The following is a 50781-nucleotide window of genomic DNA, read 5'->3' on the forward strand; positions in this document are numbered from 1 at the left end:
TCCCGACTCCCAATGGCACCGATTCCACGGAAATCCGGGAGAAAACGGGGAATTCTAATATGGAATTTAGGAATTTAGGAGCGTCCCTGCCACCCGTGGCTGTGTCACCTTTCAGGCCCCAAATCTGGGAATTTTTTTCCATATTTCAAAATCTCTGGGATGACAGATGAGTGCTGGGGATAAATATTTAGGGAAAAAAAAAAAAAGCCAAAAAACATTTTATCTGCTTGTTTCCAGGATACAGTCCAGGCCTGGAATTATTCTCCAGGATTAATTTTTTCTTTTTTTTTAATTTATTTTTTTTCCTCCAATTAATTTCATTTCTTTCAAACAACTCCAGGCCAATTCCAAAGGCATTCCCAATCCTCCTGGCAGAAGAGCCAGCCCCAAAAGCAAGGATTTCCCTTTCATAAGGAGATTATTCCACCAGGAATTCGATGGAAGATGAGTTTTATTCCAAGCATCCTTGTAAAAAAACCAATGGATCTGATAACGAGAGGAGGGAAAATCCCAAATATTCCTTGAAAATCAACTATTTTTAAGGATAAACCACGTGAGCTGGGCTGGAAAGTGTGGGAAAGGTTAATGCAATTAACAGGGAATTAATGACATCAGCCACTGCTAAACCCTAACCCACCCAGCCGTGACCTTTTCCCAAAAATCCTCCGTTTTCCCCGGGATCTGAAGGATCTGAGAGGGTGCTTGGAACGAAGCAGAGCTCAGGACAGGGAATATCCAGGCCTGGAAAAGCCAGAGGAGGAGAATCCGGGTTTTCCCAAAGCCTTGGAGCAGCTCCATGTCCCGGCTGCCTCATCCCAGAGGGGGAATTGATTATCCCAATGAACTGCTTGGAAAAACCCGGAAAACTTGGGAAAAACTGGGAGCTGAGCTGGGATAGCTGGGAAAGGTAGGATGGAGAGGGAAGGCCGGGAAGGTGCCTGAAGCTGGGAGGATCCCGGAATTCTGGTGATGGATGGATCCCAATTTTCCACACCTGGGGAAATCCCAGCACCTCCCAAATCCCAGCTGCAGCTTGGGAGGAGCCCAGAAATGTTGGGAAAGGGGCTGGGAGTTGGGAAAGCCGAGAAAGCCGGAGGAGCCCCTCATCCTCGCTGGGAGGAGCAGAAATGCCGGGAATGGGGTGGGAACTCGGGAATTTGGGAATTTGCAGCACTGCCAGGGATGGGACAGTTCCCTTCCGAGGGAATTCCTCTGGCATGGTCGGGAAAACAGCTCAGGCTCCACCAGGACAGCCCTGCAATCCCAAATCCCAGCTTTGGGAATACCGGGGAGGGCAGGGGAACATCCCAGGGGATTTTGTGCCTCGGGTTTGGCTTGGAATGTTTGGCGAGATCCCATTCCAGCTCCCAGCTGGATTTCTTTTCCTGGAGAACATCCATGATCCTGCTGCGGATACTGGGAAAGGGAGATGCTCAGCACCTGGAAAGAATTCCAAGGATTCCAATCTCCTGCTGGCACTGGGCAGGATCCGGGCACTGTGTCCTGGTCTCCTCCAGCTGGAGCAGCTTCTCCATCAGCACCGGAGATTCCTGATTTTCCACCAGCATCCCTGAATTCCCATGATCATCCCTGAATTCCCATCAGGACCAGAGATCTTTGAATTCCCATGATCATCCCTGAATTCCCAGCAGGAGCAGAGATCCCCGAATTCCCATCAGGAGCAGAGATCCAGGTTGGTGCCGGTGCCCTCTGGAATGTGTCTCCCCCAGCCCAGGAGGATTCCCACGGGAATTGCTCCAGTGGGACTGGATCCGGGCACCCCATTCCCAGAGCTCTGGAGCGGAATCCCGGCTGGAATTCCCGGCCCGCGGCGTGTCCCGGGAATGGGAAGAGCGGATCCCGCTGGATGCGGCCTCGGGGAGCGGAGAATTCCTGGATGCGGGAGCGCCTCGGGCTCCCTCTCCTGGCGCTGCCGGGAGGGAATCGCTGCGGAAATCCTGGGAATGGGAATCTCGCCGGGCGCACGGGTGTGGTCACCGCCGGGACACGGGACAACCCCTGGGATGAGCGGAATTCCACAGGAACTCAGGATGAGGGATCTGAGCCGAGAAAAGGAATGAAACCATTCCCAAAAATTTCCCGTTTTCCCCCCTCGCAGCACCCACAGCCTGCCATGGATAACACCATGGATAATTTTTCCATCTTTCCTCATCCCACCCCTGGGGTTATCCCGGAATTTCATTTCCTGGCGCTGCCGGGCTGGATGCGAGCAATTCAAAACAATCCTGGGGAAAGTTCCCACCCGGCTGGCTGGGAATGCGGGAAGAGCAGAGCACGATTGGGGATCCCAGTCTTCCCATGGGACACGGTGATCCAAATCTTCCCATGGGACATGGTTGTCCCAGTCTTTCCATGGGACATGGTGATCCAAATCTTTCCATGGGATGTGGTGATCCCAGTCTTTCCATGGGACATGGTGATCCCAATCTTTCAATAAGATGTCGTGATCCCAGTCTTTCCATCGGATTGCTGATCCCGATCTTTCCATGGGACGTGGTGATCCCGATCTTTCCATGGGACATGGTGATCCCAGTTTTTCCATGGGATGTGGTGATCCCAATCTTTCCATTGGATTGGTGATCCCGATCTTTCCATGGGACATGGTGATCCCAGTTTTTCCATTGGATTGGTGATCCCGATCTTTTCATGGAGATCCCGTTACCCCCACAATCCCGACCCCCCCAGGGACAGGTGGGACAATTCCAGCTTTTCCAGCTCTTCCCCAGCGCCACCATTCCCTCTGAAATGAAGGATGGATTTTCCTCCTTGGCAAAACCTGATCCGTAGGGAAAAACCCCCGGAGCTGCTGCTGCCGCCGTGGCCCTTCCCGGGATTCCGGCTCCGGGACATTCCGGAGCCGCGTGGCCGAATCCCGGCCCATCCCTGGCTCTGCCCACAATTACAGAGGAGCGGGAAAACCATGGATACGGCGCCCGGGGAGTCCTGGAATACCCGCAGCCGCCAATTATCCGGAGGCTGATGTTTGGATTCCCGAGTGGATAATTTATGGAGAAGTCCAGGGCCGGGCGCTCGTCCCCTTGGATGGAAGCTCCTCTGGAATAACAATACCTGGCGCTGGGAGCGCACGGATAACCCAGATCCCGGGATTTGGAAGGGAGATGATTCCATTTGTTCCACCGGGAGCAGGAACAAACAGCTCCGTCTGCCCCGCCGCCGGCAGCTGGTTCCCATTATCCCTGGAAAAGATCCCGATTTTTCACTGGGAGGAGAATTCGGAGCCGCCTTGACTCATTCCAAGTATGAAGTGAATGTGGAGCGCAAACGAAAATTCCAAGGGGTGAAGGGATCGGAGAATGAGGCAGCTCCTCCCAGTGGAAGCTGAAATTCCCAATTCCAAGTGGTGCCCTCAGCTTCCAATCCTCTGGAGATCACCCAGGACTGGGAATTCCTGGGAAGTGTGGATCTGGGGGAGAAGCTCTTCCCAATGGAAAATCGCTTCCAAAGGAACAGGAGAGGGAAGTGGGAGCTGAAATTCCCAATTCCAAGTGGTGCCCTCAGCTCCCAGTCCTCTGGAGACCACCAGGATTGGGAATTCCTGGGGATGGAGTGCGGATTCTGTAGGATGGAAAAAGCTTGGGAGAGGATGATGGAAAAGGAGCAAGGCAAGAGATCCAGGGAAGAGATTTGGGAGGAAAAAGAGGAATTTGGGGAATTTGAGTGTCCAAGATGATGCTGGATGAGGCTTGGAGCCACCTGGGACAGTGGGAATTGTCCCTGCCCATGGAATGGGATGGGTTTAAGGTCCCTTCCCACCCAAACCATTCCAGGATTCCGTAATTTTTGTGTATCTATATTTAGTGCCTATCCCAGATTCCTTATTTTCTGCCCATCCGGATTTATTGGGAAAAGCAGCAGGATGGAGGAAGAGGAAGCTGTGGGATCCCAGGAAACCCCATCAGGAGAGGATTGAATGAGGGATTAATGGGAAAATCCAAGGAGATTACAAAAATTCCATGGAATCCAGGTGGACTCAGGTGGGAATCTCCCTGTGTGGGCGGCTTTGCTCCGTCCCCATTCCCAAATCCAACATTTTCCCAACATCCTTCACGGACTGAGAATTGTGGTGACCCCCTGGAATTATCTGGCAAAATTCCACTCTCTTTCCCATGCCCATGGATAAAGCTCAAGGAATCAGAGGGGGAAAAGTGGGAAAAAAATTTGGGATAAATCCTGGGCCAACATTCAGGTTTATGGGGGATATTCCCAATCCAACAGCATTTGGATCCCGTGGACTCCCTGAGCCGTGGGAGCTTCCAGGAAATTCCCAGAGTTTTCATATCCCATAATTCATCTCCTATAGGGAGCGGGGTCCCCGGAATGGGAACGAGGGCGGCACGGAGTCTCCCGGTGGGAATCCTGGAATTCCCACTGGGAGGCTCCTCTCCCACCCCTCCTCATCCTGGGGCTTCCCAGGCCTCTGCATGGATCTGGAATTCCATGAAAAGGGAATTTACGGCTGCCCCGTTCCCGTCGTGCCGGGGAAAAAGTTGGATTTGGAAACTGTGGGATCTGGTGGCAGCTCGGAAAACAGCCGGAGGGGAGCATGGAAAGGGCTCCTGGCAGGAATCCTGTTGGAAGCCAGCCCAGGGAATTGGAGGAGCGTTTTCCATGCCTGGATCCGATGTTTGATGGATGAGTTCGGCACTTGGCTCCACCGGGAATTTTAAAGGCAAACCTGACACCTTTGGCTCAGCTCCTGGTTTTCCCCTTGCTCCAGGAGCATTCCCAAATTTCCTTGGGACGGCAGGGAGGGGACCAGGACCCCCCAGTGCCTCCCACTGAGCCAAGGATTCCCACAATTCCCAGGGATGGGAGCAGGGCTTGGGAAGGGCCGTGATGGGAGCCCCCACCCAGAGCTCCTCATTCCCACCAGAATTCCCAAGATTTTCATCCCCTCCCCCATCTGCCATTCCCAACCCGTTTTCCAGGAGCCATTCCGGAATTCTGGGGGCTGATCCCAGAGATCACCACAGCATTTTGGGACAGATCTCAGGATCCATCCCAGCATCTGGGGCAGATCCCAGGATCCATCCCAGAATAACTGGGAGGCTGATCCCTGGATTCACCCCAGGGAAATTTTGATGGGGAAATCCCAAGATCCGTCCCAACATTTTAGGGGAGCCACATCCAGAATCCTTCCCAGAACTTTGGGAGCAGATCCCAGGACTCACCCCAGAATTTTGGGGATCAGATCCAAGGATCCATCCCAGAATTTTGGGAGGATAATCCTAGGATCCATCCCAGTATCTGGTGAAAGGGGGGGTGCTGATCCCTGTTTTCCTGTGTGGAAGAGGCTGGAATTCTGCTTCCCTGTTTTCCTGGATCTGGGAAGAGCTGATGCTGTGGGAGAGGCTGGAATTCTGCTTCCAACTTTTTTTTTTTTGGAGCAATTCTCCGGAGCTCTGAGCTCAGCGGAGCTGCTGGATCAGGAATGAGGGATCCACGTGCTCCGGCTTGGAGCTGCTCCCGGGTATCCAGAGGGACAAATCCCAATCCCAAATCCAGCTCTGGAGTGGGGTTTGCCGTTCCTGAGCATCCACCTTTCCCCGGGAAGTGGGAAAAGCCTCTGGAGCGGGATAAAATCCCTGCATGCCCCCCCTCCCCAGCTCCTCCTGCACTGAAATCTGGGAATTTGGGAATTTGTTGTCATTCCCGGCCTGTGTTTACATTCCTGGTTTCCAGCCTGGTTCTTCCCAAACTCCCGAGGCAGCCGCATCCAAGGCCAGATGCCTCCCACAGGTCAGGATCAAGGAGCTGCTGTGGGAACAGCTGGAGCCTGGAAAAATCCGGAAAACCTCTGGGATGATCCCAAAAAATAGGGAGGGAAGGTCGGGAGTGCGGTGAGATGGAAGCACAAAATCCTGTGGGATTTGGAGGAGCTGGGATTTGGATCCGGGGATTTGTGGGTGCCATTCCCGCCCATGGAGAGGGGTTCGAATGGGATGAGCTCCCCATTCCATGATTCCACGAGGAATTCCTGCTATCCAGAGGTTTTTCCAGACAAACAAAAGCTTTTCCTGGATCCAGGGGTCAGCCGGGAGCACACGGCCGGAGCAGCCTCCTCCTTCTCCAGAGTTTTTGAGGAGTCATCCAAGGATTTTGGGATGGGAAAAAACACGGGATCTTCCCTTTGGGAATGGTTGATGTCATTCCCAGATCTGCATCCAGCTGAACTCGCTCCCTGGGATGAAACATTCCCTGTTTTCTCCTCCCCTCTCCCAGTTTTTTATTTTCCCCCAGTTGTCCCCCCACCCCCGCCTCTCCCAAATTCTCTCCTCTCTCTCCCAGATTTTTCCTCCCTTTCTTCTCAGTTTTTCCCTTATTTTCTTCCCAGCTTCCCCTCACTTTTATTCCCAGGTTTTTATCCCCTTTTCCCCCAGTTTTTCCCTCTCCTCTCTCTCCCCTCGTTTCCCAGAGGAGGCGAACCCTCCCCATCCCTGTGGGATCCCACCGGGAGAGGCCCGGGATTCCCGGCTGGAATTCCCGGCTGCCACAGCCCCGATTCCAGGTTGGAATTCCCGGCTGGAATCCGCTCCCTAAAGGGTGGCACGGCCTGGAGGTGGCTGTCCCCATTCCCATCCTTTCCTGCCGTGCCTCATCCCAGGATTCCAGGTGGGAATTCCCGGCTGGCACAGCCCCGATTCCAGAGCAGAATTCCCGGCTGGCACAGCTGATTCCAGGTGGGAATTCCTGACTGGCCCAGCTGATTCCAGGTGGGAATTCCCGGCTGGCACAGCGGATTCCAGGTGGGAATTCCCGGCTGGCACAGCGGATTCCAGGTGGGCATTCCCGGCTGGCACAGCGGATTCCAGGCTGGAACTCCTGACTGGCCCAGCTGATTCCAGGTGGGCATTCCCGGCTGGCACAGCCCCGATTCCAGAGCAGAATTCCCGACTGGCCCAGCTGATTCCAGGCTCGAATTCCCGACTGGCACAGCTGATTCCAGGTGGGCATTCCCGGCTGGCACAGCTGATTCCAGGCTGGAATTCTCACCTGGACTCCGCTCCCTAAAGGGTGTCCCGGCTGGAAAGGGCCGGCCCCATTCCCATCCTTTCCCTCCTCCCCGCTCCCTGGTCCCTCCCACTCCCTCCCAGCGCTCTCCCGCTGTCAGGGAGCCGGGAAAAGTTTGGGATAAGGGAAGGGATCTGGGATCGGAGCTCCCAGTCCCGCCGATGCTCGGGAGCGGGGACTGGGGCAGCCGGCGATTCCATGGATATTCCCAGCGGGATTCTCCTGGCCTGCTCCCTCTGCCTCCTGCCCGGTGAGTGCCCGTCCCAATCCCCCCCCAAAAAAACCCGGGAATGGCTTGGAAAAAGTGCTGGAAAAACCTTCAGGCGGCTCCTGGAAAAGTTTTTCCCGGGAGCGGGAGGGAGCTGGAGGCTGCTGGAAAGGGATGGAGATCCTGGAATTCCCGGGAAGCTCCCGATCCCTCCTCGGCCTTGGAGCGGGATTAATCGGGATAATCCCGAAGGATCGGAATACTGGGGGGACGGAAAGCTCCCTTTTCCCGAAATCCAGCTTTTCAGAGGTTTGTCCCGTTGGAAAACGGGGAATGCTCGGGGTTAAATTTAGGAGAGGCTTTAGGCGGAGTTTAATTCCAGGAGCTGATCCTGCGGCTTCTCCCGTTCTGCTCCGGGGGGGCTGGGATGGATTTTTCTGGGTTTTTTTGGTTTTTTTTTTCCCGGGGTTTTTCCCTTGGGAAAAGCGACTCCCCATTCCTGCTTTAATCCCATCTGGAACCCGCCCGCCACGGGAGCCGCCGAAATGAGGGGTGGAAACGGGAAAAAAAAAATATCGGGAAAAAAAAAATCGGGAAAAAAAATATCGGGAAAAAAAAAGCGCTTTTCCCCACCGCCAGGAGCTCGGCCACCGGCTCGCGCCTCCTCCAGCTGCAAACATTCCCAAACTTCCTGCTGGAAAACGCGCCAGCCTGCTCGGGGTTTTTATGGGATTGGCGCTTTTTTTGGGATTTTTTTTTTCCCCCTTTTCAGCCGCGGGATCCTTTCAAGGGAGCCGCGGCCGAGCCGCTTTTCCTGAAATAATTGGATCCATGTGTGGATGGAGGCATGGATGTGGCTCTGGAATGGGATGCTGGAAAAATCCTGGGATTCGCCGGATTCCCGGGAAATTCCCCCATGGACGCGGTGCTGGTCCATAGAGGGGGGATGGCGGAAGGGGGGTTTGGGAATTCTGCCTTGGGATGTGTGGAAATGATCCCGGAATTTGCTCCCTGGGATGAAACATTCCCTGGTTTCCTCTCTTCTCTCACAGTTTTGGGGTTTTTTTCCCTATCCATGGATTTTTCTGGCCATGAATTTTCCCTCAGGGATTTCCACCCTGGGGAGCTCCTGTCCCTGGGTGTTTCTGGATCCAGGGATTTTTGTGGGAATTCCGGAAGCACAAGGTCCTGCTGTAGCAAAGCCCCCTCCGGAGCTTTAGGAAACAATTTTGGGAGAGCAGGAATGTTTTTTTTTTTTTTTTTGGGAAACAATTTTGTGGGAAGGCAGGAATGTTCCGGGATGACTGAGCTTCTGTTCATCCCCAGCATTCCCGGCCTTCCCATCCAAATCCCGGGATTTTCCCTGAAGCCAGTGACAGACTCTGGGAGCTGGCAGCATTCCCTTGGATTCCCAGGAATTCAAGCCCACCCTGCTGCTTCCCAGAGCTTTTTCCCCAAAATTTCTTTATCCTTTGGAAAGTTTTCCTTGTTCAGCTCAATATTCCCTCTCCAGGAATTCCACCCCGAGCTCTGGCAGTGCCGGAAGCCAGGGGGAAAAAAGCTGGATTTTCCTGACAGCCCAAGAAAAACTGGGATATTCTTCCTGGGAATCAGGAAACTCTGGGGCAAAGGCAGCAAAATCCAGCCCCAAATTTTCATGGAAGCAGAACCAGGGTTGGGAATCATGGGAAAGCTTCCAGACACTTCCCAGAATTCTTTTTCCAGCTGGGAAGACCGAAGGATTCAGGCAGGGCAATTTCTCCCTTTTCTCCCCAGGTTCTCCAAATTTTCTTCCCAGTTTTTCCAATTTTTTTTCCCCAGTTTTCTGCCCTCCTCCCCTGCTCTTTCCCCCCCCTTTTCCCCCTTCTCTCTCCCAGTTTTTTCCCCATTTTTTTTCCTGGTGCTGGGGCCTTTGGAATCATCCCCATCCCAGACATTTCCCTTCCAGGACTTCCTTCTATCCTGATTTTTACCCTGGCAGGAAAGGTGGATTTTATTCCCACCCTTCTTTCCCAAGGATTTTCTTGTTTCCCAATGTTTTCCTTGACAAGAGTAAAAAGTTTGGATGCTCCAGAAGCTCCAAGGAAAAGGAGGAATTTGAGGCTTCCTGCCCTCAGAATTCCAAGGAAAACCTGGAGCTTTTGGTCGCTTCTTTGGGACAGTGACCAAAGGGGGGAACTTTCAGATTCCCAGCAGGAAAATCTCTCTGGCTCCCAAATCTCCTGGATAACCTCTCCCAAAATTCCCATTTCAGCCTGAGCCAGTTGGAATATTCCCAATATTTATTTTATTCCTTTCTTTTCGTCAGAGTTTTGGGGTTCCATCCATTGCTTGGAATCTTCTCTCCCAGATTTTTCGCTTCCTCGGGATTGAGATGCTCCAGCAGGAGCCACTCCCCGGCTCTCCCCCCTGTTTTTCCGGAGATTTCCCATTTCATGGAATATTTCTGTTCATTTATTTTTGTTCCTTTTCCGGATTTTTATCCTAAACCGTGGAATGGGATTCTCCAATTTATCCCGGTGTTCCCATTCCCAAAAATCCTCAGCTTGGGGGTGTGCAGTGCAAAATCCAGGAAAATTAAGAGGAAAATCCATCCCATCCTCTCCAACACTTCCTCTGCATCCAGGACTCTTCCGGATCCTGGAATTTCTTGCTGGGAATCCAAAGTTCCCAAAATTCCCTCTGATTCCAGGGTGCTCCGATGCCCTTCCCCCTTTCCCTTTCCCATCATTCCATGGCCTTTCCCAGCTTCCCTCTCTCCCGAGGTTTTCATTTCTTTGGGATGTGAAATGAGGTCAATGCTCCACAAAATATCTTGGCTCTCATCCCCGTCTCCCGTTTGGGTTTTTTTTTTTTTATCCCGGATTTTTTTATCCCGGCTTTCTAGAATTTCTTTCTGGATCATTTGGAATCTCCTTCTCCTCGGAATCCGTGGCCGGATTCCTCCATTCCCTGCTCCAGGAGCGGATTTGTTCCCAGGATTCCAAACGTTCCCTTTTTCCCTGACATTCCTGCCTATCCAAACATTCCCATCCTGGATTTTTCCACCTGGGAAGCAGCAGTGCCAAATTTTCCTGCCCACAGCACCTTTATATCCCGAGAAATTCCAAACTGAGCATCCTGTTCCCTGTCCTGGAGGAGGATTCCAAGGTTTTTCTTGGAATGAAGCATCCAGCAGGATTCAGGGCATCCAGTCTGGGATATCCCGGTTATCCGTGTCCATCCTGCTCCTCCAGCCTGGAATTTGGGCCATATCCCTCTGTTCCCATGGACAGCATCTCCAGCATTCCCAAGATTCCCACTCCTGGGGGAATTCCTGATTTCCCAATTTCCCACCTGGATTTGGCTCCAGGCACAGGGAGGAGCTGCCAGAAAATTCCCCAGATTTTGCTCCAGGTACAGGAAATTTCTCTGGAGTTTGTCCCCTGTGAGCACCAGGATCCCAGGATCGGGATGCCGTGGATCCTGATCCTGCTCTTCTGTGGGAAGCAGCATTTTCCAGAGGGAAAGGACCAATCCCAAAAATCACCCTGTCCCAGCTGAAATTCCATCCTTAGGGATGTCCCCCTCCGGAGCTGCCTCTCCTCAGCTCCTGCTCCCACAGGGAATGGGAAATCCCAGGTTTGGATCCTTGGGAAAACCCTCGGGAGTGGCTGGGATCCCTTTTCCATGGATCCCATCCAGTGATCCCCATGGAAGTGGCCGAATCCATGGAATCCAGAGGGGGGAGCTCCTTTCTCCTTCCCCTTCCCATCCTGGCTCCAGGGAATTCCCGGCATGAGCTGCTGAGGGCTGGGAATGGGCTGAATTCCCAGAATTCTGAATCCTGAATGAGCTCTGAGCTCCATCCCAAGGGCTGGATATTCTCTTGGAGCTCCAGGATGGAGAGCGGAATTTTGGGATGCTGCAGATGAGGTGGGGCTGGAAGGCTTTGGAATTCCCATCCTGGCTGGGATGGGAACGGGATCAGCCCATCCCTGCTCCTGCAGCACCTTCAAAAATTCGGGAGCAGCTTTCCCAGGATGGGATGGGTTGGAAGAGCCTCTGGAATTGTCGAATCCAGCCCCAAGCGGGAGCACCCGGAGTGGGGTCTGGGATTGGAATAATTCCATGGCTGGAACCTTTCCGAGATTTCGGAATTCCAAGTTCGTCCGTGTGCAATTGGTGTTTTCCAGCTTTTTTTGGCTGACGGATCCTTCCCTTTTTTTTTTCCCCTCCCCAGGATTTGGGAATTCCTTCAACATCGACACCAAGAGGCCCCAGATCATCGCGGGATCCAGGGAATCTTTTTTTGGATACACGGTGCAGCAGCACGACATCGGCGGGAAGAAATGGTGAGCGGGCTCTGGAAAACTGGGAATTCCAGCGGGAATTTCCTTGGGAATTACACCAACCCACCCCAAATCTCCTCCTCCAGAATTCCCAGGAATTGCTGGGCCAGGATGAGGTTGCTCCTGGAGGTGCTGAACGGAGGAAAGGTTTTCCTTAAAAAAAAGAGGAATTTTCGGTGGGACAAGGGAATATTGGGAATTTGGGAAGGGTGGGTGTGGAGGGGGTGTCCTGGCTGGATCACGATTCCTTGGAGCCCCCCAGGGCTGGAATCCTGTCTGGAATTTGGGCCCAGGCCATCTCAGTTTTTACAGTTTTGCATGGAGGGGCCGGGGCCTGGAGAATTGATCCATCGGGAATGTGGGATGAGCCTGGGATTGGCTCAGGTCTGGGATTTTGGAGTGGGTTTGGCTGATCCCAAGGATGAATCCAGGGCCGATCCTGGGGCTGATCCCGGGGCTGATCCCAATGGAATCTCAAGGATGAATCCTGGGCAGACCCCAGAGGATCCCAGGGATGAATCCAAGGCTGATCCCAGAGGGATGAATCCCAGGGGATCCCACCAGGTGTTGGCAGAGACCTTTGGTGCATTCCAGGAGCACATCCGGGCGCTCCAAAGCCCATGGAATTCCCTGGAATTCAGGATCTTTCCCCCGGATGGATGAATCCAGACTTAATCCCATAATTAATGCAATGGATTCTCCTGGAATTCCAGAATCCAGCCTTTACCACCTTTGGAAAACCCTCCCGTACCCTGAGCCTGAGATTCCCATTCCATGGAATTTTGGGAAGTGGTCCTGCTTTCCACCAGGACTGGGAGTTTTTCCCATTGGAATTGTGCATCCTGTGGAAAGGCTGATGCCTCGGGAAGGAAGTTGGGAGTTCTGTGTTTCCTGGGATTCTGAGGGAAGTGGCTGGAAAATCCCAATTTTGGGAATATTCTCATCCCAGTTGCATCCATAGGAGCTGTTTTAGCTCCATCCCAGCTGAGGGGCTGCAATTTCTGGGATTTTGGGATCTCTTATCCCATTTTTCCATGCTACCACCACTGGTGGGGTGGCCAAGGGCTGAATTCCCTGGAAACTGGGAATTTTTTCCTGCTTTCCCAAGCAGGACCAAAGACCATCCCTGGCTTCTTTTCCCAACTTTTCCTGCCAACATCCACAGGATCCACCTCTAGTTTTTCCTCCTGTTGGTCCCTCTGCTTGGAAAAGTGGAATTTTTCCAGCGGGATCCTATGGATGGACACAGACACAAAAACTCAGGACGGCACTGCTGGAATCTGCAATCAAGCGGGGAAAAAAATTCCAAGGGAAAAATGGAAAGAGCAGCTGAAAGATGGAGAAATCTGGGAGCAACCAGAAACCTCTGGAATAAAACCCACGGATGTGTGGAGGGAGCTGGATCCGAATTCCAGGAGCTGGACAATTCCAGGTTCAGGATAATTCCCGGAGCTGGCAGGACACGGAAGGAAAGGGAATGTCCCGAAACCCCAATTCCTGCCGAGCATCTTCCAATCCCATCCCAAAGGATTCCACAAAATCCCCTGGAATGCAGCAGAAACTCCGAGGATCTCTCAGAATCTCGGCCATGGATGTGCCGGGATCCAGCTGCCAAATTCCAAGCGCGGAATCCGAGGATTTTGGCACCTCTCCCTCAGTCTGAGCCTTTTAATGCTGCTCTTGGCCGCCGGGAATTGTTTGGGAGCGGATTCCAAGAATTTTGTGTTTATGTTTTTTTTCCATATATTTCTAAAGGAAGATTGGAGTGGCTCCAAACAGATTGGATTTTCCAGGTATTTTTGGAAGTCGGGAATTTTCCCCTTTTTCCAGACTTTTCAAGGAACCACCCGGACTCATGGAAGTGCATCCCAGAGAACGGAAAATCCATGAGGAAAAATTTGGGGTTATTAAACTCTGGGGGGGCGGGGAAAAATTCCACTTGGACATTTAAGGCTGGAAAAGCTCATCCATGTGGGATTTGATTTTGCTCCGGCATTTTCCAGAGCAGTGAGGGGTTTCCAGACCTCCTTTTCCACACTTTTTCCAGCTTTTCTCTGGAGCTGGAGGTGCCTTCTCCAAATGGGGATGGAAAAGATGACAACAGGTGCCTGGAATTCATCCCAAAAACCACCGGAGCTCCATGGAATGGCGGCTTCCCGCTCCTGGAGCAGGCAGGGAAAGCAGGACCTGGAATTTTGGGATCAGAGCATTCCCAGTGTCCAAACTGGGGGTTTTTGGGAAAAATGGGAACTCCCTGTGCTGCTGGGACAAAATGGCCTGGGAGGAATTTTGGGATAAGGAGAAGGAATTCCTGGGAGGATGGGAAGGGCTTTGGAGGGTTTGAATCCCATATCCCGGCAGGTTGGACACCGTGGATGGATTTGTTTGGGAATAATGAACAGAATTCCCACAAATGGGATGTGTATCCCTTAAAACCTGGAAGCTCTCGTGGGAGTGGGAGCTCCTGGATGCTTGAGGCAAACACAGCCTGGAATCTCATGGAATTTCGGGAAGAATCTTCCTGGAGGTTCAAGAGCAGGGAAAAAAGGGAAAAAAAATCCCTTCATCTTTCGTCTCCCCCTTCCAAGGGTTTGTCCCGGCTGCTTCCCAACATTCCCAGGAGCTGTCGCTGGGAGCATCCCAGAGCTCCTTTTCCAAGGAATCCTGGAGTGGGACACCTGGAGCCCGATTCCTGGAATTTTTGGGATGCTGGATGCTCCTGGGGAGCTTTCCCTATCCCAGTCTCATATCCCGCTTATCCAAAGGGAAGTTCTGATCCCAAAACTCCTCTCTGGGAGCATCCCAAAGTTCCTTTTCCAAGGAATCCTGGAGAGGGGCACGGACACGATGGGGACAGGCAGTGGTGACAAATCCAGACCCAAATCCCAGGAAACAGCGGATAACGGGAGCAAGGGCAGCACAAGGAACTCTGGAATACCGTGGGCAGCAGGAATGCCACATTCCTGTTTTTCCGAGTGTTTTTTCCTCGTTTTTTTGGATGTTAAGGAGATGTTTCCAGGCGAGGCCTCTCCGTGATTTTGGCTCAGCCGGGATTTTCCATGGAGCCACTCTGGGATCTGTATCCACAGGGTCCTGTGTGATCTCCTGCTTCCCTCCTCTGGAGATTCCCAAGAAAACTGGGAATTTCCCAGGTGACTCTTCCCAGTCTCCCATTTCCACCCCAAACAAATCTTTCTCCTTCAGAACCACTGTTGATTCCCAGATTTTTTTTTTTTGCCATTTGAACATCCCTGGAATGTTCAAATCCAGCTCGGAGCAGCCTCTGGAAGTGGGGCTGGAATGACCCAAACCATTCCATGATTTTCTCGAAAACGAGGCCCAAAAGAGGGAGCATCCCCCCAAAAAACAGGGAATGGGGTGGGTTGCCACAGATCCTGCATCCTAGGGTGGGAGGGGGAGCTGGGAGCAGACATTATGGAATTCTCTGCACTTCCACCAAAATATTCCAAGCGCTCCGGCGGCGGCCAAGCCAGGGGAGAACTCCAGCCAAGAAAACCTCTGGCAGGAGCTGGAAAACAGAAACCCCTGGAAGTGTTTTTCCAGATCAGCACAATTCTGGCTTTCAATCCAGCCAGAAGATTTTTCCCTCTTTTTTTTTTTCCCCCCTCCTCCTTTTCCCTTCGCTCGGGCCGGGATTGTCCAGGACCAGGGCCTGGAGCTCAGGGGTGGAATGGGATGAGCTTTAAGGTTTTTCCCACCCAAACCATTCCAGAATTCCTGGATTTTGCTGGTTTGGAGCCTTCCCCGGTCTGCAGGCATGGACACATCCCATTCCCAGCCTGGCCGGGAAATTGGGAATCAGGACCCAGCGTTGGGCTTTGCTTGGAGAGCAATATCCTGGGCTATTCCTGCTTTTCCTCTCCTTATTTTTTTGGGGATGAAAGTCAAAAATCCATCCTCAGACAGCTTGGAGCAGTGAGAGCTTTTCCCACTTAATCCCTGTTGGGTTTTTTTTCCCTTTGTTTTCTCCGGGAGCAGGGAAGGGAGAGGGAGGCGAGGCAGGAATTGTTTGGTTCTGATTTTCTTTCAAAGCCTCATTTTTTGGCCAAGTTGTGATGCAGGAGCCGCTTCCCTCTTGGGAATCCAGGGAAAAATCGGGAGATTTGGGATGATCCCAGGATGCGTGGAGGGGGAAAGCTTGAAAAAACCCAGGAATGTCTCCCTTCCATAGCAAGATGCTCCGGTTTTCTTGGGATGAGCTGGATTATTTGGGTATTTTTGGGAATTTGGGATAACCCATCCCAAATCCCTGATTTTTTTTTTTGTATTTTTAGAAGGAAAAATCCAGGATTTCTAGCCCAAGTTTCCAAGTAAAGGAAGAGTGGAGCAGCATCCCTAAAAACACCTTCCAAACAGCTGGAAAAGCCTTTTTCCCGAGCTGCCAAGTTTCCATGAGGATTTGACAGCTCCAGCTGATGAATCATTCCCATTTAACCAAAAAGGGAAAACAATTCCATTGTTTTTTGGGAGACAAGAATCCCGGCTTTGGGAGCTCTGCAGCCGCTCCTCATTCATGGCAAAATCTGGGAATGTTTGGGTTTCCTTTGGGTCTGCCTCGTCATCCCAAAGGGATGATCCAACCCCAGAGCCGCTGGTTTTTGGGGAATATTGATTGTTGGGGGGTGTGATCATATTGATATGGGAATATTAATTCATGGAAAAGCCTCCAGGAGGATTCCCTGCAGGATGGGGGGCACATCAAGCTGGAGCTGCTCCCAGAAGTTCATGAAATTCCATGTGTCTGAAATTCTTTGGGAATTACACCAGGAGATCCTCGTTTTCCACGGAGCCTCCACCTTCATTCCTCCTCATCCTCAAGGATTTGCCATTCCCCTTCCTGATCTTCCACCTTTTCCCTCTTCTCCACCAAATGAGATTGTGGGAAAGCCTGAGGAAAATGAGCAAATTCCTGAAAAATCCCAGATTTTCCTGGATGCTGTTGAGAGCAGCTCCAGCTGGAGATGATTTTCCCGTGGTGAATTCCCACATTAAGCCGTAATTCAGGAAGTGTTTCCATGAGAATCCTTGGATTCAGGAGCTTTTCCTTGGGTGAGCGATTCCGGTTTGGGATAAAAGAATGGGATGTTTGTCCTTGGAGCAGCAGCATTTTTAAGGAATGACAATTCCTGGTCTAACAGGGAACATCTGTGCCGGTGGCTTTTCCAGCTGCTGGGAAGGGCCCTGTGGAACAAAAGAGCTCCTGTTTATCTGGAGATCCAGACTGGGACGGTTGCATCCATAGGATTTTTGGGAAGCTAAAAATTAAATTTAAAAAAATCCCATTTATTTTGGGAGTGGGAGTTGCCAGCAGCTCGCGGTGCCAAGGATTTTTGGGATAGCCTGGAAAGAAGGGATGGATTCCTTAGGCCCTGCGCTCTTCCTGCTTCTGGGTTGCTGAGTTGGAATGCTGTGGTCAAGAAAAAGTGGGAAAAATGTTTGGATGTTCCCAAAAATATCTCAGCTGGAAGTCGGTGTCCTTGCTGGGGAATGGAATTTAGCAGCTCCCTTCTTTTGGAGAGCAGGAAAATTCCCAAATTTGCCCCCAGCTTGGGGTAAATTCCCTTTTCCAGGGTTTCCCTGGGGAAAATTCCTTCCCCCCACTGGAGATCCCAATGTTCATCTCCCAGTGTTCGTAACAATCCCAGCTTGGAGAAAATTCCCTTTTCCAGGATTTTCCAGGGAAAAATTCTTCGTGGATCCCAGTGGGATTCGCTGGGAGCGCTCCACCAGCTCCTGGTTATTCCTTCTGGTTCTGCTGGAATCCTGCATCCATATCCGTGTCCTGGAGACACTCTGGGAATGACGTGGGAGGTGTCCCCATATCCATGGAGGGGGTTGGGATGAGATGATCCTTAAGGTCCCTTCCATCCCAAACCATTCCATGACCCTGTGGAAAAGCTCCTCCATAGGCAGTGGGACCATCCAAGGGACCATCCACGATGATCCTGAGGGATTTGGTGCCACCCTGGAGCTGCTTCCCTGCTCCTCCCTGTGCTTTCAGATGGGTTTGGATCCCTCCCTCCCCTCCAGGAATCCGTTCCTTGTGGCTGAGGGGAATGAATCCCACGATTCCAAGTGGCAGAGTCACATTCCCGGCTTTTTTTTCCTCTTTCCAGCGGGAAGAGAAGGAGAAGCTTTCTCCCACTGAGACTGTGGCCCGCTCCTGCCACTCCCACACCCGGGAATTGTGGCTGAGGGGACTTTTCCCCAGGGAATTCCCATTGTCCCGGTGCTGACAGATCCGTGTTTTCCGCAGGCTGGTGGTGGGAGCTCCGTACGAATCCAACGGGCAGCAGAAAACCGGAGACATCTACAAGTGTCCAGTGCTGAGTGACAACCACGGAAACTGCACCAAGCTCAACCTGGGTACAGCGTTCCAGTCCCTGACATCCCAAATTATCCCTGGAAAATGGGATGTTGGGAAGGGATTCCTCCCCGGGAAGGTGGAACTCCCAGAGAAGCCCCTGGATCCCCGGAGGTGTCCAAGGCCGGGTTGGATGGAGCTTGGAGCGCCCTGGGATGGTGGAAGGTGGCAGTGGATGGGCTTTAAATTCCCAAATTATTCCATTATTCCCAGTTTGCTTCCCCAAGGAGAAGCTCTGGCTCATGGGGAGCCGTGTTTTCCAGAGGAGCAGTTGGACCAGGATTTGGGACACAGCTCAAGTGACCAATCCCATTTGGGATTGACAGGGCTGCCCTGGGGGCTGTTCCCAATTTCTGGGCTGTGCCATGGGGAAAAACAGGGATTCCCTGGGAATCCAGGATGAGGAGCTGAGCCCTCCAAGGGATTTCCTCCTCTCCAGCTCCCAGCCTCATTCCCAAAAAAGTTTTCCTTCCTTGGTTGTTCATCCAGGAAAAAACCCCAATTTTTCCAACTTTTTTCTCACCTTCCAAAAATCCCCAAAACCTGGAGTGAAGATTCCTCTCCAGCACACAATTCCCAGTTCCTCCAGAGATTCCAGGGGGCGTTTGGGATTTCCTGGGAACATCCCTGATCCCAGCCTCTCTCCCAAGGATGGGTGATGCCGGTTTTTTTTTTCCCAAATTTTTTCCAAAAAAAATCACCAAAACCTGGAGTTCACACCGGCAGAGATTCCTCTCCGGTGCTCAATTCCCGGTGGCTGCGGAGATTCCGGGGGACATTCCCGGCTTTCCTGGGGCACATCCCTGACGCCGGCCTCTCTCCCAAGGGCGGGTGACGCTGTCCAACGTGTCGGAGCGCAAGGACAACATGCGCCTGGGCCTGAGCCTGGCCACCAACCCCCGGGACAGCAGCTTCCTGGTGAGCAGCATTCCTGGGAATGCGGGCTGGGAGCCTGGGAATGCGCGCCGGGAACGCGGGGCGGGACGGGGAGGTGTCAGGGGGTTCCTCTTGGTGGGGTTTGTTTGTTTTTTTTTGGTGGAATGTAGGGAGGTTTAGAGGGATTTATGGATAAAATGAAATGCAATGAAATGTAATGTATTAAAATAGGATTGAATGGAATTTGAATTAAATCGAGTGGGGAAGAAAATAAATTAAAATAAAGCACATCCACAGAAAAGGGATCCTTTGAACCAAATCCTGCTTTTTTTACCATTTTTTAGGCCTGCAGCCCCCTGTGGTCCCACGAGTGTGGCAGCTCCTACTACACCACGGGAATGTGCTCCCGCGTCAACTCCAACTTCCGCTTCTCCAGAACCGTGGCTCCAGCTCTGCAGAGTGAGGACCGAGATCCCTGCTCCCATCCCTGCTCCCTTCCCTGCTCCCATCCCTGCTCTGATCCCACCTCCAATCCCTGCTTTGATCCCTGTTCCAATCTCAGCTCCAATCCCATCTCCAATCCCATTTTGGCCTCACAAAACAAAGCCCTCGTTGACCAGGAGTTAAACGTGTTGGAATTTGGGAACTTAGAGCTGGGGTTTTGTTTTGGGGGGTTGAACTGAGGTTTCCTGCCTTTCCTGGAGATGGGAAGGATTCCCAGAAATCTGTCCTGCTCCTGGGAGCTCCTCATCCCATGGGATGTGATTCCCCAACTCCAGAACCCCTCCAGTGTTGGTTAATTCCCAGGGCAGGTGGGCTGGTAAAAATGGGATTTGGGAGGAGCAAGGCAGGAAAGGCAGAACCCACCACCAAATTCCCAGGGCATAAAGAGGGGCTTGGAAAAATGGGATTTTCAGGATCAAGGCAGTAAAGGCATCATCAAATTCCCGATGTCTCTTCCCTTGTTATGTTCCAGCCCTCGCTGCGAAGGATAATTGAGATTTTAGGGAGTTTTAGGAAGTGTTTATTTAATGGGATGCAGGGTCATCTCCTCTCCCTGATTCCTGGGATGGGATGGAGGCACGCAGAAGATCCCAGTGATCCATGAGTAACTCCAAACCATGGATTCTTTCATCCATTAAAAATTGTAGGGCGAAAGAGCAGCCAATAAATCTCTGAAATCCGGGATCGCCAAGGAATGCTGTAAAACATCAGCAAGACTGTGACGATCCTGAGCAATTTTCCCCACTGGAAAAAAAAATCCTCAAATCCTTCCTGCTCCGGCTGCAGAGCCGAGCCCTGGGGTCCCCTCCGGGGTTTTTGGCTGCCGAGGATTTCATGGGGAAGGGAGGAAATGCCCGCCTTGCTTTCCATGGCAGGGCTGGGAATGACTCAGGGATCAGGAACGGCTCTGCGGGAGGAGCGGAGCCGGACCCCGCTCCTCTTTGAAGTGTGGAATGGTATTAAACGGGATCAAATTCCAAAGCTGAATCCCAAATGATGCCGCTGAGTGTTATTCCTAGGAAGCGATCCCATCTTTTCACAGCAGAGAGGATTCCTGTGGCTTCTCCCCACCTTGCTGGAGTCCAAAGTTCTTTCCCAAACAATTGAAATCAAATTTTTTTTGTTCCCCAAAAAATCCTAAGAGGAAGTACCTGGCTGGAAGTGAAGCCATAAATCTGCCCCTTTACAAGAGGACTTTTAACAAACCCCTGGATTTTCCACAGGATGCCAGACCTACATGGACATCATCATCGTTCTGGATGGATCCAACAGCATTTATCCGTGGGTTGAAGTCCAGCACTTCCTGATAAATATCCTGAAAAAGTTTTACATCGGTCCTGGACAGATCCAGGTGAGGCCCTGAACCGTTTGTGTCATCCCAGGGCCATTCCCAGTGTCTCTTTTTCTGTCAAGCTGCTGGAATTTGTCAAAATATTGGATTTTTTACTCATCCCATGGGAAGAAACCGCTCCCATTAATGTCCCTAAGTGAGCTATGGAGAGATCCCACATCCCAATGGGAACAGGGAGGATTAAACCCCACGGAAAGGAGCTCTCCATGCTCCGAGTAACCATGCGTTGATTTAGGCAGGAATTTAAGCAGGAACATCCCAGATTTTCCCAAATAACCCAGTTTGGTCCCACCTGGAGATGCTGTGGGTCCAAACTGGGACAGCGCAGTGCGGCACATCTGGATCACCCCAAAAACTCGGGAGCAGAGCAGGGGGGAGAGCCGTAAAATTGGGGAATCGATAATGATCCCACGGAGGGAAAACTGGGCGATGGAATTCCGGGAAAAAGAAAAGCGAGCGTAGAGAATTTCACCCCCGCGGCTGCCGGCGCGCGCGGGGCCTCGTTCCGCCGGCCTTTCTGGTGCCATTCCCGTCGTTCCCAGGTGGGAGTTGTGCAGTACGGAGAGGACGTGGTCCATGAGTTCCATCTGAACGACTACAGGTCCGTGCAGGACGTGGTGGCGGCCGCCAGCCACATCGAGCAGCGCGGGGGCACCGAGACCAGGACCGCCTACGGCATCGAGTTCGCTCGGTAAAACCCCCCACGCCCCCAGGAAAACCTTCACACCCAAGGGGTTTTTTCCCCCTCCTTGCCTCTCCCTTTGTTTTCCTTGCTGCTCAAGAATGGGGGAATCGCCAGGGTTTGTAGGAAAATGTGATGTGGGGGAAGGTTTGAGAGTGGCGCTTCCCAAAATTGTTCCGTCCTTGTTTGCAGCTGGGGCAGGCTCTGGAATTGTGGCCTCTCCCTGGAGGCTCCCAGGGATGAGCTCCCAGCCCCCAAATTCAGCCCCAGAACCTGGAGCTCTCCTGGAAATCCCTGGAAAGTCCCCAGAAGCTCAGGACAGCTCCACCTCCTCCCTTTCCAGGGACAAATCCTTGCTCCTGCACTTTTTCCAAGCAGTATTCCTGCTGGGAATCATGGAATTCTAGGCAGGAAAAGAGGTCAAAGATCAAATGCAGCACTGCCAAGGCCACCACTGACCATGTCCCAAGTACCACATCCACGTGGTTTGGAAATCCCTGCAGGAATGGCGATTCCAGCTCTGCACTGGGCAGCTTGGAAAAGTTTTAGAGGGATCCTGGCCAGATCTGAGCAAGGTCCTGAACGATTTTTGTCACACGGAGTCCCCAGCCCTGCTCAGTGTCCCTTATCCATAAATATGCTGGAATTTGGGGCCCTGCTTTGTCAAAACTGTGGGATTCTGGCAGGGGTGGACAATGGGACGAAGAAATTTTTCCCTCGCAGGGAAAGGCCCCATAGGCCACAGCCAGAACTCCGCTGGCCAACTCAAGATCCATTCCCTCACCTGATTTTGCTGAATTATGGCCTCTTTCCTGCAAAAAAAGTGGGGAAGTCCATCCACATCCCAAAGCACCTCCCGAGGGACGGGCTCGGTGGGGCGGCGGAGCCACCGCGGAGCTGGCGGGGCTGAGCAGCCCAGGGCATCTCTTCCCTTGCAGCTCGGAAGCGTTTCGGAAAGGTGGCCGGAAAGGGGCAAAGCGAGTAATGATTGTCATCACAGATGGAGAGTCCCACGACAGCCCAGACCTGGAGAAGGTGATCGAGGACAGCGAGAGGGACAACGTCACCCGATACGCGGTGGCCGTGAGTGACGGGGCTCTGGGGGGCTGGGAGGCCTGCGGAGCGTGGCGGGGCCCCAGGAATCCCAAAGCACCAGGACAGCCCATCCCCGCTGCTCCTGGAGCACTCCAAGAGCTCCTTGTGTGCTCCAGGAATACCAAAGAACCGGGACAGCCCATCCCCGCTGCTCCTGGAGCACTCCAAGAGCTCCTTGTGTGCTCCAGGAATCCCAAAGAACCAGGACAGCCCATCCCCGCTGCTCCTGGAGCACTCCAACAGCTCCTGTCCATCCCCGCTGCTCCTGGAGCACTCCAAGAGGTCCTTGTGTGCTCCAGGAATCCCAAGACAGTAGTACAGCCCATCTCTGCTGCTCCTGGAACATTCCAAGAGTTCCTGTCCATCCCCATTGCTCCTGGAGCATTCCAAGAGCTCCTGTCCATCCCCACTGCTCCTGGAGCATTCCAAGAGCTCCTGTCCATCCCCGCTGCTCCTGGAGCATTCCAAGAGCTCCTTGTGGCTGCTCTTGGGACAGGCAGGGACCCAGATTCCATGAGGAATGTCCTGCTGGGGAGAATTGCAGCAGTTCCTCTGTTTGTTCCCACAAAGCGGTGTCAGATCCGAGGATGGGGCTTCTCCCACGTGGACAGCCCCCAAAGGGTTTTGGGATGGTTTTATCCATCCTGGGAAAGCAGCCCAGAGGAGCTGCTGAGCCCCCATCCCTGGAAATGCTGGACAGGGCTTGGAGCAGCCTGGGATAGGGGAAGGTGTCCCTGCCCACAGGTGGAATGGGATGAGCTGCAAGATCCCTCCCAGCCCAAAACACCCGGGAATTCTAATTCCATGGAAGTCTCGCATTTTGTTCCCAACCAGGTCTTGGGTTATTACAACAGGAGAGGAATCAACCCCGAGGCCTTTCTGAACGAGATCAAATTCATCGCCAGCGACCCCGATGACAAACACTTCTTCAACGTCACCGACGAGGCGGCCCTCAAGGACATCGTGGATGCCCTGGGAGAAAGGATTTTCAGCCTGGAAGGTGAGGGATGCTCCTCCCTGGCACCTCCCAGGGCTGGGAATGTGCTGCTGATCCTTTTTTCCCCCGAATGTGGACGCGGCTTCCGCAATATCGGAGCCTAAAATCCTGCTTGGAGCATCTTCAGATTTGGGGAAATGTCTTTATTTGGAGCTGTTGCTTCCCTCAGATATCAGGAGCAGAGATCCCTTTTCCAAAGGACACACCTCATTCCAGCCAGAGGAATTCCGGTGGCTTCGATTTTTCCTTTTTATAGAAAACCTTGGAGATTTGGTATGGGGGGAATTTGGGAGTCGGTGTCTCCCTCATCCATCAAATTCCAGGGTTGTAAACAGGAAAACCCACACACAGGAGCTTCCTGGGGTGCCAGACATCAGGAGATTATGGGAATAATGCTGAGATTTCGGGTTTTATTGGCTGAAATTAAATATCAGGAAATATTTCTGTCTTAAATGTCAGCTCTTGTGAAAACTTTGTCGCTCTCCCAAACTAAATTTATCCAAATTTCAGAGGAAAATGCAGCCTGGAATGAACAATTGGAACAGAAGACGGAGGGCCCGCACTGGGAACGAAACATCTTGAATTTGGGGGATTTTGGCTCAAACCAGCTCACAAACTCCCCACAAGTTTCCCAGTTTCCTCTGTCCAGCCTGGCGCTTCCCTGTGGAAGTTGCCCTGGATGAGGAATTCCCCCAGTTGGAATCACGAAGCAAAAACCTCCAAATCCCCAGTTTTGGGTGATCTTGCAGCTCTGCAAGGGGAGGACCTGCACCCCAGCAGAGCTCCCAGACCTCCTAACAGCACGAGGCTGTGGAATTGGAGGATTTAGGGAGAAATGGGATCATCAGGAGGATGTGGAGCTGCTGGAGCAATTCCAGAGGAGGCCACGGAGCTGTTCCAGGAAAGCAAAAATCTCCATTAAACACAAATTCCCTTTTCTTTTTTGTTTAAGGAACCAACAAGAACGAGATCTCCTTTGGACTGGAAATGTCCCAGACTGGATTTTCATCCCACGTTGTGGAAGTAAGAGAGGAAATGTGGGAATTTTTTTTTTTTTTTGCTCCTGCCTTGTACTGTTTATCACCCCCTGCTCCCAGGTGGGAGATTGGGATTTGGGACAAATTATTTTAATTACAGAGTTAAATCACTAAGATGAGGATAAGGAAAGGCTGCTGGATTATCCCATGGGAAAGGGAGGTGTTGGGAGACCCCAGCATCCCTCAGGATCTGCAGCAGATCCTCCTGATGCCATGACCTCTTGGGAAGGACGTGCTGGGGTGTCCATGGAAAAAGCTCTTGGGAATTTCCTGGGGAGAAAAAGCACATTGGAAAAACAGGAATAGGGTGGAAATGTCATTCCAGCAGTCTTGAAACCCTCCAGCATTCCAGGTGTTTTCGGTCTGTGCGGGATCAGAGGGGTGGAATCGCCTCCACTTGGGAAGAATTCCCACCAAAGCACTCCTGTATTCCCACAGGACGGGATCCTGCTGGGAGCGGTGGGAGCCTACGACTGGAACGGAGCCGTCCTGAAGGAGACCAGCAGCGGGAAGGTCATCCCTCTGCGGGAATCCTACCTGCAGGAATTCCCAGAGGAGCTGAAGAACCACGGCGCCTATTTAGGTGGGAAAGCTGAACGAGGCTGTGCAGCCGCAGGCAGGGGGAACTGGGGATTTTTATCCTTGAAAAAGAGGAAGCACAGGGTATTCCCCATGGGAGAGCTGTGGGATGCAGCACAGGAGCATCCTCACCTGGGAAGAGCCCAGCTCCGACCCCGGAGCGGGGCACAAACGGGATTTGAATGCAGGAGCAGCCGAGCCGGCGGGCGATCCGCAGCTTTTCTTGGAGTGCTTTCAAAGCGCTGATGGAATTTCATGCCTAGGCAGGAAATACCTGCTGGGTTAATCCATTCCATGTGCAGCCACTGGAGCTCTGGAATAAAAATATCGGCCTGGATTGAGAAATGCAGCCTCTCCTCGGAGATGGGGCTGTCCCGTGGTGGGGAGGGAGGTGGGATTCTGTGGGATCAGCACCTCAAGGCTCTTCCCTGGGAATCCATGGGGTGACAGCAGAGTGTCCCCCGAGCTGGGATGGCTGTGGGTGTCCCATGGGAATCCCTGTGGGAGCTCAGCTGGGCTCTCTTTAGCGCTGCCTGGAGTGAGAAATCCGGGAATATTGAGGAATGCTGGTGTATCCTGCTGAGGAGCAGCCTGGGGGGCTCAGGGCTGGTGGTTGGTTTAGGAATGCCCCCTCCAGGAGGGGCATTTTTAGGGACCCCAGGTAAGGCTGGCGAGCAGGGAAAAGGGTCCAAAATCCCTGAAGATACTCAAAATTTAACTGGATTTTATTCCAGGGAATGTGATTAGTTTCATGGTTGGCCAGACTTTGAGTTCCATAGAATTCTGGAATGCTTTGGGCTGGAAAGGAACTTAAAGCTCATCCCACTCCACCTTCCCCTATCCCAGGTTTCTCCATGCCCCATCCAGCCTGGGATTGGAACATTCCAGGGATGGGGCAGCCACAGCTTCTCTGGGCACCCTGTTCCACTTCTAAGGATTTCATTGGAATTTAAACCTGAGCCTGAAGGATCAGGAACCTGAACTTGGGGTTGAAAATTGGGATTTGGCAGCCCCAGCTTTATATTCCTACAAAATCCCGTCTGCAGCCATGGAAGTGCCACAGCCCAGGGGGTGATCCCAGTAGGAAAAAGGGATTGTTCGGGGTCACTGGCTTAGGCAGGGTTATTTCCATCAGGAGGAATGGTTTTGATGGATTCATGGCTTTTCTTGGACTGGGAATGTTGACATCAAGCACCAGGAGAGCTTTTCCTGCCTGGTGTTCCTGGAGCAGCGGGAGCTGCAACTTCCCAACACTCAGCACCTCGCGAGTGTCTGTCCAACTTGATGTGAGCCATGAAATAAAACACCCAGAAATCCGGGAATTGGACTGACCTTCGATTGCAGGAATTGGACTGACCTTCGATTAAGGAAAGATTTGCACAGGGAGTGGGAATCAGGCAGTGCCAAATCTTGGCCGTGGCAGCACCGGAGCGGGTGGCTCGGGGGCACTGGGGTCCATCTGGGTGATTTCACCTTTGCAAAAATCCAGGTTTTTTAAGCTTCCCTTTTTGGGAAGGGGCCAGAGCTGTGTCAGCAGCTGGGGGCTAATGGAAAGCAGGCCCCGTGAGCAGGCAGGGAATTCTCGCTCCGCGTCCGTCCCTTTCCAGGTTACACCGTCTCCTCCGTCGTCTCCACCAAGCACGAGCGCATCTACGTGGCGGGAGCGCCGCGGTTCAACCACACGGGCAAGGTCATCCTGTTCACCATGCACAGCAACAGGAACCTCACCATCCACCAGGCCCTCAAGGGAGAGCAGGTAATTCCAGCCAGGAATGCTGTGCTGGTTTCCCCCCCCTGGAAAAATCAACCCTCTCCCTTGATTTTTCCCGAGCTGGAGCAGCTCGGCAGCGCTGAGCAGCCACGGATGTGACAGTGCCCTGGTTTGGAAGGGCAGGTGTCTGCTCAGGAGGGCAGGAGCCTCCCTTGAAATGGAAAATGTAAACCCTTTGAATTACTGTGATTTTGAAATTAAGGGGCTCTCAGGCAAAGATATGGGAGTAGGAATAACAGTTCTTTACTAGGAAAATTAAAAATACAAATGCAATAGTACAAAAAAGAAAACAAACCACTGCCAGAGTCAGAGCATGCCCTGTCCCCTGTGTGTCAGGGGGTGGCACAGCCCCATCCCATGGGGGCTCAGCCCTCCTGCAGTGCCAGCTGTGGCTCTGCTGGAGCAGGGATCCTGCACAAGGGGGGAGTTTTCCTCTGCAGCTCCAGGGCTGCTGGAGATGGGCCTGGGCTCCCTCTGGCCATGCAGGGCAGCAGGAAGCTGCTCCTCTGGCAATGCACTGGGCAAAGGCTGCTGTGCTGCTCCAAAATTCAGGTATCATCCAGGTAGGAATGCTTGGCTCCTCCCCCTGGGCGGAGCATCTCCCCATGGGATGATGGAATTGGATCAGCCATGCAGGGACACTCACTGGCCATGGACAGCAGATAATTAATAATTAATGGCCCATGGACAGAAGAGATCTCCTGGAGGGAGGATTGGCTGTGGAAGAGATGAAGAAAACTGCCCCATGAACAGAGAGAACTGCCCCAGCTCTGACAGATGGGGATAGAATCCACCCTCCCATTTCCAGCCCAAGACAGCCAGTTGTGTCAGCACCCACAGCGTGGCTGTGGCAGGGCTGGAATGTCCCTGTGGATCCCTGTGGATCCCTGTGGATCCAGGGGGACTGTGGCACCATTCCCACCCCGTCCCGTCTCCCCCAGATCGGCTCCTACTACGGCAGCGAGATCAATTCCCTGGACGTGAACGGCGACGGCGTCACCGACGTGCTGCTGGTGGGAGCGCCCATGTTCTTCAGCGAGGGCAGGGAGAGGGGCAAGGTCTACGTGTACGCGCTGCACGGGGTGAGTGGGACATCGTGGGGACACGGCTGGCACAGCTGGGTGCTCTCATGGCAGCTGTGCCCTGGTGGGGTCCCGAGGGAGGGGCAGAACGGGATCCTCGCCACATGGGAATGTGGGTGTCCCTCTGGAGAAACCATCTCCAGCCACACGGCGTCCTCCAAACCTGCTCCTGCCAGGGAGAGCCCAGAGCCCCTTCCTGAGCCTAAAGGTGCTTCCCTGTGGAAGTTGCTTCCCTGGAGGAGGAATTCCCCCCAGTTGGAATTGTGAAGCAAAATAAAACCCGCCTGGAGCATGGAATCCCTACACCCAAAGCACTTTATTATTTATGTAATAATAATAATAATAATAATAATAATAATAATAATAATAATAATAATAATAATAATAATAATAGTTGTTATTACTGTTATTGTTATCATTATCATTATCGTTATTGTTATTATTAATGAAATTTGTATTTATTATAGCATTTATTATGAGTATGGGATGTTTATTATTTTATGGAATTTGTATTTGTTACGGAATGTATTATTAATATGGAATTATTATTATTATTATTACTACTACTACTACTACTCCTACTACTGAATTATTTATTTAGGGTACAAAGCAGATGTGGGGCTGGCTCGGGGGGGCTCAGGGCTCCTCATTCCCCAGGGATGTGCTCCAAAATCCCCCATCCCTGGGGATGCTCCCACCTCCTTCCTTGGACGATCCCTTCCACATCACCTCGCTGTTCCCCTGAGGGTGTCTCCTCTTCCCAGCCTTGCTGCTGAGGCTTTGGGAATTGTCTTCCTTCCTTCTTTTCCTTGGCAGAACCTCTTCGTTCCCAGCGGAGCCCTGGTGGACCTCCAGAGTTACCAGAATTCCCGTTTCGGCTCCTGCATCGCCGCCGTTCCCGACCTCAACCAGGACTCCTACAACGACCTGGTGGTCGGGGCCCCTCTGGAGGACGAGCACCAAGGAGCCATTTACGTTTTCCTGGGATTCCAGGAGACTGTCCTGAAGAAGTACAAGCAGGTGGGGCTTCCCCGTGCTTGGTTTTCCTCACCTTTCGTGGGAATAAATATAATTTGTCCCGGTTTTAAGGACAAATCCGCACCTGAGATTTATTTGTTAATTATTTCGCACAGATATTCCCTCTCTTGAGGCATCCAAGACAAAACCTTGGAATTCAATCACTGGAACAGCAGTGGTGGAGTCCCCATCCCTGCTGGGATTTAAGATGTGTGGATGTGGCACTTGGGGACATTTTGTGGTGGCCTTGGCAGCACCAGGGGATGTTTGGACTCCACAGTCTTGGGTGGCTTTTCCAACCTGAATTGTTCCATGGAATAGTGGAGAAAAAGGCTTGAAATTAGAGGCAATGTTTAGCAATCATTGCAAGGGACGGCTATAGATTAATTAATTAAAAAATATTTTTATTTATTTATTTATTACACTTTTGATATATGTTAAATACACAGGGTAAAGCCAGTAACAACCTTGGATGGTGTCTCCAAAGAGAAATTGCTCTCGAAGCAAATGCTTTCTCTTTTTCCGAAGAGAAACTCCCTGGAAAACCATGTTTAGCATGATTCTCTTGGAACGGGGGATTTTCAGCGGCGAGGCAGAGTCAGCCTGGCAAACCCTTGGCAGGCAGGGATGCTCCTGCTGGAATCCAGCCTGGATTGCTCCCATTCCTTTCCAGCGGATCGCGGCCGCCGACCTCGCTCCGGGCCTGATGTATTTTGGATGCAGCATCCACGGGCAGCTGGATCTGAACGAGGACGGGCTCGTGGACCTGGCCGTGGGCTCGCTGGGGAACGCTGTGGTGCTGTGGTGAGCCAGGGATCCTTGGTGCCCTCTCCCAGTCTCCTCTGCCCAAATCACAACAAATTTTTTCCAGGAAAAACCGGTCTGAGAACAATCCGAGCCATCTTTCCTGAATAACCACCCCCTGTCCAACAGGGCTGTGGGATCTCAATACCCTCGGGCCCTAAAAAGATGCCAGAGTTAGTTCTCCATTGAGTTTCATCCATAGTTCTCCAGAAGTTCCGAATTAATGTGTGGGGATTTGCCCAGGCTCCTTCTGCTCTGATTTAATTAGAGCAATATTTTCAAATATTAATTAATTAATATTTGGAGAGTCCCTTGAAGCTGTTGGGATGGAGGGTGGCTGTGCCCACCCGAGATGGGTCACCCTGGGCTCTGCTTGGAGAGCACCTTCGCTCTTCCCAACCTTCTGCAAAAAGGAGGGAAGAGGAGTGAAAAAGGCAAACCTGGAGCCTGTGGGAGACTCCAGGATGTCCCATCCCGAGCCAGAGCCCATCCCATGTCCTCTCCCCACCCCTCAGGTCCCGCAGCGTGGTCCAGATCAACGCCAGCCTCCGCTTCGAGCCCCCCAAGATCAACATCTTCACCAAGGACTGCAAGCGCAATGGGAAGGAGGCCACCTGCATGAGGGCCTTCGTCTGCTTCACTGCCCTCTTCCTCTCCACTCACTTCCAGACTGCCAGCGTGGGTAAGGATCCCAATTCCTGCCTTGCTCAGGTCTCCAGCCCCATGGAAAACCCAGCTTTTGGGATGGAAACTGTGGTGGTGTTCGCAGGGGTCTTAGGATGAGGGAAGAGACGAGGATCTGACTCCGTGTTTCAGAAGGCTTGATTTATTATTTTATGATATATATTATATTAAAACTATACTAAAAGAACAGAAGAAAGGATTTCATCAGAGGGCTAGCTAAGAATAGAAAAGGAATGATAAAGGCTTGTGACTCACTGAGACAGTCCAGACAGCTGGACTGTGATTGGCCATTAATTAGAAACAACCACACGAGACCAATCACGGATCCACCTGTTGCATTCCACAGCAGCAGATAATCCTTGTTTACATTTTGTTCCTGAGGCCTCTCAGCTTCTCAGGAGAAAAAATCCTAAGGAAAGGATTTTTCATGAAATGTGTCTGTGACAGGAAACCCCCCAGGAGCCTGGAGGAGCTCACGTGTCCGCTTGCCACTTTGGTGTCACTCCTGTTTGTCCCTGTCCCGGCTGAGTCTCCGGGTTCTGGTGGTGGCTCTGCCAAAGAAACACCCCCAGGATAAATCCCACCTCATCCCTCACCTACTCCCTGGGCTGAGCTCTCCTGGGCTTTGCCTTTCCATGCTCCAAGTGACGGGAATGTCCCCGCAGTGGGACAGGAGGGGACGAGCCCTGCCCGCATTCCGCAGGGCTCCTCCATCCCTCCTGCCTCCCACAGCAGCAGTGGGACACATCTGCTGGCCAGATGTGCATTTTCCACAACATCCCAGGGAATCTGGAGCTGGCCAGCCCTCCCATTAAACCCTTGGATGGAGCCGTGACCCCGAGTGATCCCCGGTGGATTCCCGGGAGTCAGCGGAGCAGGGAAGCGATAGCGGCTCGGCCCCTGTGAGCCAGCAGCAAACACCGTCCAAGGAAAATCAGGATCCAAAGCCAAGGAAAAACTCCCATTGCCCAGAGCAAGAGCTTTGTTTTGTGCTGTCAAATCCAGCATTTTTCTCCCTGCTGCTGTCCCTGTGGGATAAAATCTGAGTGGGATTTCCTTATTTATTTGGTTTTACCTTTATTTCCCCTAGAAATAAAGAGTCACCCACCAGATGAGCCCCTCTGCTCTGGAGCCAGGCTGGGAGAGCTGAGGGTGTCCAGCCAGGAAAAGAGCATCCAGAGAAACCTAAGAGCCCCTTCCAGGGCCTAAAGGAGCTCCAGGAGAACTGGAGAGGGACAAGGGATGGAGAGACAGGACACAGGGAATGGCTTTAGGCTGAAAGAGGGACAGATGGGAAATTGGGAAGGAATTGTTCCCTGTGAGGGTGGGGAGGGGCTGGGATAGAATTCCCAGAGCAGCTGTGGCTGCCCCTGAAATGTCCCAGGCCAGGCTGAACAGGACTTGAAGCACCCTGGGACAGTGGAAGGTGTCCCTGCCATGGCAGGGGCTGCAGTGAGATGAGATTTAAGGTCCCTTCCCAAACCATTCTGAGATTCTGTGGTTCTCTGAAATCCCTGCTTGGTTGGGAATCTCCAGTTGCTTTCCAACAGTAATGCAGGAACCAAAGGATCTCCATAAATCAGGGGTGAGCTCCAATTCCTCCAGACCAGCACGGGAACACTTGAGAGGCAAACAATTCCACGCCTGCACAGATTTTACACAGGGGCCTTGCAATAATTCATTCCCAAAACCCCTCACTTGGCGAGGGGAAGCTTTTCCCAGAACTGCCAGGGATTTCCCTCAGCAGGGAATGGGCACTGGTGCCACTCTTTGCCCAGGGTTTGGGGCGTGTGTCCCCCAAGGGCTGAGCTGGGCCTGTCCTTGCAGGGCTCAGGTACAACACGACCATCGACGAGCGCCGCTACTCGCCCCGGGCACACCTGGATGACGGCAGGGCGGCACCGCGGGCGCTGGTGCTGCCGGCCGGGCAGGAGCTCTGCCACACCCTGCCCTTCCACGTCCTGGTGAGTGTGGAGCAGGAGATGCTCTCTCCAGCATTCCTCAGTGGGAAGGAGCCTCATCCCGCTGGATTCGTCCCGCTGGATTCCTCCCCGCCGGTTTGATGTGGTCGGGGACGGAGCTGCCAGCACGTGGCAGCTGCCGGGTCCCCAAGCAGTGACATCAGCTTCCACGTGCTCCGTTCCACCAGCCCTGTCCTCGAGGAGGGTGTGTGCTCCTCATCCCGGGGTCAGGCTGCTTCTCCTGCTCCAAAATCAGGGATGCTCATTGTTTTTCCATAGGGAATGGAGCGTCCCCGTGCCAGTCCCTGGTGGCGTCCCCCCGTGTCCCAGCAGGGTCCCAGCCCAGGGTGCAGAGCTGGTGGATCCCTCACTCGCAGGGAACAGCTGATGCACAAACCTGGCCAAACCCAAACATTCCCAGGGAATGAGGAGAATCTCGTGGAAGCCAGGCAGGCCTGAGCTGCCAGACTGGCCCAGCCCCAAGCCCCGGCTGAACTGCCGTGAACTTTTGGGAAATCGGAGGCTGGAGATGGAGCTGGAGCTCGTGATTTAGCCCAAAAAACATCTCCCTTCAGAGAGCATCCCTCTGCACTGTGGGGCAGACATGGGGGGAGCTCCCAGGGGCTTCCAGAGGGCAGGGCTAGGTGGGATATTGGAAAGGAATCCCTGGCTGGGATGGAATTCCCAGAGGAGCTGTGGCCGCCGCTGGATGCCTGGAAGCATCCAAGGCCAGGGCGGACGGGGCTCGGAGCAACCTTGGAGATGGGATCTGGTTTCTGTTACATCCCAGCCCTGGGCTGGGGCTGCAGGACAGATGTGTGACTCTTGGGGACACCCTGAGGGGCTGCCCCAGCCCAGGCAGCCCCGGGCTCCTCTCAGAGTTCTCCCTGTGCCCCAGGACTCGGCGGATTACGTGAAGCCGGTGACGTTCTCCATCGACTACGAGCTGGAGCACCCCGAGCACGGCCCCATGCTGGACGACGGGTGGCCCACCTCCCTCAGGGTCTCTGTAGGTAGCAGCTGTCACCTCCCTGGTGACACCTCCCAGATGCCACCTCCTCCACAGACACCTCCCAAAGTGGCACCTCCCAGGTGTCACCTCCCAAAGTGGCACCTCCCAATTGCCACCTCCCAAGTGCTGCCTCCCCGATGCCACCTCCCCAGTTCCACCTCCCAAAGTGTCACCTCCCCAAGTGCTGCCTCCCAAAGTTCTACCTCCGAGGTGCCACATCCCAGGTGTCACCTCCCAAAATGCCACATCCCCGGTGCCGCCTCCCCAGGTGCCGCCTCCCCAAGTGCCACCTCCCAAAGTTCCACCTGCCAGGGCACCAGGGCAGATTTATCCCTGGGAGAATCGTCACCGAGCTGCTCTCCTTGTCCCCCCAGGTCCCCTTCTGGAATGGCTGCAACGAGGACGAGCACTGTGTCCCCGATCTGGTGCTGGATGCCAGGAGTGACATTCCCAGTGCCATGTGAGTAGGTGACCCAGAGCACCCTCCGAGAGTGTCACCAGCACGGGGAGGCTCCAAAAATCCAGCCCCAGCCTGCGTTCTGTAAATTCTGACATCACTGGTCCTTCATCCCGCATCACCACAAGGTTCATCCGAGCCCTCCATGAGGTGCTCCTTGGCACTTCCGAGCCTCTCCCTGCTCCCTGCCTGTGGTTTTTCAGGGAATCCACAAACCAGCGAATATTTGGTGCCATGGTGATAAGTTCCAGGGATACAAATCAGGAAATACCAGGGAATAACTGCAAGGCTGGCATTACCCACCTGGCAATTACGGGCTTGACTCATGGAAATAATTCCACACTGCAGCTCCGTGGTTACAGAGCTATTAAAGGTTATCCCTGCATCCACAGGAGGCCCCAGAGCTGCTCCAAGGGCTGGAGCCCCTCTGGAGCCAGGCTGGGAGAGCTGGGAATGTTCACCTGGAGAAGGGAAGGATCCAGGGAGAGCTCAGAGCCCCTTACAGGGCCTGAAGGGGCCCCAGGAGAGCTGGAGAGGGGCTGGGGACAAGGGATGGAGAGACAGGACACAGGGAATGGCTTTAAGCTGAAAGAGGGATCAATGGGATATTGGGAAGGGATTGCTCCCTGTGAGGGTGGGGAGGGGCTGGGATAGAATTCCCAGAGAAGCTGTGGCTGTCCCTGGATCCCTGGAAGTGTCCAAGGCCAGGCTGGACATTGGAGCTTGGAGCCACCTTTGCTATTGGCATGGGATCTGTTTTTTCCCTACATCCCAGCTGTCCCAAGCATTCCCAATAATGTTTGAGGAAAGCATCGCACCATCGGCCAAAAATCCCCAAATTGTGTACGATGGGAAGCATCCCTAATTCCTCTTTCAGCACAGCAGGACAGAGGGGGAGAGCAGGGATTTCCACGGTCGTAAAATCCCGGGAATGCCCCGTTTTGCAGGGAATTCTGCCGGAGGGCGCTGCGCCGGGGCGACTGCTCGGCCTTCAGCCTCTCCTTCGACGCCTCCGTCTTCGTCATCGAGAGCAGCAGGAGGAGGGTGGCCGTGGAAGCCACGCTGGAAAACCGCGGGGAGAATGCCTACAGCACCACCCTCAACATCTCCTTCTCCAGGAACCTCCAGCTGGCCAGCCTGATCCCCAAGGTGAGCTCCCGGGGCAGAGCCAGGCTTTTCCAGAGGTGCTGCTAATCCCAGCCGGAGGAGAAAGCCGCAGCCTAAAGCAGAGCCCAAACCTGTCTCCATCCCTCGTAAATCAGAGCTGTTTATGGGCTCCGTTTCTAAGCACTTCCAGCTCTTTATTTTGGAAATACAAAAAGGTTTTGAGTTTTAAGAGCCTGAGCGAAGGTCAAACACAGAGGAAATTATTTCCCTCTATTTTTCTCCTGCAGTTGTTTAAAAATACTCCCTGCACATGGCCAAGTTCCCGTCAGGAATGAGTTTTTGCAGCTGAGAAATAACTCCTGGAAGTAGGAGCTGATCATGGGAATGTGGCCGCAGCTCAGCACCGAGCCGGGCGATGCCACCTCTCCATGGCTTTGCCTGGATGGTCCCCGAGTGCCCCAAAAATTTCACTGCCCCACTCACTCGATCTTGGTGCGACTCCTCCCTGCTCGCAGCGAGGTTTGGGAATGTGCTGATGCTGCTGAGCCTTCCCTCACCCCCCCATGACTTCATCCTCACCCACAGACCCCATCTCCTTTGTTTTTCTCCGAGCCGTGCCAAAGGAAAATTGTGGGTCTTGCTGCCCACAAAATAAGAAAAATGCATTTTTTTGAGATTATTCCAAACAAAGTGAGGGGAGCAGGGAAAATCCCCGGGATGGTGGAGTACAGAAAGCACCAGGCAGCAGTGGCTGTAGGGAATATTTGCAGCTGGTCATGGAGGAGTCACGGATAGCAGGCTCCTGGCTGTCCCTCCTTACCAAGGAGCATCCAGAGGGGATGGATATCTGTGTCTTATAAATAAAAAGTGGCTGTTGCCCCAAAAAGTTCACAATTTCAGCAGATGAGTGGGAGGAACTTCCAGGCTGTTGCTGGGTAGGACTTCTCCGGTGGCAGCAGCTCAAAGTGACCCCTTGTGGGATAAAAGCTGGAATAGCTCATCCTCTCATGGTGAGGATGGACACCTGCCTACAAGCAGGCTACAACACCTGGAAGGGTGGAGGACACAGAGCAGGGTTGGTGTCCCATCCCACCCCAGCCCTGCAATGGGCAGGAGCTTCCCCAGCCTGGCTGGAGAGTTGGAAGTTCCAGCAGCAGGAATGTCAGTGTTGAGAGGAGGCAATTCCAGCTTGGCTGGTGGCCATGCAGGGTAACATCTCACGTTGTCTCTCAGTGCTTCCCAACCACTCCTCATCGCAGAAAAATCAGGAATGCCAGGAATAATCAGGTTCATTCATTCACCACAGCTAAATCCATTCACCGCTGTAATTAAATTCATAAAGAGGATTTAAATCAGGAAACTGGGAGCTGCTTCCTAGAGATGCTCCTTTCCAGGAACATCAACAAATGCATGGGAAGAATTCCCAGCTCCAGCGAGCAGGCTGGGCTGGATGATTGGCTGGTTGCTTGCATGGTCCCTTGGTTGGATTTTGGTTGGTGGCTGGTTGGTTGGTGGTTGCATCTTTCCTTCATTCATTAGTTTATTGGCCAATGGTTGGTTGTGTTTTGGTCGGGTTTTGGTCACTGGTCGGTTGCTGTTTTGTTGGGTTTTGGTCATTCATTGGTTGGGTTTTGGTCATTGGCTGGTTGCTGTTTTGTTGCGTTTTGGTCATTCATTGGTCGGGTTTTGGTCGTTGGCTGGTTGTTGGTTGGTCATTGGTTGATTGGTTGGTTATTGGTTGATTGGTTGGGCATTGGTTCTTGTCATCGGTTGGTTGGGTTTTGGTTGTTGGTTATCAGTTGGTTGGTCATTGGTTGGTTGGATTTTGGTTGGTTGGTCATTGGTTGGTTGGATTTTGGTTGGTTGGTCATTGGTTGATTGTCCATTGGTCGGCCTTTGGTTGGCCACTGGTTGGCCATTATTTGGTTGGCCATTGGTTGGCTGTTTCCCCAAAGCCAAGGCCCGTTTTGAGCCCCTCGGGTATTCCCAGTTTCCCAAAGAGCCGGGGCTCATTCCCAGTGTCCCAGGCACTCCATGGACAGGACTTTGTGTCCCATTTCAGGATGACAGCGACATCAACATCGACTGTGCCAGTGACGACAGACACCCCACCAGGCGGGTGTGCAACGTCAGCTACCCCTTCTTCCGAGCCAAGGCCAAGGTAGGACATTCCCAACTTCCCACTCTGCTGTCACATGGAGACCTTCTGCCCCCAGGGTCACATCTGGGCAGCCCTGAGCAGGATTTTGAAGATAAACTTTTGGTTTCTTCCCTTTTGGAGTTTGAAAGGCATCTTAGGGGGAGCTGGGGTGGTTGGGATCCTGCCATGGTGCTCAGGAGAGCCCTAGAATCCAACCCAGCTCCTCCAGGTGACAGAATTTGCCTCCAATCCAGTGGAAAAATTTAATGTTGGCTTCAAACCATGGATGGGAACTTTCCTGAGCTGATTCCCTGCAGGATGAGGCTCCTTCCCTGCCTGAGAGGTTTTTCTTGCTCTGAGGTGCCTCTGGATCCTGCTCAGAGCCAGTCCAAGCCCCTCTGGGTGGTGGCATCCTCCAAACCGGTGTTCCCAGTATTTGGGATGAGCCCAGATCCAGTTTATCATTTTTATAAGCCATAAACCCTTGGGAAACATCAAATTCAGGGTTCAGTTGGGAAAAGAATAGTGGGGGGGATCCACTCAGGATCCGCATGGAATCCCACCTGCCACGCGTGGGAAAAGGGACCAACACAAGCAGGATCTGGAGATAAAATCTCCCCAGCTCCTGTATCCGTCTGAAACCTTTCCTGGATTATGATGGATGAGCCTCAGGCACCAGGCTCGGCTTTAAAGCTCCCAAAAATCCCAGTGGGATGCCTGTGGCTGCAGGAGGAGCTGGCTCCCCATGACCTACGGGGTCGGGAATGCGTCCGTGGGCCATCAGGTAGTGCCGTTCCTGCCAAAACAAAGACAGGCTGGAAATGGAATTTTGGCTCCGGAGCCGCGGGAGCTTTAATATTCCAGTCAGCTGTGCCGGCCCAGACGGTTTGAGGTCACTGCAGATGTGACATTTATCACATTTATCCCGTTTTATTGGTGTTGGCTCTCTCCAGCTGCCTCCCCTTCCCGCCGGTCCCGGGCCTCTGGAGGGATCTGCTTCCAAAGGGAGCCGCTCGTTGCTCCCATCGCAGGGGCTGAGAGAATTCCTGCAAATCCTCTCTGCCTGGAAAGGCTCTGCTCGGTCCGGGTGGGGTTGGGAATTGTGTCTCCTGCAGGGTCCCGCACTGGCCCCGCTCAGCACTCGGGATTTCATCCCCTGGGATGTTTTTCCCGATGTTTCTCCCAGTGTTTTTCCCGTCTCTGCAGGTCGCTTTCCGCCTGGATTTTGAATTCAGCAAGTCCATCTTCCTGCAGAGCATGGAGGTCTACATGGTCGCCAGCAGGTCTGGGGACGCTTTCTCCCTCTGGAATTACAGAATCAGGGAATGGTTTGGGCTGGAAAAAAAGCCCATCCAGTCCCACCCCTTCCCTGATCCCAGGGTGTCCAACCTTGGACAATTCCAGGGATCCAGGAAGCTTCTCTGGGCACCCCAGGATGCAGCTGGCTTTCCTTGGGATTCCTTCCTCCAGAGCCAGAGGTTTTCCATGGAATAACCCCATGGAGACCCAGCTGCTGTGGTTTATCCCAGCCCTGTGCTCCCAAACCTGGCTATTTTTGTTTATCTGGGGATTTACAGCCATGATTTTTCCGTGCCTGTGGAAGCTGCTGGGGTTTGCTGGATCTCCAGCCCCTGCTGCTTTCTCATCCATGCTCCCACCACAAATATTTCCCAGGAAAAATGTCTCCTAATAATTTTTACAAAGTTCTCCTTACTCCCTGCTCCTCCACAGGTAAGGATTTCCCACAAGGAAATGTGGGAAATCCTGCAAAAAAAGGGAAAATCCTATGAGGAAAGGGAAAATCTTATAAGGCGGGGAAAAAATCCTACAAAGAAAGGGGAAATCCTACAAAGAAAGGGGAAATTCTATGAAGAAAGGGAAAAATTAAATCAACTTAATATTTATTAAATAATAAATAATTCACTTAATTAACTAAATTATTAATATTAATTAATTAGTTTTTTAATTTCACCAACTATTAGAGCAGAGGAGGATTCCCCTGCACTACTTTAGCTGTTGGGGGTGACACCTCCCTCCGAATCATTTTAATGATAAAAATCCCAGAATAAAATCCCGCTTTGACCAAAAAGCAAAAAAAAAAGTTCAGCATTCCCAAAAAAAAAAATTCCTGGGGGGGATTTGGCTCCTGCCTGACCCCTTGTCCCTGCTGCTGTTCCAGTGACAGCGAGGAGAAGGAGAGCACCAAGGAGGACAATGTTGCCCACCTCAACTTCCAGCTCAAGTATGAGGCCGACCTGCTCTTCACCAGGTGAGGGGTTCGGGATGGGATGCAGCTCCTGGGAGGTCATGGATTGGGAAAACCCCTTGGGAAAACCAGCTTGGGAGCAGCCTTCAAACCCAGGTTTAATTCGGGAATTTATTGAGAAAACAGGAGCCGTAAAGTCAGGGAGAGCTTTTTATAAAACTGGTGAGCCATGGAGAGCTGGACTCTGCCGATGTTTAAAGGCATAAATTTTATTAAAGAGGTGTGAGGGTGAGTTTTTATGGGGAAAAAAAGGGAATTCTTGGAGGTAATAATGGCCATAACAGGTGTTCCCAGTGTCTGGGCCAGTGGCCATCCCACAAAACCATCAGAGGGAAGCTCAGCTGCGGGATGAGCGTGGAGTCACCGGTAATTCAAGTCTGGGACAGCCAGGGATGAAGGCAGAGATAATTTAGGAAGCTGCTGATGGGAAAATCAGGGATCCCAAAGCACATTCCCTGGCGCTGCTTGCTGGAATTTTTCAAGGATTTTTCAGCCCTTCGGTCATTTTGTATTTTTTACTCAGACGCCACGAATAAAATTCCTTTAATATTTAGGATTTATGGGGAGTGAGGGGATTCTCCAGTTCAGAATGAAGAAAAAACCTGGAGGGAAAGAAGAGCAGAGAAAATATCAAATTTGGGAATTTTGGAGTGGAAAAGGAGGGAGGGAATTTTAAAGAATGTGGGGATTTTGGGCCATCACAGGTGCTCCCGAATGGGTTCCCACAGGATATTCCTGGCTCTTTTCCTGCCTCTCCAGCTGCAAAGCAGGGATTGATTTACCTCCTGTGACATCCAAACCTCAGCCAGGGCCTGGAATGGCTCTGCTTTATTAAAGAGGCGAGAAAATCCTACAAAGAAAGGGAAAATCCTATAAAGAAAGGGGAAATTCTACAAAGAAAGGGAAAATCCTACAAACCTCTTTGTCCCACAGGACGTCAAGCCTGGACTATTTTGAGATCAGATCCAACAATTCCCTGGATGGATCCAACCCCATCGGGCCCCCCTTCCACTGCACCTTCACGGTGAGCAGGAACCGGATCCCTGAGTTCTCCTGGATTTGGGATCTGCCCCAGGAGCAGGGATCCCCATCTCCCGATCCCAACACATCCCTGTGCTCTTCCCTGGCAGCTGCAGAACCTGGGATTCTTCCCGGTGCAAGGGGTGACCCTAAGGATCACCATGCCCGTGGCCACCCGGGCGGGCAACCGGCTCCTGCTGCCCACGGAATTCCGGGCAGACCAGGTAGGACAGGATTCCAGCATGGTTTGGGATGGGATTCCAGCATGGTTTAGGATGGAATTCTGTCCCAGTTTAGGATGGGATTCCAGCATGGTTTAGGGTGGGATTCCAGCATGGTTTAGGATGAGATTCCAGCATGGTTTAGGATGGGATTCCAGCATGGTTTAGGATGGAATTCTAGCCCAGTTTAGGATGGGATTCTAGGCCATTTTAGGATGTCATTCTGTCCCAGTTTAGGATGGGATTTCATCCCAGTTTAGGACAGGATTCCAGCCCGGTTTAGGGTGGGATTCTGTCCCGGTTTATGATGGGATTCCAGCATGTTTTAGGATGGGATTCCAGCCCGGTTTAGGATGAGATTCTAGCCCGGTTTAGGAATGGGATTCTAGCCCATTTTAGGATGGCATTCTGTCCCAGTTTCGGATGGGATCCCAGCCCTCCAGCCACATCCCACAGCGAGCCAAACTCAATCCCAGCTCCAGCAAATCCTGGGGGGTGCTGGGGATCCCTGATTCGGGATGGGGGCACAGGAAAGACTCTGCCACGATCCCGGTGTCCATGCTGGAATTCCGTCGGCTTCTCCCACAGGAAAACACGACCTGCAGCATCTGGGGGAACACCACTGACTACCGCAGAACCCCGGCGGAGGAGGACCTGTCCCGCACCCCACACCTGGTACTCACCTGCACAGGGCCAATCCTGGCCCCAGGGTATCCCAAAACAGGGAAAAGCCTGGAATAGGGATGGCCCATGGACATGGGAGGGGCACACTGGAATTTTTTAGGAGATTTTTAAGCCCTTCGGTCGGTTTATTTTTATTTTTCCTCTCAACCACTGGAACTTAAGCCCTGTTAATACTCAGGATTTATGGGGAGCAAGGGGATTCTCCAGCTCACAAAGATCAGGATTGTTTTTTTCCAAGGAAAAGCTTGGAGGGAAAGAACAGCACAAAACCCAGCAAAATTGGGAAGTTTGGGGTGAAAAAGGGGGAGAACATTTAAAGAATGGGGGGATTTGACCACACAGGAGGACGGACACGTGGGATCCTCCCTCCCTCATTCATCCCAGGGATTAATCCCAGTGGGATTTTCCCTCCTTCTCCGTCTGTGATGCCACATTTCCCTTTGCAGAACCACAGCAACTCCGACGTGGTTTCCATCGACTGCGAGGTGAAATTGGCCCCCAATGAGGAGCTGAACCTGCACTTGCATGGGAATCTGTGGATGAAGTCTCTGAAAGCAGTGAGTGCTCACCAGAAAATGTGGATTTCAGGGAGAAATCCCCCAAAGGAACCCTCACACCCCAAAAATGTGGGATTTTTCCCTTCCCCGGGAAGCCCAGGAACGTATGGGGTGGTTTTTGTTCCCAAAGCCACTTATCCTATTGGATCGTGCATCCACAGCGCCTCATTATGGATTATTTAATTCCATTAAATTTGCATTATTAATTAATGCAAATTTAATTAATCTAAAACCTCGTTTTTTGCTGTTGTTCTGCCCCACTCCCTGCCTGCCCCGCATCCTCCTCTCCCATGGCTGCAAAGAGAATCCCTATGGATACAAAGCCGTGGGCATGGGATGGATCCCGTTGGGAATGGGGGCTCCTTTTCCACATGGGATGCTCAAGCCAGCCCATGGGGATGGGATGGATCCCGTTGGGAATGGGGGCTCCTATTCCACGTGGGATGCTCATCCCAGCCCATGGGCATGGGATGGATCCCGTTGGGAATGGGGGCTCCCTTTCCACGTGGGATGCTCATCCCAGCCCTCTCCGTGCAGCTGAAGTTCAAGGCACTGAAGCTCACCACGATCGCGGCGCTCCAGCGGCGCTTCCGGAGCCCCTTCGTTTTCCGGGAGGAGGATCCCAGCCGCCAGGTCAGCCCTGGGATGGGGGCACCCAGAATTTTGGGATGCTGCCACACCCTGCCCTGATCCCCTTGGGAAAATCCCTGTGGGTGGAGGGACCCAGGTTCTGGAAAAACTCGGTGCAGTTGTGGCTAAGCTCTGATCCTGGAATCTCCAGATTCCACAGGGAAAACTGAGCCAAATCCACGGTGCAGCATTCCCAAAGGAAGGGCTGCTCAGCATTCCCTTCTATCCCCTTTCCCCCGCCATTCCTGCCTGGAATCCGCGGTGTTTTTTCTCCTCCAGATCACGTTTGAGATCTCCAAGCCCGAGGAATCGCAGATTCCCATCTGGATCATCCTTGGGAGCACCTTTGGAGGTCTCCTGCTCCTGGCCCTGCTGGTCCTGGTGCTCTGGAAGGTGAGCAGCCCCCCGGCCACACATTTTGGGGGATTTTTGGAGATTCCCATGTGTGGAGGAACCCTCTGGATCCCTGCCCAGTGCCCCACGAGCTCCTCAAAAATTCTCACCAAAAATCCTCAAAACCTCTTCCAAAAATCCTCAAAAAAAAATTATTTATGCTAATATTAATCCTCACCAAAAATCCTCAAAACACCACCAAAAATCCTCAAAACACCACCAAAAAGCCTCAAAACCTCCTCCAAAATCCCCTTTTCCGTATATAAGTGATATCCAGGACCAGCTTCCAACTGCTATCCCATGAAAATCTCCTGGAATGACGGCGGGATTTTGTTTCTCTTCCCTCCCCACAGCTCGGGTTCTTCAAGAGCGGGAGCCGCCGGCGAGCGGCCGAGCGGGAGCAGAATTCCCACGGGATGGAGTGACTCTGCCGGGGCCAGGAGCCCCCTCCCAGCTCCGGAGATTCCCGGGATCCCGAGGGATTTGGGGGCTGAGCTTGGCTTTGCAGCAGGACGAGAGAACGCCCCTTGTGGGACAGCACTTAAAAAGCCATAAAGAAACCCCTCAAACCAACCGAAAACTCCCCAAAAAAACTCCTCGGAGGTGCTTCCGACTGGGATTCCATTAAAAAAAACACCCTCAAACCAATGGAAAATTCCCCAAAAAAACATCCTCAGAGGTGCTTCCAACTGGGATTCCATTAAAAACACCACAAACCAACCGAAAAGTCCCAAAACACATCCTCAGAGGTGCTTTCAACTGGGATTCCATAAAAAAAAAGACCTCAAATCAACAAAAAATGCCCCAAAACTCTCCTAGGAAGTGCTTCCAACCGGGATTTCACCAAGGTGGCAGCAGAGGGGACGAGGGGACGCCAACGTGAGGGGTCCCTGATGTGGAGCTGGAAAGCTCCTTAAAATAAAAATATTATCCCCAAAAAAAGCCCCCATGGATTGCTCCTTCCCGTGGCGGAGCTGCCGCAGGTCCCGGGCTCTGCTGGCCACAGCTCTCAAACTGCCTTCGTTAACAGGAGTAATTAAGTGGAGGCGTTAATTAGTCTGAATGCACTGAATGAAATTCTTGTGATTTCAAGCACCTTAAATGCCAAATCTCCCGTGTCCAGCTGTACATAATTCTTCTAAAAACAGGAAGGAAAGGAGGGGAGAAAAAATTTAAAATCCTGCCAAAAAAAAAAAAATTAAACCAAACCATAAACTTAGAAATAAATTTTGAAAAAATTTTAAATTGTTTAAAGAATTAATTAAAAAGCAGTTTGATGAGTTTTGTCCCAGCAGAGCAGTTTGGGGAGCCCACGTGTATCATACCTGTACATAGCTGGTGCCATGGAAATCATGGAATTTTAAGGGCAGGAATGCCCTTGGCATAGCGGAATTATTTATGCTAATATTAATTTTATGGAGAAGAGGGAAGAGGATTTTTCTGGATGTGGGGTGAGGTTCGGGACATAGTGTTCCTGGTATTTTTTAAGGATTAAAAATATGGTATTTTAAAAATTGCTGGTGTCTGTTCCCTTTTTTCTGTGGATATGAGGGGGGCTGCTCTGGGACCCGGGAGGGGATGGATCCTGGAATTTTTTCATCATTTATTTCTAAGGGACGCAATGTTTTCCAAGGATGTTTGAAAGGTATGAGCAATCAAGTGAAGCCTTTGGGAGACCCAAACATGGAAAAAAATGGGATAAAAAAACCCCCCAAATCAGAAATTAAATCCTCAGCTGGAGTGGGAATTCTGCATTTCCCAGTTTTTGATGGATTGGGAGCTCAGGGGTCCGGCTGGGGTGCAGGGAAACCCCGGAGAACCCAACCTGGGATCTGGGAGCTCAGCCCCAGTGGATCCCACAGGATCCTCCCTACCACATTCCCAGGATCCAGATCCCGGCACACGGAGGGAAAGAGATGGAGAGCAGGCAGGAAGGGACAGGGTTCTTCAGCATTTATATATACATTTTATATATATTTATATAGATATATAAAATATATATATTTATATAAAAATAGATATATAAAATGTATATATAAAATATATACATACATATATATATATATATATACTTCTATTTATATTTTTATATATGTGTATATGTATATATTTATATGTATATGTATATATGTATACTAAAATGCATATATATGTATATATGCATATATATGTATATGTATAAAATTTATATCTGATTAATTTGATATATTTATACATATAAATATGTAACATATATCAATATATCAATATATTTATATTTTATATATATGCATTTGTATTGTAAATTTTTATTCATATTATTTTTGTTAAGTATGTATTAGTATATATGCTATGCATATATATAAATATATATATTAAATCTAATATATTTATTATATGTGTAATATAGATAATACATATAATATACAGTAGATATTATATATAAAATAATAATATATATTATATATGTACATATAATGTACATAATATATATTAGATTTTATATATGTCTTCATAACATATATATGTCTATATAATGTATATTATATATTATCTATAATTATACATATAATTTGTGTGCATATGTATATAATATATATCTACAAAATATATATATGCATTCATATAATATATATACATAAATAAATATAAATAAATATACCGTTTATATATTTTACTTATATCTATATATATTATATATATACTTATATGTAAAATACATGTGTGCACACATATATAATTTATATATATTTGTGGTTTTATACCTATGGATATATATCTACACACATACACTGTATGTGCATCTACATTTATAAATTATTTTATTTTTAGACTTTAAAAATGTATATATATGTGTGTGTACAAATATAACATAGATGTATATATATATATATATATATATATATATATATATATATATATGTGTGTGTGTGTGTATATACTTGTATATCTATGTATATATATCCATAAAATATATAAAATATATGTGTGTATATACATAAAAATATAAAGCATAAATACCTTATATTTTTATTTCTATATCTAGATATGATTTATATAAATATACTTTAAAGTTTTCTATAAATACACAAAATTTGTTATATATACACATTGATATGTTTTTATACATCCATCTATATATTTATATATATATATACACACATTTATATATTTTTATATATATACATTGACACATTTATATATATAAATACATGGATATATTTATATATATAAGTACATGGACATATTTTTTATATATATAAATGCATTGATATCTTTTATATATATAAATACAGGGATATATATTTTATATATACAAATGCATTGATATGTTTTATATATATAATATATGTCTATATTTTATATATATATAAATACACAGATATATTTATATATATAAATACATGGATGTTTTATATATATATAAATAGATTGATATATTTTATATATAAAAATATATTTATATATTTAATATATATAAATATATATTTATTTAATATATATAAGTACACGGATATATTTATACATATAAATATAAATAAATATATAAATACATTGATATATTTTATATATATAAATTCATTTTTATATATATCTATGAATTTCCACCTTCCTTGCCCACCTCCAGCAGCTCCCAGTGCTTGGTGCCCATCCCCTGCCACGGACACCTGGGCACACTCCGGGACACAATTCCCACTTCTGTGAAGCTCAGGCTGCAGCTGCCCCATTCCTGCTCCCCTCCCCAGCCATTCCCAAGGAATATTTGGGAATCCCGGATTTTCAGGACCCTTGGCCCCGCTGCCGGCAGCGAGGGCGGGGTTGGAGGTGGCTGTTCCCAATCCCTGGGTGGGACCGGATTGTCCCCAATCCCTGGGTGGGACTGGATTGTCCCCAATCCCTGGGTGGGACCGGATTGTCCCCAGTCCCTGGGTGGCTCTGTCCCTCTGGATCCCTCAGCACAATGGGATCAGCATTCCAAGGCCTGGCTCAGCTCCAGGTTTATTTCTAGGCCGGGTTTATTTCTGCCTCTCCCAGTGCTGATCCCAACTCCCGGCAGCACCCGGCTCTTCCCTCACCCCGTGCTTTTCCAGGGAAAACAGCACCTGGAGGCTCCAAGGAATTTTATCAGGGCTTTAAATAACAGGGAGGGCAAGGGCAACCTCACAGCGTTTAATGCTTGGGAGGCAAATTCCAGATCCCGGAGAAGATGCCAGGATTCGCAAGGCTGCACGCACAGGTATTCCCTACCCTTTGCCAAGAGCTCTTGGTGACACGGGGAAGGTGGCGGGACAGCATTCCGTGACAGCAGGCAGCAGGAATTCACTGGGAAGCAGGATAACAGCTGGGAATGGGCCAGAGGCAGGAGCAGCATTCCCACAGCACAGACCTTCCCCGCTTGGAAGTATTTTGGAATCAACAGCCAGGAATTTTTATGGTTACTCTGGAACCCTCTCCTCAGGAAAATGACACCTTCCATTACTCAGACTGCTCCAACCTGGCCTTAGGAAAATTCCAGGGATGTGGCAGCCACGGATTCTCTGGAGAACCTAAACCTGACCCTAAAGCTTTTCCCTCAAAGGACACGAACTTTGGAGAAAAAAAACCAGGAATTCCAAGGTAATTCCACATTCAATGTTTTATTTCTTTGTCATACAAATAGAAACGTGTGCCCCAAATCTCGCCTGAAAGTTCTACCTGGATTGTTTTTAAAAAAACCCCACGGAACATTCGTTCATCCTGCAGGTTAAAAAGCTGCATGGGAAAGGAACAGAGGGTTCAGGAGCCTTGTCCCAACAAGTGACATTTTCCTGCTGGAGCATCTGCCACTTCTCCCAAAGTTCTCAAGCGGCAACGTCCCCGTACAATCACTCGCTCATCAGCAAAGAGGCTGATGAGAGGAGAATATTTTTTATTTTTTTTTCTGTAAAAATCAGTTTTAAGAAGAGATTTTCCTACTGGAAGGAGTAAAAACCATGAAAAATCCTCGAGTCCAATTCAGGGAGGCACAGACTCCAACGCTTCTTGGAAAAGCCAGGTTCAAGGAAGACTCTCTTTGGCGGCAGACGGCTCCGTTAGGAAGATACAGCATCTGGAATCCAAGAGTGCAGCTGGACAGACTTTGAGTCAAAAAAAAAAAAGGTGCGTGTTGAGCGTCGAAACAACAGAAAAAAACCCAAGTTCAAAGCCGTTTGAAATGTTGGGACACACACAAACACAAATTCCCTACCCAGTTTCTAGGGATCCATGCATGATGTCTGGATAGGAGCGACGGAGCTACGGAAAAGGAAACGATGATTCCGGTTATTTTCGGTCGGCGTGGAAGTGGCTTTTTGTCCATAGGTTATTCAATACTTACTGGAGCAGTGTCAGTGAAGAGCTTGATAACGGAATTCAGCCCCTCAGAGCTGAATTCCCACCTGCATTTCCTAACAGAGCACCCCTCACGTCTGTAACTGTAAATTTTGATTTAAAACACAACTTTTAAAACGTTACCAACATCTTCAGCACGAGCTGAAAGGCATAAAAGCACGGTGAGGTATGAGAGCAACACACTGCTCTGGAGATGGACACTCCACTTTTAACCCAACTACCACAGAATTCCCAATTTTTCTTTTCCCACCTCACTGCGAGGAGTTTGAAATCCAATTGTGCGAATCGTGTCAGACACGACAGGAGTTACCTGGGGGATTCTTCTCATGGCATTTAGAAAACCAAGAGCTAAGGAAGGGATTCATTTAATCAATAAAAGAAAAGGACCAAAATCTCAAACATCAGATTCAACTACAGGACAACGATGTGGCTTTTCCTGCCCCCCCGCCCTCCACCATCTCCACCCGAGAACTGAGGCCGCAGACGGAATCCAGAGGAACCCAAAACCAAAGGAATGGAGAAAAACAACTTCATGGACACGGGTGTATTCTGCTGTCTGGTGTCGTCCCGGGATAGCACCACCACAAAAGGTTGGACACGGCCTAGTGGAACTGGACAAACTCCTCCAGAGTTCTGGGGATCTGGTTTTGGTAGCTGATGTTGTAGATCCGCACGGCGCGGGCAGCCAGGCACTTGAGACTCAGCTTCATTTGAGTTTTAAGGAGGATTTCGGACACCCCGGTGGTACTTTTATCCAGAGGGGTTTTCTTCTGCTTGTTGGTCATGTCCGTGTGGGCGCCGGCCTCCACCAGGCTGATGATGATGGAGTGCAACGTCAAGAAGTCGCTGATGGGCCGGTGGTACTGCACGATGATGTGCAGAGGGCTGTTCCCCTCGTTGTCCACGGCGTTGACGTCGGCGCCGCAGTCCAGCAGGAGCTTGGTGACCAGGGCGTTGGGGAAGCTGCACACGTCGTTGGTGTGGAAGTCGTCCACGGGCGTGCCCGAGTTGACGGCGTGGTGCAGCAGGCTGGAGCCGTCGCGCGTGCGCGGGTCCAGGTGGATCAGGTTGTAGATCTGCTTGTTGATGCGGGACTGGTCGTCCTCGCTGCACTGCGTCTTGGTGGAGATGCACACCAGGTAGAGGAAGGTGAAGATGTTGCACTCGTAGTTGTCCATGGCCGTGTGGATGTCGGCGTCCGGCGTGGTTTTGATGCGCGCCATGCCCTGCTCGATCTCCAGCACGCTGCAGCGCAGGACGCTCTCGATGTCCTTGGCTTTCACGGGCTCGTTCAGGTGGATCATCTGGGAGAAGACCTGAGCGAACCTCAGCAGGTCCTTGTGGGTGTTCCTGTTGCCCTTCTGCCGCAGGTGCAGGGCGTGGAGCCAGAGCTTGATGCACTGCTCGAACTCCATGTTGTCCGCGTAGACCGCGCCCCGGTAAATGATGGGGTGGGAGACGTCGATATTGTCCGAGCCCAGGATTCTCTCCCGCACTATGAGGCCTTCCATGTGAAGGGCATCTCTGTCCTGCCTAATGGACTCTAATTCCTGAGGGGTCCTGCATTCCGACCTGTTTCCGTAAGCCTCGATCTGGGGAAGCACCTCCTTCTCGATGACGTTCTCGCTGTCGCGGTACCTCTCCAGCATGGCTAAATATAAATAGTGGTAAGTCTTCAAAATGTCGTAGTTCTCCCTGTCGTTGGCAAACGAGGCCCCCAGCAGCTCCAGGGCTTCGATCCTGCTCCTCCTGTCGCAGTCGGCGTGGGCCAGCAGCAGCTCCACCACGTCGGCCTTGCAGCTCTCGGCGGCCACCTTGAGCGGCGTCATGCCGTGCCCGTTGACCATCATGGCCGCCTTCCACTTGACCAGCTCCCTGACGATCTCCAGGTGCCCGGCCTCGGCGGCGAAGTGCAGGGCGGTGGCCCCGCAGTGGGCCTTGGCGTTGGGGTCGGCGTGCTGCTCCAGGAGGTAGCGCACCACGTCCGTGTGGCCCTTGTAGGCCGCGATCATCAGGCAGGTGTTGTCGTACTTGTTGGCGATGCTGATGTTGGCGTTGTTCTCCACCAGGTACTTGACGATGTCCAGCCGGCCATCGAAGCAGGCCGCCCGCAGCGGCGTCGAGTTGGTCACCGTGGTGTGGTTGACGTTGGCGCCGTGGCTCACCAGCAGCTTGACCACCTCGAAGTGGCCGGCGCCGGCCGCGCACCACAGCGCGGTGGCCCCGTCGATGACGAAGCTGGGGACGAAAGGACAGGGAATTAGGCTGGCGCTCTTCCAAAAGCATCCCGCACCCAGCCATCAACGGGGGTTTCACAGCCAGCCCGTCCCTGGATTCCGAGGAACTCACCGGGATCCCCACGGCCAAGGAATGAGGCCGAGGGAGCACACGGAGCGTTGGAAGTTGGAGCTTCAAAGCAGCCAAAGGGGTTTGGCCGCCTTGAAGATCCCACTTACAAACTCCAGCCTCAGTTTAGAGAGGTCTGGCAAGAAGAGTTCTAAAATTATCCCTTCAGTGCCGCAAAGTGA

The 50781-nt window shown here is 51.3% G+C and overlaps 2 protein-coding genes across 4 annotated transcripts in view; one reads left to right on the forward strand and one right to left on the reverse strand.

The window, feature by feature from the left end:
• The first annotated feature begins 4025 nt into the window (after positions 1-4025).
• Positions 4026-44420, forward strand: ITGA11 (integrin subunit alpha 11). Of its 2 annotated transcripts, XM_071441119.1 has the most exons (30): positions 4026-7303; positions 11484-11595; positions 17870-17979; positions 18804-18895; positions 19198-19312; positions 20581-20708; positions 21251-21399; positions 22329-22473; positions 23320-23485; positions 24435-24505; positions 24958-25102; positions 26706-26854; positions 27811-27951; positions 28768-28971; positions 29642-29772; positions 30288-30454; positions 32284-32420; positions 33316-33426; positions 33804-33889; positions 34834-35035; positions 37056-37154; positions 38340-38416; positions 39313-39402; positions 40333-40423; positions 40530-40643; positions 41229-41315; positions 41771-41881; positions 42419-42514; positions 42791-42904; positions 43258-44420. In XM_071441119.1, exons 1-30 carry the CDS (start codon positions 7252-7254, stop codon positions 43327-43329), a joined length of 3564 nt encoding a protein of 1187 aa, XP_071297220.1. In that variant the 5' UTR covers positions 4026-7251; the 3' UTR covers positions 43330-44420. The 2 variants fall into 2 exon arrangements, with proteins under 2 accessions (XP_071297220.1, XP_071297218.1); XM_071441117.1 differs by lacking the exon at positions 4026-7303 and having other exon boundaries at positions 7316-11595.
• A 3081-nt stretch (positions 44421-47501) lies between these two features.
• The window catches only part of FEM1B (fem-1 homolog B), a 6231-nt gene continuing 2951 nt past the window's right edge, over positions 47502-50781 (reverse strand). The window contains exons 2-3 of one of the 2 annotated variants that reach the window (XR_011681408.1): positions 48111-50491; positions 47502-48000 (exon numbers count right to left, since the gene is read on the reverse strand). Coding sequence is in view for 1 of the 2 variants with exons in the window: in XM_071441121.1 (XP_071297222.1) it covers positions 48856-50491 (1636 nt within the window). In the remaining variant the exon portion in view is untranslated. Of the gene's footprint in view, positions 50492-50781 lie in introns of both variants that reach the window. The other variant, XM_071441121.1, reaches the window with a different exon arrangement.

The sequence above is a fragment of the Agelaius tricolor genome, unplaced genomic scaffold (assembly GCF_023055355.1).
Source record: "Agelaius tricolor isolate 1412-34295 unplaced genomic scaffold, bAgeTri1.0.p SCAF_16, whole genome shotgun sequence".
Classification (NCBI taxonomy): Eukaryota; Metazoa; Chordata; class Aves; order Passeriformes; family Icteridae; genus Agelaius; species Agelaius tricolor.

Bases quoted from the DNA above. Each gene is read 5' to 3' on its own strand.
- ITGA11 (XM_071441117.1), top strand. From the start codon at position 11,216: ATGGGAACGGGATCAGCCCATCCCTGCTCCTGCAGCACCTTCAAAAAT. The intron at 11,596-17,869 runs GTGAGCGGGCTC...TGTTTTCCGCAG, and splicing joins GACATCGGCGGGAAGAAATG to GCTGGTGGTGGGAGCTCCGT. The intron at 20,709-21,250 runs GTGAGGCCCTGA...CGTCGTTCCCAG, and splicing joins TCGGTCCTGGACAGATCCAG to GTGGGAGTTGTGCAGTACGG.